Here is a 72,089-nt window from a genome sequence, read left to right as displayed (position 1 = left end):
TATCCTGCTGTATTGATATTACCATACATTTGGTTTTTTTTACAGTTGGTGGTTAGACCAAAATCTGCACTTGTTTGTACTACTTTGTCTCAGAGGATTTGTAGGTCTTCTGCGGCACTTGTTATTAGGGTGGTATCGTCAGCATATCTTATATTGTTGATGTTAACACCTCCAATTTTTATTCCATCTAGCTCTTCTATTTCTCTCAGTATCATTTCACTATAGATGCTAAATAATTCTGGTGAGGCAACGCATCCCTGTCTAACTCCTCTTTGAATTTTAGTCCAACTGCTTATATTATCATCAATTTTTACTGCCGCCATTTGGTTCCAATATAAATTTTGAAGCAGTTGTTGGTCCTTTCCGTTAATGCTTAGTTTAGCGAGAATTTGTAATAACTTTTCATGTTGCACTTTGTCGAATGCTTTAGTGAAATTAATAAAACATAAAAAGACATCATTTTGATACTCAATTGCCCTTTCTGAAAGTATTCGTAGTACGAAAATTGTGTTCCTAGTCCTTCTATCCTCAATAAACCCATATTGCAGTTTAGAAGTTTCTGGTCTTAACTTGTTTTTAATTCAGCTCAGAACAATTCTCAACAAGATCTTTATTATGTGACTCATAAGACTGATTGTTCTATAATTTTTGCAGTCAATAGTTCCAGGAATTTTTGGCAGAGTTAAAAATACTGATTTCAAGAGATTGTCAGGCAATACACCAGACTCATATATGCCATTAAACAGTTCAAAAAGAATATCTATGCCCAAATCTTCTAGGGCTTGTATCATTTCCACTGAAATTTCATCAGGTCCAGTGACCTTACCATGTTTCATGCTTTTCATTGCTTTAGTTATTTCTTCTTTGGTAATAGATGGGCCAGAATAATGATGTTTAATATCCAGGGGGGGTCCCCTCTATTATCTTCAAAAAGCTGCTGCATGTACTGAATCCACCTCTCACATACTTTATCTGGATCTGTTAGTACGGATCCGTCTGCTGATCTTATGCATTCTGTACAGGAGGTTTTCTTAATTCCAGTAATTTCCTTAATTTTCTTGTGCATTTCTTTGCTGTTGTTAATATGGCCTTCTATTTCATTGCATTTTTGATTCAGCCATTCTTCCTTTGCAATATTGCACAATTGTCTGGTCTGTCTGTCTAGCTCTCTGTATTACACTTCATTATTCTTCACTAACCTTCTTTGTTCCATCAGATCTAGAATTTCTTTGGTTATCCACCCCTTGTTGGTGTGTTGGATTTCTTGTACTGGGATTATCTCCTCTGCTAATTGCTGGATAGCAAGCATATTTAAATCCCAAATAGGTGTTGTTAAGTTTTCATTGAGGTGTTCTTCTACAGCTGTTTTGAATTGTTGCTTAAGTATGCTAACATTTTTAAGTTATATACTTCTTTCTCTTCTTTCCACGTTTCAGTTTCTTTAATTTTGTTCTGATGGTGGCTATTACTGGATGGTGACCTGAACCACAGTGTGCTCCTGGGTAGGCTTTAGAATTTGTGATATTATTTCTAAAGCGTTCATTGATGGCAATGAAATCTATTTGATTCCTTGTTCTATCTCCAGGATTAATCCAAATACACAATCTACGTGGCTGGTTTTTATACCAAGTATTGATGATCACTTGGCTGTTTCTGACACACTAATCAGTAAACCTTTCACCATTTTCATTTTTCTCCCCTAATCCAAAAGGTCCTATGATGTTATCAACCCTTTCCTGTCCAACTTTGGAGTTAAAATCTCCCACAACTAGTCTTATATCCTGAGATTTACATTGCTCTTAAGTACTGTCGACATCTTCATAAAACTTGTTGATATCCTCTTCATCCACATCATTTGTTGGTGCATAGGCTTAGATTATGCTAATGTTAAAAGGGTTACCCCTTAATTTAACTAAAAGTAGCCAGTCAGATATCAATAAGACATTATGATACTTGTTTATTTAAAATAATTCCAATTCCATACATATGCTGTTGATCTCCAGAATACATTATCAGAGAACTATTCTTAGTGAATTTGCCACTGTCAGTCCATCTAATTTCTGACAGGCCTAAGATATCATCTTCCAACCTTTTCATTTCATTTAATGTGCTGTCCAACTTTCCTTTCTGGTAAAGCGTAAGGATGTTCCATGTTGCTACCCTTAGCCTTTCCCTATTGCTTACAGTGTCTAGATGACGGTCTGGTGTCACCTGCAGCACATGACTATCCCTACCGAGTGAGGTGTTGTTCTGTTGATTAGAATCAACCCCATTCACGCTGTTGCCTAGTTTCCTTCTTTTGTTTCTTTCCATGATTGAAGAGGCAGAAATTTCAACAGTGGTTTGCCGTTGTCTTCTGTTGCCGGAGTTCTCATCTAACGAGAGCATTTGACCTCTACTGGTGTTCCCGATTGGGAATCATACACTAGATGTCGCCCAACCTTTGCTGTTGTTGTACAAAGACAATCCTCCACCAAAGCTTGGCATCCATCTCCCTGCTGCTGGAGACCTCAGTGATTTTAGGTGACACCACCACCATTGGTCTGGTTAATTTTCTGGCGGCAAACACTCGCCATAGACAGAGCTCCTTCAGCGAGACAGTGTGCACCCAGACCTAAGTCCTACGTGAAGGCTGAGTTGTCTTGTGTGGGAGAAGCTATATAATTATTATTGGCATTTCCTGTTATTTAGTCAGGACCCAACCACCCCATACACCCCAACAAATTGTAATCTACCATAATGGTCAATCAGGAATAATGAGCAGGGTTGATTTGGTACGGATTGCATATATCTTCATTGTACTAAACCAGTTGGGTTTAGAAACAATCTTGTAGCATCAGAGATGCTAGCATTACTATGCCACTGGTAGTTTTAATGCCCACAGTGAAACAAAAAGAGAGATGGTATTGAATCCAGATATAGTAAAGGCACTTCAGAAACATTTGCAGACTGATTTCTATGATGGAAGAGCCAATCCACAGTGTACTCAAGCAACAACTTGACACATAGGCAAGCTGAGTGAGTGGCCTAGAATACTATTACAGGCAAATGCACTATAATGTTGGAAGAATCCAATTTTGTATGTGAAACAGAAGAGCAATGTAAGTATTCCGGCCTCCTAACCCTCCCCCTCTTAGACATGCATAATGACTTCTGGAACTTGCCAGGTACACGGTGAAGCTCTTTTCTTCTCACTATTCCTTGTACCTGCTATCTCCTGAACAGCAGGCTAAATTGTCTTCTGATGTCTGGCTGCCATGAGGAATGCACCTTCCTGGCAGATGGCCACCTGTGATTGGGCTAAGGTGGACATTTTCATGATTATTTCTAGGTTCTAATCATCCTAACTTGACTCAAATACCTTTTAGGTTTGGCTCACATTTTCTTTTCCGGAGAAACTATGAGGGGCTTCACCCTTCCATCAGTGCTGCTTTAGGGTACCAAGTAGGGCAAAATCTGTGCTTATGTTCTTAAAGACAGAGAAAGACTTTACTTTATTAAGTATCTTTCATGATGCTACGAAGTATACGAGTGTCACCATGGCAGAGTTTTGTTGACCCATGTCCAATCCTGAACCGTGGTGTTATCCGTGTGGGGCTTGCACATGCTCCCTGTGAGTTGTCTGAAATTTCTTAGTGTGCTCCAGTTTCCTCCCACATCTTAAAGACGTGTGAGCCCTGGTAGGTTGAATGACCACTATAAATTCCCTTTTGAGATGTAGTTAGTGGTAGAATCTAGCGAAATTAATGGGAATATGGAGAGTGACATGAGATTGTTGTGGGATCAGCTTGGTGGTTAACATGGGCTCACTGGGCCAAACAGATTTCTCTCACGCTGTATGCAGTCAATGAAGCAATTTTAAATGGTGGTCACTGTCACAGTGTAGGAAATGCGGCAGACAGGGTAAGGATAACAACTCCCAAGAGAGCATCATGATAATGACCATAAAATTTGTTTTGGTGATATTGATTAAAAGGTAAATATTGGCCAAGGAATATTGATCAATATTGGGCAGGCCTCTATTTAGCATCTCAGCTGAAAAATAGCACCTTTAACAATGCAGTAGTCTCAGTTTTGGATGAGAGAGTTAAATTAAATCTAGGACGTAAGTCAATTGAACTCACAACTTTCTTGCTCAGAGGGCAGAACAGCAGACACTGAACTACAGGTGGTACAGCTGGCTTAAAGACCCACTATCTTCAGTCAGCTGAACAGAAATGAGAGTGCAAATGAACAGCAATCAGAATGCTAGAACAAGCAGCATCTGCAGAAGCTCTGATGCTGGGTCTCAACCTGAAATGCTGATTTACTCCTTTTTTACCTTCACAGCTGCCTCTTGACCCACTGGCATCTTCCAGTGTTCTGGTTTTATTTTGTTTGAGAGATTAAAACTTAGCCGGCTGGTGGTGTAGTGGCATCAGTGCCAGACTTCGAAGCGAAGGCTCCCGAGTTCAAATCCAGCTGGCTCCCTTGCATGCTTTCCATTGTGCTAGGTTGACCGTTGAGCTAGCAATACGGCCTCATAAAAATAAAAAAGCCTGCTAAAAAAAAAACACAGTTATGACGACGTCCCGATGACTCCACTCAGAGTTAAGGGCTTTCTTCTTTCTTCAAATTAAAACTCTTCAGCTGACTGTGAAGAATTTTCCCCTCAAAGATTTTGAAACCTCTGTGGCAACACCAGCTGCTATCAGAGATCTCTGGTGCCCAGAAGCTGTCATCAAGGTGACTCAGTAACCAATCACATTGAAGAATTCTTTTAGAAAGGAAATCGAGAGCAATTTTTAATTAATTTTTAAAACATTTATACAGAGCTCTAAATAAAGATTGGTGCATAATTGTGATTCAAGAACAAGCTGAAATACCAGAAGTGATGTAATTTTTAAATCTAAATGTATTTCAAAATTTTCATGCAAACCCATTATAATACACATATATTAATTGAATATATTACAATGGGATAGTTTATTAACCAGTATACCATTAGTATGCCATTTTTAATATATTATTAAAAGCTCAAGAAAGAATTTCTATCTAAGATTTTCATGGCTTTATTTACAATAGGACTAGAGTATGAAAGGCTTAAATTTGCATGATTTATCCTTGTAGGTGCTGGGAGTTCTATGAACGTAAATATGGATGAAGGCTTCCTATGATTGGAGATTATCTATGGAGTAGGAATAGGGAAAAAAAAACATTTACTATCTTTATTGCTCCCAAATCGGGACTATTCTATTTGGTTCGCTATTCCAAATCAAGTCAGAATGATATAATGAGTCCTCCAATAACATAAATCAATAAAATAAGGAAATAAAAAGTTGCCTGATGCCATACCAGAAATAATATTAGATCTTAGGGCCATCTATTGTAGCAATTTCATTTTGTTTTATTCAATGGAAGCACACTACTCCAATTCAGAAGAATAAATGCAAATCTATAGTAGAAATCAAAGCTATTAAGAGGTAAACCGTGTCTTCTTCCACTATCTCCTCCTCCCCACTGGGTCTTTGGGAGTCTTTGCTTTATCTGATGCATTTTGACATTGTTATACTTCAGTCACTGACATTGGCCTGCTACTCCATGCGAATGTAATTGGAAAATAAAATGAACTTTGAAATCTGAAGGATTATGAATGATTATCAACTAGAAGTTGTTCTTTAAAGCATTTTTATATTGTCCTTACAATAAAGTGCTGCTCTAAGCTGGGCAAAATTCCCTCAAGGAATGCAAGAATTTGTTACTGAGATCAATGTCCATTTTCCCTTATCTAAGGCTGCTCTGCAGAGTCAAACCTTAAAAAAAAGGTCACTTTCCAAACCACTCAGATCTCTGAGAACGGCTCGCGAAAGTAATCGAGATGGTATGTTGCAAATCAAGCAACTGCGTGGAAATGATCCAAACAAAATGTAAAGTGACTTTGTCTCTCTGACAACTTTCCCTGAGTCAGTAGAATTGGGTTATAATTCCAAAGCCAGATAATCACAATTTCTGTTCTACTTTAGAATATAAATTTATTTAATCTGATGATCAACGCTATGCTTATAATAGCAAATCCCTGATTCTGAGCTAAACAACACCCAAATGAAAGTATTTGACAGTGTTGAGTGCACGACCTTTCAGGGTGTTATTTTGAAAGACACAGGATTTGAACGTTATGTGCTTTTTTTAGGAAATGGCTCTATTTTAGTATCCATAATTCTCAAATCTGGTGGCTTCACATCAGATAACAGTCTGACAGCTCCCAGGAGTTACAAGTGGATTAAGCACTTTGAGTTACAAATACAGAGCCTCTCCACTTTGAGAGTGAGCGCTGAGTTCAAAACTCAGTGCAATGACCTTGATTTCATTAAGCATGTGATTGTTATTGTGCAGAAGAGAGAGTTATCTGCACCGGTGAAGGTGCATGTTGTTGCCTGATAATGCATCAAGGTAGTTAATCTAAAGCCGGCCTGACAGTAGATTTTTTCCCTTGCCACATGTAGTCCAGGTGTCAGTGCTAACTTCATGGTAAACCTACTCTTAACTCCAGTACTTTTTACCTCATATCAAAATATCAAACAACAGCAAACTTCGATTGGTGTAATACTTTTCTCATCCCTCTTGAAAACAAAACCTGTATCATTTTTTTAAATAACCAATAAAGTATTTTTTCATCGTGCAAGTATTTGTGCTGGAAGAAATGTACTTATGTATCTATTTATTGAGATACAGTGTAGAATAGGCTGTTCCAGCCCTTCGAGCACACTGCCCAGCAACCCCCAATTAACCCCAGCCTAATCACGGGACAATTTACAATGGCTAATTAACCTACCAACCAGTACATCTTTGGACTGTGGGAGGAAACCAGAGAACCCAGAGGAAACACACACATTTCATGGGGAGGACGTACAGACCCCTTACAGAGGACATTGGAATTGAACTCCAAACTCCAATGCTCTAAACTATAATGGTGTTATGTTAGCCGCATCGCTACAGTCGTGCTCCTAGTAACAATAAACATTCACATGGCAGGTTCTCAAATACATCATTTGTTAATGACTAGGTGATATGTTTCAGTAACATTGATTATCAGCCAGAAGCCAGGGATAACACTCTTGTTTCCTTTTATTATCTTCCTGTAAAGCTGACATTAACCAAGTTTACCATTTGATCTGAAAATTGGAAGTGCCCCTGGTAATGCTGCATCCCCTTAGTTCTGCATTAGCATGGGATCTGCATCCAGAAGATTATGACTGAGGCAAGATTGTTATGTATTGAGTAACAACTGACATCTAACAATTGATATGCTATGATATAGGTCAAGAATTTTGAGTTTTTGGAAGCTGAATGCAAATTTTGTCTCTAAAGATTTAGCTTTGCTTATTTCTTTGCTTAGATTTACACTTACAAAGTATACCCATCAGAGTGTTTAACAAACCAGCTTTGGAGTTACACAGGATTACATTGCATCTTAAGGCACAGTTGCAAGATGTTTGATTGGACTGGTTTCAGCCAGTGAACTTGCTGCACACAAACGTCTTCCCATCCTAATTCATGTAACCTTGGTCTTACACCCTTCTAAAGCTCTTGGCATTTCCCAACAAAATGTGCATCTTCAATATTCGTAAATGAAACACAACATTGAGCCATATCAACTTCCAAATCTCTGCTTTAGCTGTGTCTGAAAGGAAGAACAAATTGGTCACACATGTTGGTAGCCAGAGGTGTTGAGGGGAAGCAGAGGGTAGCTTTACCCTAGCAGACCTGGAAGGTTTTACCAATCACAGTCAATTTGAAGACCTCATTCTGAAGATTTTATTAGGCACCGTGGAGCATATACTATCATGGGATACTTACTTTCTTTCAGTCCTTATGGTCTTATTGCCAATTTTATTCAGGCTAAACTGCTAATGATAACATGCTTTTAATTACTTTTTAAATGAGTGCTTTATTGGCTTGTTTTAGAAAGTAAATCAGTAAAGGAAAAAAAAGTACGCAGTTAATCAAAAATGTGTTACTCATCAAAATAAATTTTCATTTTAAAAGGGTTTAAAATCAACCTGGCTCATTGACTCTGACAGCCTACAAGGACGCTTGGGTCTCCAGAGAATAGCTCCTCCTGGATACTCCTTGCTGCATGCAAGTTATAAGTAGAAACATATTAAACCATTGCAGCCATTCATCAGTTACTTCTACTATCTGTACTCAGGGAAATGAGCCTCCCAGGAACTTCTCATAGGATCTATTCTTTCATTAGCTAAGTAATACTGAGAGAGATGCTTCTGTCATTGTGTTAGAGCTGAAGAGATTGATTACAGCTGATTTTACTTAAAGCTACACCATACACATTTTATCTGGTATCCATTCTCTTTTGCAGATAGATTGAAATGTCCTGCATTCAACACACATGGTGCAAAGCACAGCTATCTACTAAGTTGGAGAATATTTTTTAGACTGGAAATTTGCTTAAAAAATAGAAATGTCTTTCAAAGAATTAATGCTAAACAATGAAAAATTCCAAGATATGGGCCTGCACTGTATAGCTGAGAGAGAGAAAAATCTTTTTAAAGTGGAATTATTTGTAAGATAATTTGCCTTGTGCATGTAGGGTGGGAAGAGGGAAAGAATTACAAGTTAATGGTTGTTTAATTGTCCTGTGTGACCCATTAAAAAGAGATACAGCAGGTTTATAACCTGGGTTTGTACTAAACCATGCTTACAGCCAAGATTATACACACAAAGTTCTGCACCATTTCCTGTACATCTGTTCCCTGCATTTCAGTATTTGGTTTTTATACCAAAATCCAATTCAGTGGAACCCTCATTTAATGAACTCATGTTGACAATAATGACATTTCATTAAAAAATAATTGTTATTGTATTGGGAGACTACTGCTACACTGGAATTTTAGTAGGAATATTACATTGTTAAAGCAGATTCATTCTAGCTGAGCTCATGTATTGATAATAAAAACTTTTCAAAAATCTCCATTTTGGAGCATTTCTGCATTTCCTGACCTCTGTATCAACATGAGCTAAGCTCGGGTCTTAAGGTTCCCACCCAATCCCTGAAAATTATGTATCTCAATCAAACAAAAGACCCTCCTGAATGCAGGCAGCATGCTTTTCACTGACATGTTGAAGTACTCAGTGGGCATGGAGGAACTTTCAAATTCATGGCTAAACGTTTCAATTTGGTTTAGTCTTTTGATAACAGGTTTGAGAATGAGATGTGCTGGTTTAACACCTAACTCTACCAATAACAAAATAAAAGCACAGGAGGTCATTAATCCAGTTATTTTCTGTTCAGATGCATTTGTAAAACTACATTTTTTTGCATCAAAAAAAATGCTTCTTCTTGGACAGATTGCTTCCTCACAACTAAAAAAATGTAACTCACTAAAACTACTGGAGTGAAGTGTTAATATTTCCTAAATAAATAAGGACAGTGTAACACAATAAATATAATGCAAACCTACACTGAGAATAAATTTCTAATAAACTTGTGAAACTTTATTACAACTAGATAAAATTGCAGAAGGCTATGATTGTATTTGTTAAAAAGAGTTCGGTTCGCTGTCATTTACACAGTGCACATTCTGCCCCCTACAGTCCATTTGATAAAACTACACCTACAAAGCAAACTGCTGCAAGTCCCTCCCACTCCTCTTCTCCTTTGCCCTATGGAAATTGCCCATTAATAGCAATTTTTGGCCAGTGTCCTTGACAGGAAACAGAACAGGAAATGATATAATGTTTCCAGAATTGTACATTTCTCCCATGCCCATCTGGTCCCTGTATGACCTTGCAATTTACCAGGAAACTGTGAGGTGGCATGAACCTTAGAAGATTTAAACATTTGAACTTTATTTTTTCAAGAACAGTTCCTGAACAGTAAAAAAAAAGGAAAGTTTATTTCAAAGCTAACCAGCATACATAAAATATTTAAAAAGACTTTAAAGAATATACAAAAGATGATTGTATTCAAAACTAATACTTTGAAAACCAAAAATTTAATTATGGTAACATCAAAGTTGTTAAATAAAAAGAAGAAAAAAATAACAGGAATATGTTATTAGAATCTTTGCATGGCTTCAAAATAGTTTCATGTAGAATATTATATTGCAGCCCCTATATGACCGAAAACTTCAAACATTTTAAAGATTTTTGCAAGACACTATACTCTCTAACACTTTCTGTTGTATTTCCCAACCTACCTTAAATGATACAGTTCTCTTGAGTATGCTGGCTTGTTTGTGTCTCATTTTTTGTCAACAATCCAGAGATGAATCTTTCCCCTTCAGGATCATTTCCAGTGCTTGCTGAGAAAATGTCGACAAAGTTGAGTGATTTCCTAATGGATCATCCCTACCCCCTGCACGTCTCAACAGCCACCCCCTCCCACTTCTGTTTCTCCTTTCCCCCACTGAGGAATTGCTTCTTAAAACTTTCTACAGAAGTGTTATCTTTGTGCAACTCAATAAGCTGTGACAAAAAAAAAGGAAAATTTCAAAGCTCCGATTCCGAGTCCATAAAAAACTGTGCAGGCATGAATTTCCACCAAAGGGTTCTTTCTACAAACGAAGTAGTGATTTAAGTCCTGCTAAATTACAAGGAGAGAGAATAGTAACATGGGACTTTAAAGTATTTGAAGCCGAAGCACGGAACCAGATAAGATTAGGGATGTTAACTGTACAGTCATTTAAGAAAATCAGTGAAACAACAGCTCCCTTGTTCTGTCGTCTGCCGGCACTACTGTTATTTTCAGCAAAGACAGGGTTAAAATGAACTAGCAAAGACGGAATTAGTGGATGGGGGGCTCTTGTGACACAATGACACTCGCACTGTGCTCTACAGAAGAGTGTAATGATAAAAACAGCACAAAGGGAATGAGCATGAATTTTATTAATGACTAGAAGACAGTGTGCAAAAACATCAAAGGTCCAAGGGAAGATTAATGACCCTGTGCAAGACTGTTTAATTACCTAGAGCTAATTAGATTCTTGACCAAATTTTTAATATCTGCATTTCTTGTAAAGCTTAATTGAGATTCCCTAATATTTATCAATCTTTCAAAAATCCCTTAGTGAGCTGTTTTTTCCTTCGTTCTTTATGGTTTAGTTTACAGTCAATTATTAAATAAATAGCACAAACACTCACCAAAAACAGTATGTGGAGAGCACTTTATGCTGTTTATTTTGACTAAAGAACCATCACTGGGATCTTTTGTATATAATGAAGCACTCCAGATAGTAAACCCACTAACTCTACTGTAAACAGAGCAGGAGCTATTATGTTATCGGGATTATGCTGAGGAACTTCTCATATGGTTTCTGTAAATTATCCAACTCGTTGGCCAGTTAATCCTTTTTCTGTTTACCTTGGTAAATCCCAGGCTGACTAGAATGGCATCATGCTCTTCCTGCAGCAGCCATGTCTACCCTACATCTTTAACTCATTCCTAACTAGTCCCGGGGTTGATTGTTTTTTTCTCTCTCTGTTGAGCTGAGAAAGGCTCCCCACATTCAAGAGCTACCAAGGTTACTTGACATTTTGGTACTGAATAGCCTGCACTCAGCTTAGAGTGATATAAGCTTAGTTGCTCTCACTCACGTTTAGTTCTGTTCATTTCTATGGTAATAATGGTCATTGCACCATATTTTACAACAGAATCAAAGTTCAAGGTATATCTTATTATCAAAGTATATATATGTCACCACATGTAACTGTGAGATTCATCTTCCTGTGAACATACTCAGTAAATCTATAGAATTAGTAACAGGATTAATGAAAGATCAGACAGAGTACAAAAGACAATGAACTATGCAAATACGAATATAAATAAATAGTAATAAATAACAGGAACACAAACTAACAAGATAAAGATTCCTTAAACTGAGATCATTGTCAAGTGAGTATAGTTATCCCCTTTTGTTCAAGCGCCTGATGGTTGAGTCGTAGCAACTGTTCTTCAACCTGGTGGAGCGAGTCCTACGGCACCTGTACCTTCTACTGATGGCAGCAGTGAGAAAAGAGCATGGCCTGGGTGACAGGGATCTTTGATGATGGGTGCTGCTTTTCTATGACAGTGTTTCATGTAGATGTGCTCAATGGTTAGGAGGGCTTTACCCATAATGCACTAGGTTGAATCTATTACCCTTCAAAAGCATTGGTGTATCCATACCAGGCTGTGATGCAGCCAGTCAATACACAACGAGGCTGCAATCTATGCTTGAAGTAAGCATTTCAATCAGCTCAAGTTGTTCTATAAATGATGGTGGGTCATTCATTGCTACTATCCTCAGAATGACTACTCCAGCAATGCAGGACTCTTATCATTTATTAATACCACACTGTCTCGGCAATTCAGCAACCTCCTTTTGTTTAGCTGTCAGCTGATGAGAACTATTTTACCACTTTTGTTCTGAGTTGAGGCTGTATGATACACATTTCCTTCACAGGGGAACATGCAGGTTTGCTGCATTTGCAGTGTAGTAAACTGAAGCGTTATAAGGCTCTTGGTTTATTGTGAGCAGATTTATGCCTCTTATCTACAAAAGATATGCTGGCATTGGAGAGGGTCCAAAGGAAGTTCACAAGAATGATTTCAGGAATGAAAGGGTTAATGTATGAGGCATGTTTGATCGCTCTGCACCTGTACTCACTGCAGTTTAGAAGAATAAGGGGGGAATCTCATTGAAATCTATCCAGTACTGAAAGGCCTAGACCAAGTGGATGTGGAGAGGATGTTTCCTACAGTGGGTAAATCTAGGACCAGAGGGCACAGCTTCAGAATAGGGGAACATCAATGTGAAAGAATTTCTTTAGTCAGAGGGTGGTGAATCTGTGGAATTCATTGCCATGGATGGCTGTGGAGGTCAAGTCATTGCGTATATTTAAAGCAAAGGTTCATTGGTGATAGGTTGTTGGTTACATAGGGCATCAAAGCTTATGGGGAGAAGACCAGAGAATGGAGTTTAGAAAGGTAATAAATCAGCCATGATGGAATGGCAGAGCAGACTTGATGGGCCAGATGGCCTAATTCTGCTCCAATGTTTTCTGGTCTTAAGGTGTTATGTAAAGAAAAGTGAAAGTTATCACTGACAAAGGTGCCATTTGCTAAGAGCTTTGTTTAAGGATGTGAAGATGGTCAAAAGGCACTTTACGAGTTAATTTTAATGCACGATTTAACTGATCACTTTCAATTATTTAGTCAGAGCATCGCATTTAACTGCATCAGCTTAACTCACACGCAGAACATCATTTTAATTCTTGCAATGGCTTCAGATGCAATGTATCAAGCAACAGTGAAGAGATTGTAATGAAAATTACTATCTCTGCTTCTAATAGGGCATCACAATAGCATTGCAGTTAGAATGATATTATTAGAATTCAGGGTGTCAGAATTCAGAGTTCAGTTCTGGTGTCCCCTGTAAGCAAGTTTGTGCGTTCCTTCCCTAATACGCTTGGGTTTCCTTTGGGTGCTCTGGTTTCCTCCCTTAATCCAAAGAATATTAGTAGATCAAAGACGGTTAGTAGATCAATTGGTCATTGTAAATTAGATTATTAGATTATGAAGTCACGCAGTCCTCTTTTATTGTCATTTAGTAATGCATGCATTAAGAAATGATACAATATTTCCTCCGGTGTGATATCACAAAACACAGGACAGACCAAGACTGAAAAAACTGACAAAACCACATAATTATTACATATAGTTACAACAGTGTAACAATACCATAACTTGATGAAGAAGTCCATGAGCACAGTAAAAAGTACAAAGTCTCTCAAATGTCCCATTTCTCACGCAGACGGGGGAAGGAAGAAAAACTCTCCCTGCCATGCTCGACCACAATCCGTCTCTGAGTCATCCGAAAACTTCGAGCCTCCGAATCAGCTCTCCGACACCGAGTACTGAGCACCATCTCTGTCCGAATGATTTGACCTCAATCTCGGTTGCCAACAGCAGGCAAAGCTGGGGATTTTGAGGCCTTCCCTCTGGAAGATTCCCGACCGCGCAGTAATGACAGCGGTAAACGAGCGTTTCAGAAATTTCTCCAGATGTTCCTCTGTGCTTTCATGTCCGTCTCCATCAAATCAGAATTGTCCATGGCCCCTATTTAACGGGTATGATATCATTTTTCACTGGAGGGTTGCGCACGCGCAGCGCGCTGCTCTCTCTCCTCCCGCCGACAAATTATCCCGTGATTAGGCTTAGATTAAATAGGTGTGTTGCTGGGTGGCACAGCTAGAAGAGCCAGACAGCTAGAAGAGCCAGTATCAGAATCAGGTTTAATATTACTGGCATATGTCATGAGATTGTGAAGTTTGTTGTCTTTGTGGCAGAAGTGCATTACAATACATAATGATAAAAAACTGTGAAAAAGATGTTCCTGAAGGTTCTGTTCTATGTTGTATCACTAAATAAAAAAAATATTTTCCATAATGTAAGTCAGGCTGAGAGAGTACAAAGGAAATTTACAAGCATGTTGCCAGATCTGGAGGACCTGAGTTATAAGGAAAAGTTGAATAGGTTAGGATTTTATTCCTTGGAACGTAGAAGACTGACACGAGATTTGATGGATGTATACAAAATTATAAGGGTTATAGATAAGGTAAATGCAAGCAGACTTTTTTCCCACTAAATTTGGGCAGAACTACAACCAGAGGCCATGAGTTAAGAGTGAAAGGTAAAAAGTTTAATGAGAACATGAGGGGAAACTTCTTCACTCAAAGGGTCATGCTAGTGTTGAATGAGCTGTCAGTACAAGTGGTGCATGCAAGCTTGTTTCAGCTTTTAAAAGAAGTTTGGGTATGTACATAGATGGTCAGGGTATGGAGGGCTACACTCCAGGTGCCCGTTGATGGGAGTAGGCACAGACTAGATGGGATGAAGGGCCTATTGTGCGCTGTATTTTTCTTTGGCTATATGATTCTATAATGATCTTTGGATCACATTGTGAATTGCATAATGCAAATCTCTCAGTCTGGCAGTCTTGATTATCCCACTAGTTTCATCTATCCGTAATTTGAGTGTATTGGACTGGACTTCTGAAGTAAAGGACACTTCCTCATTTTGCAGTTCTCCCTGCTGGCTCCGTCAATCTTGCTGATTCTTCACCTGGATCAGTGAATCAATGTTCGAATGTTTTGCCTTTCACTGCCACCCTCAGCTCTCCCTTTGCCAAATACACCTCCTTGTCATGGTTACCTGAACACAGTGAACCCACACTGCAAAGCCCTGCACAGGCTCTAAACTGCTTCTCTCCTGTTCAAGGTAAATGATATTCAAGGTTAAAAGCCATGATTGGTTAGAGAGGTAAATTTGTCTCCTGATTAGGTTAGGGTTAAATAGGCTCACAGGGCCCGAAAGGCCTGTTCCATGCATTTCAATAAATAATATATATGACTAAGCCACCTTAAGGCCTGTCTACACTTCAGCTGCAAATTCAGATTTGTTCCAAACTTTGCAGCTGTTTTGCGTTTTAGCATTCAGCTCCATGCAGTATGTAAATTTACTCTGTTGCATTACATTTAACTCTGATGCTATTCTAATCCTTTTCCATCAGGAATGTTGGAAATTAGAATCTAGTACAGCGATGAAGACATGGCTTTCAAGGCTTACATTTACTACCAATTCCTGAACGTCCTTGAATTCTGTGCCTGGCTGGATCATCTCAGAAGGCAGATAACATTCCTTCAGGTCCATTGTATACATAGGGCAGATTATTTACTTATTAATTTAGTGATACATCACAGAGTTGGCCCTTCTGGTCCTTCAAGCCACCTCAGCAACCCTCGATAACCCCAATTTATTCCTGATCTAATCACGGGACAAACTAAAATGACCAATTAACCTATCTGTCACGTCTTTGGACTGTGGGGGAAATCAGTAGGACCTGAAGAAAGGGCCCCACAGTCTATGGGGAAAACATACAGAGACTGCTTTGAGACAGTGCCAGAACTGAATTCTGATCTCCAGAATGCTCCGAGCTGTAATAGCATCATACTAACTGCCATGCTACCGTGTAAGGATAACAGGTTCTCTTCCATTAACTATTGTAACTAATTGACTGAGATTAATTGCACATTGGTAGGGATCTGAATTTATGTTTTATGATTAGCTTGGATTCAAAGTCAAAAAATATGTATGCAAATACTGGAAATCTGTAATAAATACAGAATCCTTTAGTATGATGACTCTTCATCAGAAATTATAGATTATGCTTAGCCCAGACTTGCTAGGCTGAAGGGCCTAATGCAATACTATCTTTCTCTAGACCTACTACATTTCACTTCAACTGGTGGAAGTCTAATTTCCTCCATTCGAGAACCAATTACCTGAAAACCTTCTGGGCAAGAAAAGAGGATGTTAAATTTTATGTACCCTGACATTTAGAAATTGTTTTCTTGAGGTTGGCAGATCTGGGAGATTTCAACTGGTCTGGGAGTAAGCCATGGGGTTTTGAATCAGTGCTGCTGTCTTTTCCAAAATGGCAAACACGCAATAATTTTTCCGGTCAAGACGAGGATCTTTCTATGATATTCAATATAAGGTTTGTGCCACTGAGGATATAAGTAGATTTGCTTCAACTTAATCACACCCGATTGTTAATGCAAATATCTGATCAGCCGATCATGTAACAGCAACTCAATGCATAAAAGCATGCAGACATGATCTAGAGGTTCAATTGCTGTTCAGATCAAGCATCAGAATGTGCTAGAAATGTGATCTAAGTGGCCCTGACCATGGAATGATTGTTGGTGCCAGACAAGGTGGTTTGAGTATCCCAGAAGCTACTGATCTTCTGGAATTTTCATTGATAATAGTTTCTACAAGAGGTAGCTAATACTACCTCTTGTGGATGTTTGAAATTGATTATAAGGAATGAAACCTAACTGCATTATCTTTATCAGGTCTCAAACTCCTTGAACACTTCAATGGGGTTTAATCTCCTCTGGTAACACACTGATTATTGTGCTTGTGTAAAGTCCTTCTGTGTAGCGTTTCAAACAGAACTCATTAATAAGTGCTTAAAACTGCATACAGAGAGATTTTATATAAACTGCCAGAGGACAATAAACTCAGCTGAAATAGTATGTTATGTTTACACTCTGATATCCATGAATTTAACATCAAGGGAGAAATCTCTGTAATCAGTGAGATGTTTGATGAACTACTGTACTGTGCAAAAGTTTTAGGCACCAATACATAGACAGCATGCCTAAGACTTTTGCACAGTACTGTTGTAATTTTATGCATTGCACTGTACTGCTGCCGCAAAAAAAAACACGGATTTCATGATATGTGTGTGACAATAAACCTGATTCTAATATGGGTTTCTATTGCGGACTGAGAGTGGGAAGGGGGTAGGGAGAGGGGAATCAATTTTTGGGAATTCATTGATTCTATTAGAGTTACTATTCTATAGATTTGCGGAGTATGCCCGCAGGAAAATGAAGAGCAGGTTTGTATATGGTGACATGGATGTAGTTTGATAATAAATGTACTTCGAACTTTTGAACTTTGAAAAGGGGAATGAAGATGGAACGGAGAGGGAAGCACTAGGGAGACACTCCATAATTATTTATAAACCAATTATTTGGCATCAAATGATCTTGCCTGGTATGACAGTGCTGAGTACGTCTGTACCTGTCCCCGGCACTCCTTCTCTGTCAGCTGTCCTACACCTCTCCTGTGACACTCTACCCACACCATTCTCAACATCCTTTGCTCCCACCAGATTTACGAACTCGCTCTCCACTTCATGTTGACCAATACAGTACTGTGACTCTATATATGTGACTAAAACTTTGCACGGTACTGTACTTCGTCATTTCTAATATATTCTGTGGTGTTGAATGCTATGCATTTTCAGAATGTTGCATAAGCAAGTAGACAACAGCAGCCTGAATACAATGTAGCCTTGTTAAGTGAAGACATTATCATCATCATCAGGTGCTGTGCCCAGTCTGAGCTTTGACTGCCAAGGCCCACACACTCCTGTTTCGGGTCAAGTGGATTAATTCATTGGTATTCATTTCTAGTTCCCTGGCTGCTGTCTCCATCATCATTTGTCTTTGCCTTCCTTTTGCTTTCTTCCCTTCAATCTTTCCCATAATTACCATGCATTCTAACTCCTCTTTCCTAATCACATGTCCAATGAAGTTACGTTGCCTTTTCATGATCTCATACATTATGTCTCTCTTTGTGCTCGCTCTGTTTATGACATCCTCGTCAGATATTCATTTCATCCATGACATTCTTTGCATCCTCCTGAAAAACCACCTCTCTGCTGCTTCAATTCATTTCCTCATGTTACTAGATGTTGTCCAACATTCTGATCCATATAACATAACTGGATAAATGTAACATTTCAGTACTCTGAGGAGGGTTGGTCAGTATACTCTTCATTCTCGTAAAGGTGTTTTTTGTCATCCCTATTCTTCTCTTGATGACCGTGTGCACCTGCCATCTGATGTCACCCAGCTTCCTAAGTAGCAAACGTTCTGTGTTTGTTTTATGTCTTCCCCATTTATTCTCAGACTACAGATAGGATTCTCCTTCTTTTTGTATATCACCATACATTCTGTCTTTTTGCAATTGATAGATAGATCAATTTTTGCACTTTCTTCAACAACTATATCAATTAAGTTTTGCAGTTCTTCCTCCGTACTTACAAATAACACAGTGTCATCTGCATATCTGAAATTATTGATGTTTTCACCGCCAACTTTGATTCCCAAGATGTCTCTTATTTTTTGTAATATGGTTTCACTGTATATATTAAATAAATCAGGGGAGAAAAACATACCCTTGTCTAACGCCTTTCTTGATTTTTGTAAACTGACTCACTTCTCCATCTATTCTTACAGCGGCAGTTTGTTCCCAATACAGATTTCTGATTAGACGGAGGCCTTTCGAATCTAGATCTAGAGTTTTCTGTAATATTTCAAATAATTTATTGTGCTTCACTTTATCAAATGTTTTTGTATTCGATAAAACAAACAAACAAATCTTTTTGCACTTGAATAGCTCATTCTGATAGTATCCTTAACATCAATATTGCGTTTCTTGTACCTTTGTCTTTCACAAAACCACATTGTTCTTTACCTATTTTAGCTTGTATCTTACTTTTAGCTCTTGTCATCAAAATTCTTCGAAGTATCTTGGTGATATGACTCATTAAACTTTTGGTCCTTTGTAAGACATTATATGTGCTTAAATGAGATGTGAACTGCTTATAACATGGCATAAAGAATCATACCAGCAAATCACAAAGATGTTTTTCTGTCAGGGCCTCATAATAGAAGACAATCTAAATAACCATTTGATTGTTATGTATCGTGTTGTGTGACATGGGCAATCATGGTCTTTCCATGACCATGATTGTTCTTGATGAATTTTTCTACGGAAGTAATTTACCATTACCTTCTTCTGGGCAGTGTCTTTACAAGCCGGGTGACCCCCAGACATTATCAATACTCTTCAGAGATTGTTTGCCTGGTTTCAGTGGTCACATGACCAGAACTTGTGATATGCACCAGCTGCTCATACGACCATTCACCACCTGCTCCTTTGGCTTCACGTGACCCTGATCGGGAGGTTAAGCAGCTGCTACCCCTTGCCCAAGTCTGACCTGCACATTAGCAAAGGGAAGGAGCACCTTACACCTCATTTGGCGCTGCATAACGTGGTGTTGATATTGCTGTTACCAAAACTGAGAATGCACAAAACTAGTCTCTGAGTGATAACTAATAATAGGCATCGATTAGTCTCGTGAGACCATGGATTTGCGCCTTGGAAGGTTTCCAGGGCACAGGCCTGGACAAGGTTGTATGGAAGACCAGCAGTTGCCCATGCTGCAAGTCTCCCCTCTCCACGCCACCAAAGTTGTCCAAGGGAAGAGCATTAGGGCCGATACAGCTTGGCACCGGTGTCATCGCAGAGCAATGTGTGGTTAAGTGCCTTGCTCAAGGACACAACATGCTGCCACAGCTGAGGCTCAAACTAGCAACCCTCGGATCACTAGACTGACGCCTTATCCACTTGGCCATGCGCCAACACTGAGTGTTAACTGCCAGAGTACTAACCTACCACCTCCAAGGAACACCAGAAAATTCATGCAGCTCACCTTCAGGAAGAGAGGTCTTGTCGGAAGAAATGGCACTAAATGAAAGTTGAATACAACCAGCCAGTTGCTTAGACTAATGGCCCTGATGCGGCTGCAGAGAAAATTGGCAGAATCAAAGCAAGTAGGGCCTTGGGCAGTATGGCTACAGATCACTGTGCAGCTAGAGCTCCCACAGTGGATAAAGATTGTGCTGATGAAGCTGACTTTATTTAGTCATCGATTCATAGAACAGTACAGCATAGATACAGGCCCTTCAGCCCATCTAATCCATACCGAACCATTGTAACTGCCTACTCCCATCGACCTGCACCAGAACCATAGGCCTCCACAACCCCTACCATCCATGTACCTATCTAAACTTCTCTTAAGCTTTGAAACCAATCTTACATACATCACTTGCACTAGCGGCTTGTTCCACACTCTCACAAACCTCTGAGCGAAGAAGTTTCCCCTCATGGTCCCTTAGACTCTTCACCTTTCACCCTTTACCCATGATCTCTAGTTGGAGTCCCACCGAATCACAGTAGAAAAAGTCTGCTTGCATTTACCCCATCTATACACCTCATAATTTTGTATACCCCTATCCAATTTCGCCTCAATATTCTATGTTCCAAGGAATAAAGTCCTAACCTATTCAGTCTTTCTATGTAACTCAGGTTGTCTAGACCCGCCAACATCCTTGTAAATTTTCTCCGTACTCTTTCAACCGTTTTTACGTCTCTCCAAAACTGCACTCCATGCTCCAAATTAGGCCTCACCAATGTCACTTACAACTTCAACATAACATCCCACCTCCTGTACACCATATTTGATTTATGAAGATCAATGTGTCAGCAGCTTTCTTTACAACCCTACCTACCTGTGACACCACTTTCATTGAATTATGTACCTGTATTCCCAGATCTCTTTGTTGTACTGCACTCCTCAGTGCCCTAACACCCTGGTTGGTCCTACCAAAGAGCAACACTCTGCATTAAATTCCATCTGCCGTTTTTTTCAGCCCATTTTTTTCAAATAGTGGAATGACATACAAGGAAAACTGAATAGTCCACAATACTCCCTCAGAGCAAACAAGGTTGATAAGAATCTATGCAGATCCAAATCGTCATAATATTGCACGTGGTGCGTTGCACTCAACGGTATGCCTTACCTTTAATGCACTATAGAGAGAACTCAGCACATTGTGCTCAGCCTCATAAATTCACACCACTTACATCAATAGGAATGCATTTTGGGACAAAGAAATTTGTGCGTTTATATTTTTTTCTAAAGCACATTTAGCACTTTTCAACACTTAGGTATAAACTTCCTCTTCCTTTAAATTCTTATGTTTAATGCCAAAGTATCATGTTTACATTGGTGTTTGGCTTTTGAAAGTTAAGATGACAGAAGTCCAAGAGCTTCTTAAAGTGTAAATGAGATTGCCAGCTCAGAGGTACTTGAAAATCCATCATATAAGCTACAATACAACAATGAGCATGTGAAATGTTAATAAACTTGCTAGTGCTGATAAAAATATAAGAAATTAAAGCAGGAGTAGGCCATTTAACCCTTTAAACACATGCAGCCAGACAACATAAATAGACAATACTGGGAACTCTCTGCAAGACAGGCAAAATCTGCTGACCTTTAACATGAGAAAATCTACCGATGCTGGAAATCTAAAACAACACACACAAAATGCTGAAGAAATTTATCAGATCAGGTAGCATCTATAGAAGTAAACAACCAGTCGACACTTTGCACTGAGAAACTTCTTCAGGACTGGAAGGGAAGGGAGAAGATGCCAGAATAAGAAGGTGGAGGCTTTCTTATGTTCTCTGTTTACATTCTCTGGAAGCAGAGCTGATGTCTCAGGTTCCGGACATTTCATTGATACCTATTAATGTCACTGCATATGAGGCATGAATATATGGCAATTAACCCTTGCATACTGTTTGGGTCAACTTTGACCTGTTTTGACATTTGACAACAGTAAAAACACCCTAAATGCCATCTTTTTAGCCAAAATTTGATGATTTTTCCTAAAGTGACCTAAAATGCGCAAAAATGAAAATATTTTAAAATGTTATACTTTTGTACAGGTGCTACAAGTTTCTATACATTGAGGCTGTTCTGGGTCTATTGAAATGGATTTTAGATCTCTGAAAGGATTAATTACCCATTTATTAATGTCAGATAGGCTATTTATACATTCTAAATAGATCTGTGGTTCAAAATTTGGTATAGACACTTGTTATGAGGGGTTCTTGGGCCGGGTCAAAATTGGCCTGGACCATACTGTGAAGGTATAGAATATGAACAGGTTGCCTGGGTAAAATACAAGAAGGAAATTATTTTAATTTTTATTTAGAGACACAGCACAGTAACAGACTCTTCAGGACCAAACAGCCTACACCATCCAATTACACCAATGTGACCAACTAACCTACTAAAACCCGTGCGTCTTTGGAATTTGGGAGGAAACTGGAGCACCCAAGGAAACTCAAGTGATGATGGGGAACATGCACAGACTCCTTACAGACGGTGGCTGAATTGAACGTAGGTCACGAGTGCTGTAATAGCAAAACACTAAATGCTATGCTGCTATGCCAACACAATTCAGAAGCTTCTACACAAGAGAATAATTCTTATGTTGAACTTGTTCCACAAAAGGAAATTGAAGCACTGATGCATTTAACCTAGGTGAGTTTATGGAGTAAATAAAAGATATGCTGATTGGCTAAAATGAGGCGATAGATTTAGAGGATTGTATTCCAACATGGATTAGAATGGCTGATTGCTTTGTTTCTGCATCTTATATTCAATATATTATATGTTTCTCCAAGCGGACCACAACATTGTTGTGGTTTGGAGGCTTGAGTGCCTCAGTGACCTGGAGAGCTACATTGGCTGGAGTCAGATCTGTATGCTTTGGCTCTTGGTAGGGTCACCCATGCCAAATAGAGCATAGGGTAAAGCTAGACTAAGAGTAGTCCACCAGTCCTCCAGGTTCATTTCAGGCTCACTGCTAACAACCCTGACTGGTAAAACAAAACTGCTTAAAAAAAAAACAGCAAAAAAGGTTCCTTCTACATCTGAGCGTGACTGTATTCCTGAGTTTCCAGCTGGAACTTGCATGGCTGACAGTAGAGAAACTGAGAGGAAGCTACTAGCATGATGAAGGAAGCCGTGATCACTGCCAGAGATGGAGAACATAAACACCAATGGTTTAACGGGCAGGTAAGTAAGTATATTTGAATGTAATTTGAATATCATTTGAGAGACAATTTATTCAAATGGTGACATTTCAGAAATCTCAAAAGAGATTTACTTGGTAGGTTTCAATGAGAATTCATTTCACAATCACTTACTTGAAGCGTAAACTACGACACCAAGCACTAAAATAATACTTTACTGTGTTTCTCCTTATAAAGCCTGATTCACCAAACATGAGGAAGTTTGTTGATAAAATCTGAATTTTGACAGTTAAAGAACTCTAGTGCATAGACCAAGAGTGAGGTTAACACCTCTGGCAACTGATTGTTGTTGAAAGCAGTTCAACAAATTGGGAATGTCTGAGAACTGAGTGGTTAGAGGACAGAAAGAACTCTCCCATATAGTTCAGTTTTTCCCAAAATCAGTTCAATGTCAAGCTGCACATGAATCATCAATCTTTGTCCCTGTATGATATTCACTGTATACTAATATGGGTGAAACTGTTAGAGATGAATAAGAGAAGGAAACTGCTTAAATTAGTTTTGATTTATTAATAGCCTACCATTTTTTTTAAAGTGCAGTTCGTAACTTTTCCATGTTTTCTATTTGAACTCTTAGTGATATTTATTATTGTTAGCGATAATGAGTAAGAGTGAACAAGAAAGATGAAAGATATCCCAAGGCAGCACAGCAAAACAAAAATGTTTTAATATAAGAAAATAAAACGGATATCTTTTTAATTAGATTTCAGTTAAGTCCATACTAAATGGAACTTAGCAGCAAGCTCATATAGTGTAAATTTGAATTTTAAAACACTGGAATTTCAAAACTCATCTTAAGAAAATGAAACATTAGTGATCTTTGTGATGTCCCTTATCTAGACAGACAGCTACTTGTCTGAGATCTAAATCCTATTTATTTATTTATTGAGATACTGCACGGAATAGGCATTTCCAGTCCTTCGAGCCACGCAACCCCAATTTAACCCTAGCCTAAATATGGGACAATTAACAGTGACTAAATAACTGTGGACCGATGGACTGTGGGAGAAAATCAGAGCACCCAAAAGAAACCCACCCTGCAGATCATGCAAGCTCCTTACATGCAGCACCGGGAATTGAACCCCAGTCACTTGTACTGTAAACCGTCCAATTGAATCGAATTGACTTTTTTTTATAACCTTCACATACATGAGTAAAGATCTTTATGTTACATCTCCGTCTAAATGTGCAATGTGCAATCATAGTAATTTGTAATAATTTATAATAAATAGAACAATCAATGTAATGTAGAAATATACTCAAATCAGCGTGAGTTAATCAGTCTGGTAACCTGGTGGAAGAAGCTGTCCCAGAGCCTGTGGTCCTGGCTTTTATGCTGTGGTATCATTTCCTGGATGGTAGAAGCTGGAATAGATTGTGGTAGGGGTAACTCAGGTCCCCAGTGAGCCTTCGGGCCCTTTTCTCACACCTGTCCTTGTAAGTGTCCTGAATCATGGGAAGTTCGCAACTACAGACGCACTGGGCTGTCCGTGCCACTCTCTGTAGAATCCTGTGATTAAGTAGGTACAGTTCTCATACCAGGCAGTGATGCAACCAGTCAGGATGTTCGCAATTGTGCCCCTGTAGAAAGTTCTTAGGATTTGGGGGCCCATACCAAACTTCCTCAACCATCTGAGGTGAAAGAGATGTTGTTGTGCCTTTTTCCTATGATGTCTCACCCACTGCATAGAGAAGGGGTTAAGTGACAGGACAAAAATGTGAATGTATTTCATCAACGAAAGAAAAAAGAGATTTTTGAAAAATCCTTATTTATCTTTGGTTCAGTTTCATTGGCAGTGGTTGGTTTTGTCTCAGACTAAACACATCGTGTTCTTCAGGACACACCTGGTCCTTATCAGGCCCACTGTTGAAAACAAGCATGAGAACAAATAAAGAATGAGGACTATTTCCTGTTTATCAAACAAATTTGGTCACAGGTTTATTTTCAAAATAAGAAGTGGCGGCGTACAATTATATTACCACAAAGTGTTCAATTTTGTTAGAAGACATAACGCCATTTGTTAATTTTGCTTGCATCAAGTAAGTTTTTGGACAAAGTAAAGCAGAACAATGATCTAAATCATTTTTGCTGCAGGATGGATTCTCCAACAGATTTGTTTATAGGATAAATATTTTCAAGAATCAAATCTAGTCTAGGCTTTTTGAGGTAAGCTCAAAATAATAGATTCCAGAATGTCTGGCTACTGTTTATTCAGAGGAGTCTCTCATGCTTTGTATTTTAAACTGATTAAATTTTGGCCAATTAGAAATTTTCATCCAATTTGGAGCTGATTGTACATGTGTTTAGATGCCAGCTTAAGTTATCTAAACATAGTTAGGAAATTTCAGCTGTTTTGAAAATTCAAACATCTTTTCAATTTGATGAGATGTATGACTCCACCCTGACAGTCAGACCTAACCTGATCAGCATTTACAGTTTTAAGTAGCAAGGAAAAGCATCGATCATATTTTAAAATAATTCACAAAGAAGATGTTATTGGGAAAAAGCACTCAGGCATGTGATTTATTTTACACAGCACAAGGCAGGGGTGATATAAATGATATTAATTTTGAGGCTGTATCTTTGGCTGCTCATTAAAACCAAAGTATTCCATGCATAATCATTGGTGCTCTGTTACCTGAATTCTTGGCCTTTATATTTCCATTATTAGCTTTGATATCTAAATCTTCTGTGTGGTGAACCATACACCTAGACCCTGTGAAGAAAATAAAATAGAGCAGATGCTGAATAACAGAGTAACAGAAAATGATGGAAGTACTCAACAGCTCAGTCAGTACCCGAGAAGACAGAAAACTTAGCTACAACTCATTCTTCAGGTGCTAACTGACCTGCTGAATATTTATATTTCAAGTTCTTTATTGAACTTTCTAAAAATTACCATTATGACTGTGTACATGGCATCTTTAAAAGTACAGATACTGGGGCAACTGGCAAAGGCTAGAACTGCACCAATGTAAGCTACACAGAAGGAACTGACACCCGTAATCTTAAGTTTAAATATAGCTTAAGCCAGGCCCAGTGGTAACCATGTAAGTACAAAGCAATGCTGATGGTGGAAGAAGATATAGATGTCAGGCTGCAACTGTAGACACACACATATACACTAACACAATAGTACATCTCATATGGTGTTACTCATGGTTAATGCTTTGCAATGTGCAATATCAAGCCCTTCGGATAAGTCAAATTGTGTTTTTTGAAGTATTGTGGTTAAGTGATATTTTCAGACTCAAATTCCATAGCTGAGAATGCTTGCCTGGAAACTATAATTTAATTGAAAGGATAAAACAATTGCCTTGATTACTTCTAAATATATGTTTGACTGTATTATTAATTGTATTGAATTTCTTAAAGGCCAAGGCAATAGGGGAGAAGCTGTCAAACCCAAGTAAGATTCAAGAAATGCTGCAACAGGATGGGGCAACTCTGTGGCATTTGGAGAATTATTGCTGGTGTTTGGAAGCTATTGGAAGGAAACTCCAGACTCTATTAGGCATGATTAACAAACAAAAAACACAGCAAAGCTCTGGAATTCTTAAGATGTAAAATCATCGAATCGTTATGGTGGATTAAGGCCATTCAGCCCATTAAATCCACGCAATCGTGCATTCTGTCCAATTTTCATTGCTCTTCCCTGTAAATTACTTTCCTTTCAGTAACTATCTCATTCTTACAGGTGATAACTTTCATAATTGACTTGATCAAAACAAAACTTATCCTCACATCAGTTGTCTTTCTCCATCACCCTAATCCTAACCCAGCCATGATCTTGTATGCTTCTGCCAAATCATCTGCAAAACAACTTCTTATTTATTTATTTAAAGATACAATGCAGAACAGATCCTTATGGCTATACTGCCCAGCAACCCCTGACTTAACCCTAGTCTAATCAAAAGATAATTTACAATGATCAATTAACCTATAATCCATGCATCTTTGGACTGTGGGAGGAAACTGGAGCACCCAGAGGAAACCTATGCAGTCACTGGGAGAACGTACAAGCTCCTCACGGATAGTGCCAGAATTTAACTCTGAACTCTGAACTCCTGAGCTAATAATAGTGTCACTCTAATTGCTATCCTGGTGCCCTGTGATTCTTGGCTCCAGGGAGAGCACCACTGGTGTCCACTTATAGCTGAATTTCCTTGGCTCTGAAACTCTTCTGCACTCGTGTCAAGTTTGTTGTCATATGCACAGGTACAATGAAAAGCTTACTTGCAGCTTCACACTCTCTAGGATCGTTACAACTTACGTTGTGGTCAGAAGGAGGCTTGAGGGCAAAGAGTCAATGGAAATGACAGTCCTAGTAGGTGGTGATGTGGTGGTTGAGAGGTTAAATCCGCAATATTACTTATCTCAGATATAGTCTTGTGGATTCTGCAGCATCTCAAAAAACTATGGGCAATTGCGCCCCCTACCTTTGACAACAATTGTGTAGCTTTCAATTAGTCAGAATAACAGAGAACCATGATAAAATCTGAATCGAGGACAGGATGATGGATTTATCTGTCTTGGAGAAAGTTCTAATCAGAAATGAACAAACAATCCAAAGTATTTGTTAGATGGAACTGAAAGTTTTAAAAAGACTGCAGATGCCGAACATCTGAAATAAACAGAAAATGCTAAGGCTTTGCCAGACATCTCTCTGGTGTCGAGAGTCATCTTGGTTAGCCACCAGCATATTCCTTTCTTTTCAAATCTTTTTATTATTTTTTCCAAAATAAACATGAGTACATTGAAGTAAACAACACTTACAATGTCTCAAGGAAAAAAAATTATATAAAGATTGAAAAAATTTTGTGATGAAAAAAAAACCCTACTAAGCAGGAAAAGCGGGAAAAAGGAAAAAAGCCCATTAGGTGTTCAACCCCAGAGCCATGCGCCATACATAAACTTCTAAACATAGACATCAGCCACATGCATATTCCAAGGAAACTGTGAATGGACAGTAAACACAATCTTGCTCAATATGAATGAAGCCACAAGTCAAATCAAACCTAGAAAAGCAAAAACTACTGTAGATCAGGGATCCATTGACCTCTCAGTTAATGGTAGGGGTCCATGACATAAAAAGTTTGGGAACCCCTGCTATAGATAGTTGAAATCATAAATAAATAAAATTTCTGGAAAAACAGACCGGACATCATATATACTGAAAGAAACATAAGTGGTTCATTTTGATGACTTCTCATTGGAAAAATGAGAAACAAAAGGCAAAAGTGCATTTTATTATACAGTACAGGAATGTAGTAGGGAACAAGATTATCCAGATTTCACAAACAATAAACACAACAAATTCTGCAGGCAGCATGGTAGCATAATGGTTCACACAAAGCTTTACAGTACCAACAATCTGGGTACAATTCCCACTGCTGCCTCTAAAGAGTTTGTACGTTTTCTCCGCAAACACATGGGTTTCCTCCAGGTGCATTGGTTTGCTCCCACAGTCCAAAGACAAACCGGTTGTTAGGTTAATTGGTCATTGTAAATCTTCCCGTGATTAGACTGGGATTAACATGAGGGATTGCTGGGCAGTGCAGCTCGAAAAGACTACGCCATGCCGAATGTCAATAAATAAAAATACATAAAATGCCAATCGAAATACGCAGGGTAGGCAGCATCTATGGAAATGAATAAACAGTCGATGTTTTGGGCTGAGATCTTTCTTCAGGACTGGAAGGGAAGGGGGAAAGGATAGAATCCAAAGGTGGGGGAGGGGAAGGAGGATAGTTAGAAGGTGATAGTTGAAGTCAGTTGGGCGGGAAAGATAAAGGACAGGAGAGGAAGGAATCTGATAGGAGAGCAGAGTGGATCATAGGAGAAAGAGGAGGAGGAGGCGATCCAGGTGGAAGTGATAAGCAGGTGTGAAGAGGTAAGAGGCCAGATTGGGAAAAATAAGAAGAGGGGAGAGGGAGGGATTTTTTTTACCAGAGGGAGAAGTCGATATACACGCCACCAGCTTGGAGGCCATCCAAGTGAAATATAAGGTGTTGCTCCTCCACCCTGAGGTAGCCTCATTGTGGCACAAGAGGAGGCCATAGACCAAGATGTCCGAACTGGAATGGGAATCAGAATTAAAATGTTGGGCCACTGGGAAGTTCCACAGTTGGCAGATTGAGCAGAGGTGCTCAACGAAGTTGTCCCACAATTTACAATGGGTCTCACCAATGCAGAGGGAGCTGCATCGTGAGCACTGGATACAGTACAGGTGTCCCCTGCTTTTTGAATGTTCGCTTTACAAAACCTCACTGTTACGAAAGACCTATATTGGTACCCTGTTTTCGCTTTCAGAAGGTGTTTTCACTGTTACGAAGAAAGGCAGCGCGCGATAAAAGGCAGCGTGCACCCCGAGCAGCCGCTCTCCCCCGGATTCGGAACGGCATTGCTTAAGCACGTTGCATTGAGCAGCCGTTAGCAAGATGAGATCTAAGGTGTTGGAAAAGCCTGAAAGAGTAAGGGTGTTACACTTAGGGTAAAACTAGACATAATTAAGCATTTCGATCGTGGTGAACGAAACAAGAATAAAGTGAGTTTGGCTTGTGGGAGCTGACGAAGATGATGTTGAAGAGGTTTTGGCATCCCATGACCAAGAACTGATAGGTGAAGAGCTGATGTAATTGGAAGAGGAAAGGATAACGATCGAAACCGAATGCAACCAAATGCAGAAAGTGAAGCAACTGTGTGAGATTTTCGCTGCAATGATAAAATACGACATTAATTTTGAAAGGTACTTAGGTTTAGGGGATATTTGCGGGATGGTTTGAGTGCTTACAAACAACTGTATGATAGAAAAATGCATGAGGCTCAGCAGTCAAGCAAGCCTTCCACATCAGCCACAGCAGATGACGAACCTCAACCTTCGACATCGAGGCAGGCAGTCATAGGAGAAGATGAGCTGCCCGTCCTGATCGACGATGAGATGACACCCCCGTGTCCTACCAGCCCAACCCCTGGGCCCCGGACAGATACTGTACCGATTCGCGAAGAAAACAACGGTAGCCGGGAGGCACCCAGCACATCTTTAAGAAAAAAGCCAAAATAAACATGCTAATTAATTAGGTGCCGCCTAGCACGTAATTGTCGGCCCAGATCAGAGGCGATGCAATCAGCAATCGCCTCTGTTCTGCGCCGACATTTACGTGCCGGGCAGCACCTAATTAATTAGGATGTTTATTTTGGATCTTTTCTTAAAGATGTGCTGGGTGCCTCCCGGTTATCGCTGCGTTCTTCGCGGCAATGTATCAGGTCGGTGGCCCGGAGGGTAGGGGCCACTGCACCACCCAGCCTGCGACGACTCAGTCTAACACACCATCATCAGTGTGCTCGGCGCTGTTTTCCTAATTCCGGTAAGTGATACTACACTGTACTTACATTATTTCTACTTTATATAGGCTGTGTATTTTTACATGTCATTTGGTATGATTTGGCAGCCTCATAGTTTAAAGGTTACTGGAGAGAGCGTTTATGCCAAAAGCGCTTGCGTGAGATTTTCTGCCGAGAGCGCTTGCGTCAGATTTTCGCTACGGGGATCTGTGCAGGCAATCGTTGTAGAGAAGTATTTCTACTTTATATAGGCTGTGTATTTATCATATCATTCCTGCTTTTACTATATGTTACTGTTATTTTAGGTTTGATGTGTTATTTGGCATGATTTGGTAGGGTATTTTTTGGGTCTGCGAACGCTCACAAATTTTTCCCATATAAACTTTACGACATTCCGGCTTATGAACCGTTTCATAGGAACGCTCTACCTTCGGATGGCAGGGGAAACCTGTAGATGATTTACTGAGGCAATTCTGCCTCCCCTCGAAAGACTGTTCATTGCCCTGGATAGAGGTGAGGGAGGAAGTGAATGGGCAGGTGTAGTACTTTGGCTGCTTACAGGGTTAAGTATCAGAGGGAAGAATAATGGGATGGAATGAATGGACAAGGGAATCACGTACAGACTGATCCCTGTGGAAAGTGGTGGGGGTGGCGCGTGTAAAGATATGTTTAGTTCGGATCCCTCTGAAGATGGAGGAAGTTACAGAGAATGATGTGTTGGTTACGCAGGCTCCTGGGGTGGTAGGTAAAGACAAGGTGAACTCTATTACTGTTAAGGTAGTGGGAAGATAGGGTGAGCGCGGATGTCTGAGGAACAGAGGACATGCAGGTGAGGGCAGTGTCAATGATTTGAAGAAGGAGGGTATCTTTGCTGTCCTGGAAAGGAAAGCCTCATTCTGTGAACAGATGCAGTGGAGGCGAAGGAATTCCACAAACAACATTGGTTCCCTATAAAAAATTGGTAATGGAAGGAGAATGAATATGTCTCTATTCAAGGGTGAAGTGATGGGCCTTTAGCTCATCATGATACGGGACGGAGCTGCAGAGGGATTGGACGTCCGTGCTGAGGATGAAATAGTTAGGACCAAGAAAATGGAAATTGCCAAAGTGGCAGAGGACACCAGATGTAAGTGGAGGAGACTTGACAAGGGAGAACAAACAGATAAAAGTTATGAAAAAATACGTTCTGTGGCACAAGACAAGGCTGAAAAGCATGCAGGTACCTGTATATGGACAGAGTGTGGCTTGCATATCTTGAGGAAATACTAAGTAGCCGGGGGCTTTGAGGATCAGCTTGGGGTGGGGGGGAAGGTAGTGAATATTGGGAACAAATGAGTTTAGTTTATGCCTGATAGTCAGTACCCTGACATTCCTGGGACTGTGATCCTGTGGAGGATATGAGGAAGTACCTGAGAACTAATGTTCAACCTCTGAAATTTAGAGGCACTACCAAACAACTTAATTCTGCTCGTACGTCTTATGAGGGCCTCAAAGGTAATGGGGTGCAGGCAGAAGAATAGGGTTCAGAAGGATCAGTTATGATGGCGTGGCAGAACAGATGGACTGAATGGCCTAATTTTGCTCCTATAACTTATGGTCGAATTGTAATCCACCTGTAATATTAAATCAGTTTTACTTTCTCAAATGCCATCTCCTCTGCATAATATTTCCAACATTTTCTTTTATTTCAGATTTTCAGTGACTTTTGCTTTCTACAGCTTATGAGTCCCATATTACATTTTTTTCCTCTCTCTCTGTTACCCACACTGATTTCCCTAACCTCCCCACAACCCCAACCTCCATTTACACTTGTCCAGATAACTTTTCTGCAATTAACAAAGGTTCAATATCCTCTCTTGCTTGGCACCAACTATATTTATGTCAACTAGTTTATCTTCCTCTCCACCCTATGGCTGACAAAGCCTTTGTTGTCCCCAGCCATTTCCCCCATCTGCAACTTAAAGCTGTTGCAATCTCCTTGTTTGTTTTGGACAATTTTAATTTGGGGGAAAGATTTTCTGGGATCCTTGGAATACCAGTTGGTAGGGAATTTTGGAAGAATTTGCAGTTTGGCATGCAGCCAATGCTGTCAGGTGTCTATCTGATTTGTCCTTTTAATATTCTTTGAGCTGGTGTAATCCAGTTTGCCTGCACACCAATCCAATAAATTACTCCTTTTTAATTGTCAAAGTTGTTTGCTCGGGCAATTATTTCCATTGCCTTGCATTTTGCCATGCTCCACCCTAAAAACAAATCTGGCATCAATAGAACAAAAGCATTGATATACAGGGCAATTCAATTAATCTTACCAAAATATATTTTCATTTAGAATTGGCCAAGCAACAAAAAAAAAGTCTGATTGTATCTCTATTAATCAAAGATGTACGGCTCGGTTCTGTAGTTTCTAAACAATGCAAACCATTGGAGCAGATGCAAGGTACAGATAAAGCAAAAAAACTATAGAAGTCAGGAAAACAAAAAAAATGATACAACCAGAGAGATAGTTGTATAGCAGAGGATGTAATGTTGTTAGCATTGTTCGTGTGATTATTTCCAAAACATGAGTAATACAGATATTATAAATATGACCTTTGGATTTGCACTGGTCTCACATCAAAGATATGTTACAGTTACATCTATTTTCCAGTTCTCCAAAGAAAAGCCAGCAAACCCTTTCAGCAAAATTTATGTATTACCCTATTTTGTTTTTCCTGTCTGTGCCTTGTGGTGTATTGGGCAGCAAACTTGCTATTTGTTGAGCATGGGTCTGTTTTTATTTTAAACGAGGCTGAGTTGCTAGTCCAACACTCAAACCAAACCGATGGAAGGTGTGCAAGGAGCCAGCCTCATTTGAAACCAGGACCACTTACCTGGAAGTCCAGTGCTGAAACCATTACATCACCAGCCAGCTATGTATTACCCTACCGATGTAGAAATGGATTGTGAAGTCACTGCGGCCCTGGCTGAACACCTCTGACCTTGACTCTTTAATCTTTTCTAGCTTTTGAACTGACTGAATTAACAGATGGAGATTTATTAACACAAACAGCTTATTGATAGCAATGATAAAATGACCACAAACTTTAAATTGAATTTCATTTAATTTTCCATTGACAACTAACATAGTAAAATGATTGACATGATTCTCCATGGTAGGTTAATCCAGAAGGTCGTGAGGCAAGGGTCAATGGAAACTGTGTGGATTCAGAATTGGCTTCCTATGTAAGGCTGAGGGTGGTAGAAGCTGGAGCTTTCTCAGCCTGAAGGTTGGTGACCAGTGGTGTTCTACAGGGATCTGTTCCGAGACACTTGATCTTTGTGATTTTTATAAGTAACTCAGAAGAGGAAGCTGAGAGGTGGGTTGGTAAGATTGCAAATGACTCAAAGGTTGGAAGTATTGTGGATAGTGTAGAAGGTTGTCATGGATTTATACAGGATTTAGGCAAGATGCAAAGATGGGTGGCGAAGAATCTGATGGACTTCAGCCTGGCAGATTGCGAATTGATTCACTTTGGAAGATCAACCTTGGAGGAAGATTAGAAGATTAACGGCAAGATGGTGCCAATAAGTGGTGACACTTTGTGTGCAGCTCCGATGGTAATCATCAAATATTCCTATTTAGGACTACTACCACTGAAATTCACAGTCACAGCTGTGGGTACTTCTGTAAGCAACATCATTTTAAGACGTGTGATACTCAAATTTGGCAGATGCCGGACTGCAGACTTGGGTCACAGGTGCAGTTCTCCTTTAAGAAAATGAAAGCACAGAAAGTGGGCCGGTCTACAGATACAATTGAAATGCAGAGGCCTTCGATCCTGTTCCCAACTATCCTGCTGCTGAATGTACAGTTTCTGGAAAACAAAATTGAAGGACTCCAAGCAAGACTGTCATCCCTGAAGGAGATCAGGGATTGCTGTGTACTTTGCTTCACAGAGACATGCCTCACCCCCACTATTTCAGACACAGTGTTGCAGCCCAATGGCTTCCCCATTCTCCACAAAGACAGGACAGTTCAGCTTGTTAAAGACAGAGGAGGTGATGTATGATTTATGATTAATTCGTCATGGTGCACAGACATGCCAGTTTGGTTTCTGTCCTGCTCACTCAATCTGGAACAACTGGTAGTCAATTGTCCTCCAGTTTTTCTGCCAAGGGTGTTTTCTGTTGCCATCCTGATAGCGGTGTAAGTTGCACTTCCAGCCAATGTCAGGCAAGCACTGGAGGAGCTGAGCATCGTGATAAATGGTCACCGAACAGCTCATCTAGATGCTTTCCCTATCATTGCAGAGGATTTCAACCATGCCAGATTGATGAAAATTCTGAACAACTATCACCAACACATCAGCTGTGGAACCAGAAGAGCAAATACACTTGACACCTCCTTTGTTACAGATGTATCTCCACCCCACCTCAGTTACCAGACGTACTCAAACCAAAAGCTATAGATGAACAAGGAGATTTTCAGTCTGCTGAGGGCTAGATCTGTAGATGGTCTGGTGATACAGAACTATACAAGAAGCCAGGTGTGATCTGTGGAAGGCTACTTCAAGAATGAAAAAAAAATCCGATTGTCGTTACAGATGCACATTAGCTCTAGTAGGGTTTACAGGACATTATTTCCTACAAATCAAAACCTAATATCATAAACACATAATAATAATAAATTTATTTATAGAGCACTTTTCATACAGATGGTGTAGTTCAAAGCGCTTCACAATGAGATAATAGTACAAATATGAAAATAAAAAATAAAAATAAGTATAAACATGAAAATAAAAGACAGAAAGATGCCAATTAAAAGCAAGGTTAAATCAATAGGTTTTGAGCTAACATTTAAAAGTATCAGCTGATTCTGCAGCCCTTATAGTTTTAGGTATTGAATTCCACAGTTTAGGAGCATGGTTCAAAAAGCTGACCTACCAATTATCTTTTGAGTGAGATTGTTTAAATACAAGAAACTGGTGGAAAAGACCAAGCAGGATTATAAAATAAAAATTGTTCTGTGATGTATTGGAGTAAGGGGAATTATGAGGCTATCAGGCAGGAACTTGGAAGCTTAAATTGGGAACAGATGTTCTCCGGGAAAGGTACGGAAGAAATGTGGCAAATCTTCTGGGGATATTTGTGTGGAGTTCTGCACAGATACGTTCCAGTGAGACAGGGAAGTTATGGTAGGTTATAGGAACTGTGGTGTACAAAGGCTGTAATACATCTAATCGAGAAGAAAAGAGAAGCTTACAAAAGGTTCAGAGAGCTAGGTAATGTTAGAGATCTAGCAGATTATAAAGCTAACAGGAAGGAGTTTAAGAAGGAAATTAGGAGAGCCAGAAGGGGCCATGAGAAGTCCTTGGTGGACAGGATTAAAGAAAACCCCAAGGCATTCTACAAGTATGTGATGAGCAAGAGGATAAGCCGTGAAAGAATGGGACCTATCAAGTGTGACAGTGGGAACGTCTGTATGGAACTGGAGGAAATAGCAGAGGTAAATAATGAATACTTTACTTCAGTATTCACTATGGAAAAGGATCTTGGTGATTGTATTGATGACTTGCAGTGGACTGAAAAGCTTGAGCATGTAGATATTAAGGAAGAGGATATGCCACAGCTTTTGGAAAGCATCAAGTTGGATAAATCGCTGGGATTGGATGAGATGTACCCAAGGCTACTGTGGGAGGTGAGGGAGGAGATTTATGAGCCTCTGGCGATGATCTTTGCATCATTAATTGGGATGGGAGAGGTTCCAAAGGATTGGAGGGTTGCAGATGCTGTTCCCTTATTCAAGAAAGGGAGAAGAGATAGCCCAGGAAATTATAGACCAGTGAGTCTTACTTCAGTAGTTGGTAACTTGATGGAGAAGATCCTGAGAGGCTGGATTGATGTACATTTGGAGAAGTATAATATGAGTAGGAATAGTCAGCATGGCTTTGTCAAGGGCAGGTCGTGCCTTACGAGGCTGATTGAATTTTTTGAGGACGTGACTAAACACATTGATGAAGGAAGAGCAGTAGATGGATTTTAGCAAGGCGTTTGATAAGGTACCCCATGCAAGGCATATTGAGAAAGTAAGGAGGCATGGGATCCAAGGGGACATTGCTTTGCGGATCCACAACTGGCTTGCCCACAGAAGGTAAAGAGTGGTTGTAGACATGTCATATTCTTCATGGAGGTCGGTGACCAGTGGTGTGCCTCAGGGATCTATTCTGGGACCTTTACTTTTCGTGATTTTTATAAATGACCTGGATGAGGAAGTGGAGGAATGGGTAAGTAAATTTGCGGATGGCACAAAGGTTGGGGGTGTTGTAGATAGTGTGGAGGGCTGTCAGAGGTTACAACAGGACATTGATAGGATGCAAAACTGTGCTGAGAAGTGGCAGATGGTGTTCAACCCAGATAAATGTGAAGTGGTTCATTTTGGTAAGCTACTATGCAGGTTGACTCTTTGGTTAAGAAGGCATATGGTTTATTGGCCTTCATCAATCATGGAATTGAATTTAGGAGCCGGGAGGTAACGTTGCAGCTGTTTTGGACCCTGGTCAGACACTACTTGGAGTATTGTGCTCAGTTCTGGTCACCTCACTACAGGAAGGGTGTAGAAACCATAGAAAGGGTGCAGAGGAGATTCACAACGATGTTGCCTGGATTGGGGAGCATGCCTAATGAAAGCAGGTTGAGTGAACTCGGCCTTTTCTCCTTGGAGCAATGGAGGATGAGAGGTGACCTGACAGAGGTGTGTAAGATGATGAGAGCCATTGATCGTGTGGATAGTCAGAGGCTTTTTCCCAGGGCTGAAATGGCTGCCACAAGAGGGCACTGGTTTAAGGTGCTTGGTAGTAGGTACAGGGGTGATGTCAGGGGTAAGTTTTTTTACGCAGAGACTGGTGAGTGCATGGAATGGGCTGCTGACAATGGTGGTGGAGGCGGATACGATAGGGTCTTTTAAGAGATTTTTGGATAGGTACATGGAGCTTAGAAAAATAGAGATTTATGGGTAAATCTAGTAATTTCTGAGGTAGGGACACGTTCAGCACAACTTTGTGGGCCGAAGGACCTGTTTTGTGCTGTAGGTTTTCTTTGTTTCTATGTATTCCAGTCCCAGAAATTTCAGAGCTTTAAGAAACAAGTAAGAGAACTTTAAAATCAATTCTAAAAGATACAGGAAGCCAATGAAGAGTAGCTAGTATGAGAGGGTTATATTCCCTCATCCTGGTTTTATTTAAAAGTCATTCTGAATGAGTTGAAGATTATCAATAGATTGCTTTGGAAGGCCGGTAAAAAGTGGATTGCAGTAATCTAGTCCATTCGATATAAAGACATAAATTAGTAGTTCAGCCTCATTACGTGACAGAAAGTAATGTACCTTTGCAATATTTCTTAAGTGTTTTTAATGCTGCTCTGGTCACTTTTATTATGTGGGATTTAAAATAAAAATCTTAATCAAGGATAACACTCAGTTACTGCTGATTTTACAAGGGGAGCCAAGTTCCCAAGTTTATCAAGAGTTTATCTTTTTTCGGATTTGGATCAAACCAGAAGTATTTCAGTTTTATATTCATTTAGCTTTTGGAAATTATTTCTCATCCATTTGTTTATTACAGCCATACAGAAATCAAAGAAGATCAACATCAGATCATCCAAGAATGGCTGTGATCATTCAATCCCAGATGAGCTCAAAGCCCTTTATGTATGCTTTGAAAGGGAGAATAAACCCACACCTGTGTGAATCCATACAGTATCCGGTGACTCTGTTGCCTCCGTCTTGGAGGCCAATGTCAGAATGTCTTTCACGAGGGTGAACCTTCCCAAAGCATCAGGCCCTGATGGTGTACCTGGTATGGCACTGAACACCTGTGCCAACCAAATTGCAGGGTATCCAAAGACATTTTCAATCTCTCACTGCTGCAGTCGGAGGTTCAAACCGGTGCCCAGGGAGAGCAGAGCGAGCTGCCTCAATAACTATCACCCAGTTGTGCTCACATCTACCGTGATGAAATGCTTTGGTCATGGCCTGAGTCAGCTCCTGCCTAAACATGGTCCTGGGCCTGCTGCAGTTTGCCTATTGCCACAATAGGTCTACGGATGATGCAATTTCACTAGCTCCTCACTCAGCCATGGATCACTGGGACAATGGCAATACCCATGTCAGGCTGCGGTTTATTGAATACAGATTAGCATTTTTCACAATAAATATTCTTAGTTCTAATCAACAAGTTCCAAATCCTGAGCCTCTGTACCTCCCTCTGCAATTGAATCTTCTCCACCGGAAGACCGCAGTCAATGCAGATCGAAAATAACATCTGCTCCTCGCAGACAATCAACACTGGTGCATCTCAAGAATGTGTGCTTACCCCTCTGCTCTACTCTCTCTACACCCACAACTGTGTGGGGCAAGGCACAGCTCAAATGCCATCTATAAATTTGTTGATGACACAACTATTGTTGGCAGAATTTCAGATGGTACTGGGGAGGCGTACAGAAGTGAGATAGAACTCTTTGAGCAATAGCAACTTTGCACTCAACATCAGTAAGACCAAGAAATTGATTGTGGACTTCAGGAATGAGAAATCAGGGGAACACACGCTAGTCCTCATTGAGTGATCAGCAGTGGCAAGGGTGAGCAATATCAAATTCCTGGGTGTCAACATCTCTGACGATCAATCCTGGACCCAACATATTGATTCAATTACAAAGAAAGCACCACAGCGACTATATTTCATTCAGATTTTGAGGACACTTGGTATGTCACCAAAGACACTGGCAAATTTCTACAGCTATACCATGGAGAGCATTCTAACTGGCTGCATCACTGCCTGGTATGGGGGAGGGGCCACTTCACAGTATCAGAACAAGTTGCTGGAAGCTGTAAGTTCAGCCAGCTCCATCATGGGCACTAGCCTCCCTCGCAACCAGGACGCCTTCAAAAGGCAATGCCTCAAAAACGCGGTATCCATCGCTAAGGACACCCATCATCATTGCTGCAAGAAGGAGGTACAGGAGCCTGAAGACACACACTCAATGTTTCAGGGAGAGCTTCTTTTCCTCCACTATCAGATTTCTGAATGGCAATAAACCCATGAACTTGCACCTTTTTTTTGTTCTCTTTTTGCATTATTTAATTTATTTATTTTTAACATATACTTCCTATTGTCATTGATTTTTTTTATTATTGTATATTGCAATGTACTTATTCCACAAAACAACAAATATGACAAATGCCAGTGATATGAGATTCTTCAGGGGATGGTGGTAGAGGTTGATATAATGGGGATATTTAAAAGACTCCTAGATAGGCACATGGACATAAGAAAAAAAATGTTATTGTTTGTGTAGCAGGGAAGGGTTAGATTGATCCTGGAGTAGGTTTAGGTTGGTTGGCACGGTGTCATGTGCTGAACAATTCTATGTTCTAAATCAAAGAATATTTGATCATTTCTACACAGTTATTTCCTTCAGATTTTGGTTTTAATTATAGGAGTAAGTCCTATCTCAACGGTTTCCAATATCCCAATTCTTACCGAATATAGAAAATAAAAACTATGAATTGTACAGCATATTGTCATTAATAGTGACCATTATGAATAAAAAAAGAAATTGTCACAAAGAAAGGCATGAAATACTAAACAAATAATAAACACAAGTTGCAGGGAAGAAAGAAGGATGTAATTATTATAATACCCTGTACTCTTCTTAATAAATGCTTAAAACCTTAATGCTTTTTCATCGTTTAAAACAAAATGCATATACATCCAGTCTGAAAACATATTTGCATTAATAATGGTTACTTTTCAAAGCCTGTCTGGAAACTCAGAAGAAATACATGTAACTATGGTTTGCAATTTTCAAAATGAACAAAACTGTATTTTCCAGGTTTCAGATTTGTTGATTGATTTCAAATGATTTTCCAAAAATATCCATGTTTTTATGTGTTTTCTTCATTTTATTTTACACCTGCCTTTTAAACTAGCTGGAAACCTAGGCAGGCAAGAAGACAGTTCAGGTTCATGGAGGTGCAATCATTGACAGCCATTGAGGAACGTGAGAGAAATGAATGATACCCTCTTGAGATGCCTTTTCTTGCACATTGGCAGCTTATGCACTTTATTATTTTGTTGCTTTTTCTTCACCGATCACTCGGGACCTTTCTGTTAGCTTGGGGTCACTGGGGCTGTGTCCTCTTTCAAGCAAATTCAGCTGTAGTCAGGGTTTTTGTGATGACGGAACGTGACTGCAGTAGAGAGCTATGAGACTAGTATGGGACTGTTACTTTAATCCAACAGTTTCAACAGTGCTATATACGGCATCAATAAATGTCTGCAGTTTATTTCCATTGAAGAGGGTGTGGAGATATTTTAGAGCAACATTTTTGCTGAACCATTCAAAAGCAGTTATTACCACAGTTAACACGAGAAATTGATGGGAAACAGGTGTTGAGAACACGTACATTTCCAAACCAAATGATCTTGAATAATGTAGTTAATAGAACCAGAGCAAAGATTCACTTGATTGTTGTTCTTAGCAAGAAAGGGAAACAAGGCTGAACAAAAATTGGATTAGACAGCAAGAGAAAAATAAAGTTTACATTAAAAAATCTGACTTTTTCTTCCAATTGAAACGCGATTGTATTATGTTAGAAATCAGAACCATCTCGCAAAACAGCTGTAAAAATCACAACAAGCATTTTTAAAATGCTAAATTGGACAAGCATTCAGATTCTCAGAGACATTCTCAGTGACATTCTCAGTTTACTGGTTTATAAGATTATACTGAGGAACATATGATTTTATTTTTGAGGTGAGCGAGGAATAAAACTCTACAGCATCTACCAATGCTAAAAGAAGAATTTTTAATGATGTGATAACCTCATTGATGCAGATAGTTTCTTTAATTTGTAAATGTGTCTAGTCCCTTATCTAAATTATGCTCAAAAGTTGTAAGGCTGCATGTGGTTTTTGGAAAGATTAATGTAAGAAGGAAGCTCTACAGGTCTATTTAATGCTTTTATCGCTTAACATTGTAACATCAGTTACCTCAATTGAAAACTTCATTTTTACAACAGATACCCTGACACAACATCATGCTTTTCAACCAGTGAACAACTGATGGATAAGTATGCCAGCAAAGATTCAGTCAGAGACCCAAACCTAGGTCGGAAAGATCCAGATCAATATGGAAAGGCTGATGCAACAACTTACTTTTATTTATTTATCAAGATACAGCATGGAATATGCCCTTCCAGACCTTTTACAATGACCAATTCACCTACCTGTGGGAGGAAATCAGAGCACCTGGAGAAAGCCCATGCAGTCACAGGGAGAAATTACCAACTCCTTCCAGGCTGCGGAGGAAATTGAACCCAGGGCGCTGGTACTGTAAGGCATTGTGCTAACCACCACGCTACCATGCCATCCACAACCCTAATGTTGGCATTGAAATATCATCAGCCTTAGAGAATGGTCAGGAAAGTACTGGGGAGGGGCATTGGTAGAGTAGCAGAGTGGAAAGAAACGTAGGACAACTGTGATACAGGTCACATTTATGGGGCTGGAAAAAAGATTCATTTAGTCCTTCAAATGATCAAAGGTATTTTCTGGCTTCTCTTCAGCTGCATGATCAGTAAATCTAGCATATGTGCTTCATTTACTCCTGGCCTAAAGTGAGAGTGGGGATGCTTTGTCCAAGGTTCCACACTAATTTATAGAAGATTTACTATCTGAAGCTATTTGACAGCTATGCCCTATTAATACTGGTGCCGCTATGAGTATAAAAACACTGGTGCAGTTGTAATTAAAACAGGAAACACTGGAAAAAAAAAATAGCTGAAGAGGTCAGACAACATCCGTGGAACTTTGTTGTCCAGAAAGTAACAGCTCTTCAAAATTCAAGATCAAAGTACATACTGTATACTGTATGTCATCTTATACAACCCTGAGATTCTTTTTCTTGCAGGCATTCACAGTAGAACAAAGAAGTGCAATAGAATGGATGAATAACTACATACAAACAAAGACCGACTAACATCCAATGTGCAAGATATAAACAGTCCAATTACAATAAATAAATAAATAAATAAATAAATAAACTGAGAACGTTAGTTATAGAGTCCGTAAAAGTGAGTTCATAGATTGTGGAATTAGTTCAGTGCAGAGTTGAAGTGAAATTATCCATGCTGGTTCAGGAGCCTGATGCCTGTAGAGTAATGACTGTTCCTGAACTTGGTGGTGGGGGACCTAAGGTTTCTGTACCTCATTCCAATGGCAGCAGCTTAATTTAAACATGTTTCAGTATAAAGTGGATTTCAGCCTCTATCAACCATGGAAACAGTGGATTTCAATCCCTGTCCTTCACTGGATGAAGTGTCTTTTCCTCCCCTTCTGTCTAATTCATCCATCAATACTTCAACTAATGCCTTCCTTGAATTTTAAACCTACTAAGTCTTTCTTATGTACTTCATCTGTAGACTTACAACTTTATACTCCTCAATTATGTCTCCCTTCTACCTTTTCTATTCTAAAGAAAACAAATCTGATATTACCTAATTTTTCATTGTAGCTATTGTTTACTGGACATGGAAAAATCCTTGTAAATCTTCTCTTACATCCTCCCCATTGCAATTACATTTCTCCAGTAACATGATGACAAAGAGGAGAGTCTCTACCAATGTTATGCCCATTACTTGCATTATTTATATAAGTAAGGAATGCTTAAGATGTGGTCTAACTAGTGCTGTGTGCAGTGCTAGCATATCCTCCCTTGTCTTATATTCTATGCCTTATCAAGAGTTTGCGGAGAATCATGGACAAACTTCTATAGATGTTTAGTGTAGAGTACATTGATGCGCTGCATCACAGCCTGGCATCAAAACACCAGTGTCCTTGAAATGAAAATCTGACAAAATGTAGCAGATACGACCCAGTCCATCATATGTAAAGCTGACCCCACCATTGAGGACATCTACGTGAAACATTGTCACAGCAAACGATCACCTATCATCAGTGACCCGCATCACATAGGACATGGTCATTCTCACTGCTGCAATCAGGAAGAAGGTACAGGAACCTCGGGACTCACACCTTCAGGTTAAGAAACAGTTCAAAGGTTTCAAAGGTACATTTAATGTCAGGGAAATGTATACAACATACACCCTGAAATGCTTTTTCTTCGCAACAATCCACAAAAACAGAGGAGTGCCCCTAAGGAATGAGTGACAGTTAAATGTTCGAACCCCAAAGTTCCACCCCCAGCTCCCCTCCCTCCCGAATGTAAGCACCAGCAAATAACAATTTCCCCTCCCCCCCACGAGCAAAAAAAGCATCAGCACCCACCACAGAGCACTCAAGCGTGCAGCAAAGCAACAACAAAGACACATACTTGCAGTATCCCAAAGACTACTCATTCACCCGGTATTAGACATACCGCAGGCTCTTCTCTCTCTCTAATAAGGGAGAAAGAGGTGTCTTGATTTCACAGTGAGAGGGGAGGTATAACAAACAACTTGCTGGTTTATGATGTTAAAAATCTGTTGCGTCACTTTTTCCAAGCTCTGAGCCCAGAGATCTCAGGTCTCCGGGCACATAGCCTTAGATCTTCCAACTCCCACGACACACCGATCTCCTGCCTGGACACGGATCTCCGATCCCCCCCCCCCGCCTCCAAAGTCACAAAACTTTGGACCTCCGAAGGTGAGCAAAGCTCTTAGACTGTGCCCTTGGCATGTCAAATAACAGCCAGTCGAGAGCGGGTCCTATTCCCACAACGAACCGAAGTCAGCATGTAACTCCAGGTCAGGGTCTTCAAAAGAACCCCGAAAGAAAAAACAGAGATATTAAAGATAAAAATTCAGCTGTCTCCGAAGATGCAAGCAAAGGAATCGCCATTGCCTCTCCTAAGCTCTTCCTCCTAAGTTCTACCCTTCAGCCATCAGGCTCTTGAACAAAAGGGGATAATTTCACTCAACTGCACATGCACCATCATTGAAATGTTCCCACAACCAATGAATTCAATTTCAAGGACTCTTCATCTCATGTTCTTGAAATGTACTGCTTATTTATTTATTATTATTATTATTTTCTTTTTATATTTGCAGTTTGTAGTCTTTTGCACTTTGTTTGAATTGGACGGTCTTTCGTTGATTCTGTTATGGTTATTATTCTATAGATTTATTGAAGATTAATCTCAGAGGTGTATATGGTGACATATGCGTGCTTCAATAATAAATTTACTTTGAACTTCCTAAAGTGGATTAGTGGACTAGTTTATGCTGGATACGATTATCTTTGCAGAGATACAAGAGATGACAGATGCAGAAATCTGTTACAACGCACAAAGTGCTGGCAGAACTCAATGGCAGCATCCATGGAAAGAAATGGACAGTTAATGTTTTGAGTCTAGACCCTGCATCTGGTCTAGAGAATTATCTCTGTCTTTGACAGCTGCAAGTGTGAATGCTTGAGGACACCACATCTGGAATGAAATAGTTTTATAAGGAGATGATAAGTTCAATGGTTAAATAATTCCCAGTAATTTCAATTACCTTCTTCAGAAGGGTTTATTCACTCATTGAAAATATCAGATTTTCTTTCTTGTTTAATTTTGGGGTGTTGTTTTATTACTTATCATTTTTTTTGCAATGCTAAGTACCACTCTGAACTTTTATTTCTTCTCACCTGCCTATTACACCCCCCTAGGTCCCCACCTCCTTCCCCTTCTCCCACAGTCCACTCTCCTCTCCTGTCAGATTCTTTCTTCTCGCGCCCTTGACTTTTCCCACCCAGCTGGCTTCACCTATCACCTTCCCCTACCTTTGTATTCTGGCAGCTTCTCCCTTCCTCCTCAGTCCTGAAGAAGGGTCTCAGCCTGAAATGTCAGCTGTTTATTCTTTTCCATAGGTGCTGTCTGACCTGCTGAGTTCCTCCAGCATCTTGTGTGTGTTGCATTAGGTACGTCTGGAATGTAGGCGATTACATGCATTCCCTATCATAAATAGCACCTCTACTGACAATGATAATATTAATAACATGTTCTTGTTAGCATCAAAGTCAATAATTATTATAAATTATTAACATTAATAAATTATAGCCATATCAATAAAAAAGCAACATTAATTTTGTTATAATTTTACTTCCTCAGTCAGCCAGTTCCATTTTTGACCGAAAGATCATATTACATATAATTGATAATTTCCATACATCATATTCATATAATTGAGATCATATTTTTAAAATAAAATACATTATCTAATATATTACTGGAATTTTGGGGTATAAAGTTTATGAGGATAGATAGATATGAAAATAGATATGGAGATAGACAGATATAAGATAGATCGATATGAAGATAGATATGGAGATAGACAGACAGATATAGATAGATAGATAGATCTTAAAGAATAATAATCCAGTTATTATTTGTTAAAACTGAAAAATTTGAGCCCTATTCACACACTGCATTTGAAATAATAACTGCAAATACTGGGCATAAAAAAAGGGTGGGAGTTATTTCTCTTTGCTCTTCACCTGTTGAACAACACACACAAAATGTTGAAGGAACCCAGCAAGTCAGATAGGAATTGGGTATTCAAGGATTTGGACCGAGACTCTTTATCTGTGATGAGACAAGATTTCTCTATCAGCAAAAGCTCATGTCTCCTATTTACCCGTTGAGCTTTTCTTTTTGTAACAAGAATTGTAAAATACTTAAAACTTTAAATTCACAAGTTCTATTCTACCAATAATTTATGATACAATCCTACCAGTAGTTATGACTGTTGATGTGAACAAGACCACATTTGACACATGCGCATAAACATTTGTGGAACAAATGTTAAACCAATTACCAAACACAGAAATTAACTCTTAATTATTTCCAAATCTGAGGCATTCTCCTCTTGTGTAGAATGTGTTCAGCTCTGATTATAATGCAAGCTGATTTTCATTGCCAGGACTGATTTCATTTTTACACACATATTTTATCTTCAGTTTCTTCAACAAATGTGTTCATTCTTCAATTTGTGAAAAGAATTTTCAATAATTTACTTTGCAGTTTCAGTTTGACAAACTTAAGAAGATTCTTGCAATAAATCATTATGGGATTCTATGTATTAAAGTCGTACCTACAAATTAAACTACTTTTCATTCGCCTGATAATGATGCACCTGGACATCCACAATAAACTTAAATCTCTGTTGTCCCATAGTTGAAGTGGTCTTTGGGTTGAATATATATTGAAACACAGGAAGCATTCAACTATAGGAAAATATTATTTGATTGCATGTTTTGTTTTTTTTTTAAATTTTATTGCATTAAGATTATCCCAACCAATGGTCTCATGTGAATTAAATCTTCATCTTGCTGAGATGTATCCTCAAAAAATCTATACTGGATCCAAAAAGAATTTGCAGTATCTTTCCCTTCAACTGCTTGCTACTTCATCAACTCTAGACATAGTCAACTTCCAGTTCTTGCTCCTCTACCTCAATGAGCTCTCTTTCTGTCACAGCTTCTGTCAACACCTTGACCTGTTGTCACAGCTCCTAACAACCTCCTCTTGACCATCTTCTGTCCCTCACTGATGGACTTCACTTTGTAACCGATGTACACCTGAAGTGAAATATGTTCAAAAATATTTTTTAAAGTAAGGGCCAATTGATTTTGTTTTATTGATAAGCATTGCAGTTTACCAGTAGTTTTTTATAGCTTTACTTTCCTCATGTTTAGTTTATACATATGATATTTCTTGATATATAATTTGTTATAATTATGTAAATTACATTATTTTTAAAACTTAATTTTGTTTGACATTGACACTGAAGTGTGACATAGCGGTTGTGAAGGAGAGTTTCTCTTAACATCCAAAGGAGTTCACATAAAAAATGAATAAATGAAAAAGTGGACAACTATACTGACTCTGGGCTCTTCAATAAAGCTGCCATCGAAGCTTTAGGGCAAACTGTCAGATTGAGACTTGGGAGAATCCTCCCAAAGTAGTCTGACTCTATTTTAGACAATATTGGACTTTATTGTCTGTGCTTCTGCTAAATTCCGTTCTATGCAATTGGTACCTTACCAAACTGATAGGATTGTAAAAGGTTTGCAGCTATGATAGACTTGTGCATTAACCTCGTTGAGAAGATAGAAAACCAATATTTCCTGATAAATTGTAAAAGCTTTTTCAGTTTCCAATTTGTCCAACAGACTGTTTATTTCAATGATAGTGCTATAATAACACTGGAAAAAATAGAGATAAAACCAAATTTTGAAGTTTAAAGTCTCTTAACTTGTGCCTATGGTTTTAAGCATGTCATATTAACAATGAGATATTCTCTGGGTAGTGTTTAGAAACTCCTACAAAACAAAACCCTTGTCTATTAGATAAATAACTCACAAGAGCACAATATTAATTCACAATTTATGCCAGAACATTGTTCAATGTTATTGGTAGCAGCATTAGACCAAGTCTCTGATGAGCTCCCCAATGCATTAAACCTATATTCCTTTGCAAATGATTTTGCAAGAATTACCATCAGAACTATTAACCAAAGTTGACACTTATTAGCTTGCTGATTTATGCAGTTGTATTCATGCATCAGTGTACATGGTTTCGAGCATTCACAAACAGTAAAAAAACGTAGTGTAATTAACAAGTCAGTGTCCTGGACAAACTCCCAAGTACACAAAAGCATGCAACATGCAAGTAAGTGTGTAAAATGTAAATCTGCTGAGTGGAGGAAGGATCAAATAGGGACAACAATCTTGAATGTCCACGAGACACGTTGTGAATAAATAGGAAGATGCTGATTGTATGTCAGCTACCCATTTTGACTTCTGTTGTCATTTTCCTGCTCTTGCTTGTAGAGAAAATTATTCTCTGGGTCTCCATGTTTCAAGTTAATGCTAAACCCAAGGGGATTCTGCAGATGCTGGAAATCCAAAGCAACACACACAAAATGCTAAGGGAACTCAGGAGATCAGACGGCATCTATGGAAATAAATAAACAGTCAATGTTTCAGGCCAAGACTCCTCTTCAGGACCGGAATGGAAGGGGGGAAGATGCCAGAATAAAAAGGTGGCGGGAGGGGAAAGAGGCTAGCTAGAAGTTGATAGATAAAGTCAGGAGTGTGGGAAAGGTCAAGGACCAAAGAAGAAAGAATCTGATAGGAGAGGAGAGTGGACTATGGGAGAAAGGGAAGAGGGAACCCAGCAGAAAGTAATAAGCAGGTGAGAAGAGGTAAGAGGCCAGAGTGGGAAATAGAAGAAGAGGGGAGGGGGAGGGAAAGATGTTACTTTGGAAGGAGAAATCGATAGTCATGCCATCAGATTTGGAGGGTACTGAGATGGAATATAATGTGTTGCTCCTCCACCTTGAGTTTCAAGTTAATGAGCTTTCATCAAAATTTAAAAAGTAAAAAAAAAAACACTGCACATTACCTTGCAGAGCAGAAGCAACTGTAGGCAGATAAATCTGAAGAAAATTTACAGATGAAAGACTTGCATTGGGAGTCCTGGTTATCCAAAACTGTTGCAATCAGTATTGAGTACCAAGGCTGCAGTGCACCTAACCCTGGAAGACTTCAATTCATTTGTAAAGTTCTCTGTACACCTGTGACAGTGCAACTGCCCTGACCCTGCAAACGGATTTCTGTATATCACCAGCCCCATTACCTGTGTACTCTAGAATTTTATAAACTTATTTTTCAACATAGGAGAAGTTTCCTTCTCATCCACTGATTAATTACAGAACTAACAACCAAAGCAGGTATGTTCTTCATCCTTTTATACCTGAGTATGCGTCACCCAGTAGCCTAAATACAGTCTACCTTACTAAATATTGCACTATATGTGTTCTTACATGGGACTGGTATCAGTCAAAAAACATCATATATTTAATCTCTGTCTGTTAAATCAAAGTCACAGACTTCTACAGCACAGAAACATAGCCTTTGGCTCAACAGGTCCATACTAACCTGGTGCTCATCCAGGCAAGTGAGATTCTCACTGTCCATTCTTACTATCTAGTGAAACCACAGCCATGAGATCGGGCTTGGCAGAATCGGTGGGAAAGAAGACCCTGTTGAGCCTGACTCTCACCTGTTAGTGTAAGAAGATGTGAGAGGTGTTGAGTTCGTGGGAGGATCTCCAGGGCTGGCTGTGTAACATAGGCAACAGAAGTCGACATTTCAGATCTGTAACTTCGGGATAAGGGTTGGGTCGAAAGACCATGGTGTGAAGCGGGGATCTCGGCATGTGCTGCGACTGGATGAGGCGCCACCTCTCTTCCCCCTGGGTGAGGAGGTGCACTGGTAACTCTAGATGTACGCCGGGCCTTCCCCATCGATCACCCCAGCCACAATACCCATGAGCCTCTGCAGGGGCAGGTGGACTTGGCCAATGTCTAGCAGCTGACTTAAAACTGCTGTGGACTAGAGGTATCCAGTTGTTTACATAAAAATATTAAGGCTTCCTTCTTAGTTCTTGCCGCTTTAATGATCTGTATTTACAATGATTCAAAGGTGAGTGGTTGAGCACGGGTGGTTGTCCGTCGTATCAGATGATAACAGGAAACCTGTGCAGGAGAATTTTTAAAGTAGAAAAGCTGTTGCACTTGTGCAGTTTCCCACTCCCAACCTTAGAAGTCCGAGGCCAGTGGTATGAGTAGTCAGCACAACTAGGGTCTTCCTTGGGTTCAGTGAATGACCATGACTTCTTCCACGCTCAACATCCCCTTTGTGTTGCACAGAAAGCTGCAGTACCGCTTTCCTGGCCATTGGATCTCTCTGTAGATCTCATCCGCCCAGTCTGCCAGAGTAGAATTTGCAAGCTAGGACAGGTATGTCCCTATCTCACCGGGGTATGACGGCCAGCAGCTAGCCTCACCTTGTTTAGCCCACCTGTCGAAGCAATGTACCGGGCAACCAGAATTCTGAGGTCAAGAGAGTGGAACAGCCCCTGCACAATGGCCGTTCCACTTTAAAAACTCTCCACACAGGTTTCCTGTCATTGTCGAATCCGATGATGAGGTCACTGCCGTGGGCAAACAGCTACTTGGAGCCACAGGTGAGAGTTGAGTGTTTGGAGGGGACCAAAGGTAAGTGAGCTGCCCCAGTTTGGACATGACAAACCCTTTCACCACAGATGCTAGCCCTTGCTGGACACCCCGGTCACTTAAATTCAGGTTAACAGCATTATCAGAAATGAAACATAGTCGAAATTTCACTTTGTGATGAGCTTCCTATCTAATATTTCCATTATGATAGCAGTGAGGGTATCATATTTTAAAAATATTAAAGTAATTTGCTCTGCTATCGGTAACTTGTTTTTCAAAAAAGCTTTCAGATCAGCTACTACTGAGAGAAATTACATTGAAGCAGTTTCTGACTTTCAAAGCAGCCACCGATTCCTTCTCTTTCAGTATTGTCTCAGGTCTATTGCCGCATGAAGGTTAGCTTCCAACTGGCAGGTAGTAGCATCGTCCCATTGACATGCAACAGCAGATTCTGCCTTTCCAGCTCTTGATAAATCACTGGTGTGTATTTGCATAAATAATGTATTCTGTTTTTGCATAACATGTGTTTGATGTAATTTGATGCAATAGTTATATATCTATCTTCTACACATCAATCAGGGAATTAGATGATGCTTGCACAGTGCTTTGTCGTAACATTACTCAATTTTCTTTCAAATAGGGAATCCAATATATCAATACTGTGACTCACCTTGAGTTGTTAAAGAGGAACATGAAAGAGTGTCATTTTTATTGGACTCTTGATACTACTGATGCATTATGCACAATCATTTTCATATTTCATTGAGCTGCGAGCTTCAGTTTAATTATGATAATAAGATGATCCACTTTGTAAATTTTGAGCAGAATTCAGAGCAACTGTTCTTCGTTATCTGCAAACTGACCTACATTGTTAACAGCTCTATAATGCGATCAATACAAGTACTCCATGTCCCCTGTCACAGAAGTTAGGTGTCCTTTATATAAAGCTTTCAAACTGTGGGAATTGTCAGCTATGTAACAGATTGTGATAACTTTTTGGTTGACCTTGGCATTACAGATGTTTTTTTGTGGGGCTCAGAAGAAATGACCTTCTCCTTCTGTCGATCTTGTGGCACTCTCAGGATCTACAGTTTCGGGGTCACAAACATTGTAGGTCACTGACACAGCAGGAAAAATATAATAAAAAAACGCATAGAGGTGTGACAGCTAAATTAAGTTTACAATCTTATGTCGACCGAGGGCATGCCATCGGTTTTATTTGTGAGCTCTCAGTGATAGGCATACTTTATCACAATTCATAGAATACAGAACATCGAACAAAATTCCAGAAAAGACCTCACTCACCCTGGACGTGTACTTTTCCCCTCTCCTATCAGGAAGAAGATGTGGAAACTGGAAAGCACGTACCACCAGGACTAAGGACAGTTTTTACCCTACTATTATAAGGCTACTGAATAATCCTCTTGTGTGATAAGATGGACTCTTGTCCTAAGTCTACCTCATTATGGCCTTGCACCTTATCATATCCTTTTACTGCACTTTATTTAGCATTATACTGTTGTTTTTTCTTTGTACTACCTCAATGTACTGTTGTTCTGTACAAATGGCATGCAAAGCAAAGCTTTTCGCTGTATCTTGTTCCCTACAAAAGGTAACAAAATCCTTCCAAAGGTAATGAATTCAGCCCAGTACATCATGGATAAATCCCTCCCAATGCACATCTACATGAAGCGCCATCGTAGGAAAGCAGCATCCATCATTAGAGATCCACACCACCCTGGCCATGCTCTCTTCTCACTGCTACCATCAGGTAGAAGGTAGAAGAGCCTCAGGACTCACACCATAGGTTTAAGAACAGTTATTACCCCTCAACTGTCAGGATCTTGAACAAAAGGGGATAACTACACCTTCTTGCCCAATGATCTCACTTTAAGGACTCTTTGTCTCATTATTTTGTGTTCTTGTTATTTATCACTATTTATTTATATTTGCACTTGCATAGTTTGTTGCCTTGCACTCTGGTTGATCTTTCATTGATCCACTATTCTATAGATTTATTGAGTGTGCCTGCAAGAAGATGAAACTCAGTGTTGCATGTGGTGACCTACACATGCTATGATAGTAACTTTTACTTTGAACTTTTGACCATGTGACGACAATAAACCAATTCAACAATCTAACTTCACTGAAGCTTCCACTGTATCGTCTGGAAACCCCAGACCCAATTATTATATTTCCAGGATTCACCTGTAAAACACTTGTGAGCATGATTTTAAGAAGAACTACACCAATGCAAGTTATGTTTAATTCAAATGTGATACTCGCTGTAATTGTATACAAATACCATCCTAAGTAACTTGGTTAATGCTGACTGGACATTCATGCAATTATGAACAGAAGAACACAAAACCATAAGACTTAGGAGCAGAATTAGGCCATTCAACCTATTGATTCTGCTCCAGCATTCTATCATGGCAGATTTATTGTCTCTCCTACCCCAATTCTCATACCTTCTCCCCATAGCCTTTGACGCACTGACTAACCAAGAACCTATCAACCTCCATTTTAAATGCACCCAATGACTTGGCCAATTTCATGAAGTTGGTGTCTTGGCTTCACTGTAATTAATAATTCCTGGTTGTTCACTATTCATGACAAGCTGTTTTTTTGGAATTTATGAAATGTATCAAAGTTGTCCCTTTTTATATTACATTTTAGCAATTACTACTGGATAGATTATGTTAAAAATAATAGTTCCTACATTTTTACCTGATAATGCTAATTAGGTGGGTGGAGAGGTGGAAATACATCTCTACCAAAGGAGCTCTAAGACACTCTTTTTCTCTGCTAGCCCACAGGCCACGCTTGGGCAAGGTGTAGCATCTGCTTAGCCCCACGATCAAGGTCACGTGAAGCCATGGGAGCAGGTGGTGGATGGTTGTCTGAGCAGCTGGTGCACATCACAAGTCCTGGCTATGCAACCACTGACGCCAGGCAGAAAATCTCTGAAGAGTATTGATAATGGCTGGGGTTACCCGTTTTGTAAAGGCACTGCCCAGTTGAAAGAAATGGCAAACTACTTCTGCAAAAAACATTGGCAATAATAATCATAGCCATGGCAAGACGGTTCCAAAGGTAGTCATAGCCGAGGGGTGGTAGTGGGGACGAGCTCCCGCTGCTAAACAAATGATCTTCATGGTATGCGTCTCAAACAGCCTCTGACAACCAAGTCCAACCCTTGGCCTTCACATGTGGCATAGTTCTTATGCCCGGTGGAGCTGTTCTCGCTGACAGGAGAAGGGGCAAAGGCGGACCACTGGGGCCTTAAAAAGGTTGTTCCGGGCAGATGGGGCTCCTTAACCATGGATGGTAGCTCATCTAGGAGAAGGAAAAATCCAATTTCAAACCTCTGCTGCCGTGCAGCTATACCTGCTCACGGGAAAGACTTTGGGAGTAAACCCCAAGGAAACATCTGGAGTCGGAGTCCCGAAGGTGGCTGACTGCTGTACCCAGCACCGGCACGGCAACTCCTGTGATGCTGCTGGCACCAAACTGTACTGACTTTCGTCGCTCCTTTGGACCCGTCATCAGCATGGAGAGGGGTGTCCCACTGCATGGGCAACAGACAGATCTCCATATCAACTCTGCCCTGGCTTGTGCCCTGGAGAGGCCACTCTAGCTTCGCTTTATAGCATCGGACAAACACGGGAAGCAGCAGTTACCGGTTATAAGTCATAATGCTTGATTGGCTTAGAGCATGGCGCCAGGGATTGCTTCCGACGGTGGGAGAGACCATCGCATTTCACTGGACAGCTACCGCCGCCTCAGGCTGGGCAGCCCCCAACCAATAAGGTGCTGTCAGTCTTCCTCATTGGGTGCTTGGGGATAATGGATTATTCCACGAAGAGCTGACTGTAACTACTGCACCAGACAAGAAAGAAAACAAATCAGATAAGACAACACCTCTCAGGTTGGGATGTTAGAATGTCTGCACAATGATGACTGGACTTGACCAAAACCTCAAGGATATCGAAGATGCACGAAAAACAGCGGTTATTAACAATGAGCTACTAATGCTCAAGGTAGATATAGTTACTCTACAAGAAAAACGTTTGGTGGATTCAGGTACACCGAAGGAAAGGGACTACACATTTTTCCGCAGGGAAAGAACCAAGACGAGCCCCGCGAGCATGGAGTGGATTTTGCCGTTAGGAACTCCTTGTTGCGAATGGTGGAGCCAACAGAAAATGGATCAGAACAACTTAGGACTCTTTGCCTACACACCAGTCATGGCCCAGTATCTCCCGTCAGTGTGTGTGCCCCTACCTTGAACTCCACCTCTGAGGCAAAAGACATGCTCTATGACAAACTAGAAACTGTTGTCAGGAATATTCCCAGTGATGAGCACCTCATTCTCCTTGGTGACTTCAACGCCAGAGTGGGAGCTGATAACGATTCCTGGCCGTCTCGTCTTGGCCACTTTGGAATTGGCAAAATAAATGACAATGGACAAGGTCTCCTGGAGTTCTGCTCCTATCACGACCTGTGTGTAACTAACTCCTACCTTCAGACAAAGTTGCAGTGCAAGGTCTCATGGCGACATCCCCGGTCTAAACACTGGCACCAACTAGACGTGATCATCACCAGGCATTCTTTCATCAACTCTGTACTAATTACCCACTCATACCACAGTGCAGACTGTGATACGGATCACGCTTTAGTACGCTGCAAGATCAAACTACGTCGGAAGAAAATCCACCACTCCAAACAAACTGGAAAACCTCACATCAACACAACATAGATAAAACACTCAGAAAAGGTTGATCAGTTTGTCAAGTCAGTACAGGGTGCTATGACTACTTCCTCACAAGGAGATGCTGCAACAGAACAATGGTCATACGTTCGTGACACCATCCACGAATCAGCACTCTCTATCATTGGAAGAAAGACCATAAAGAGCAGTGACTGGATTGAGGCAAAGTCCAGCATCATGACTCCTGTCATCGAAGCCAAGCGTGCAGCTCTCACAGAGTACAAGTGCTCACCATCTGTCCAAACACTCCAGGCACTTCGAGCTGCTAGAAGCAAAGTGCAACAGACTGCAATGTAGTGTGCAAATGAGTTCTGGCTCCAGCTCAGCAAGGAGAGCAGCTGTGACAGGCAACATCAGATCCATGTATGATGGTATCAAGAAGGCTCTTGGTCCATCACAGAGCAAGACAGCACCCCTGAAGACATCCAGCAGTGAAATAATCACTGATAAAAGCAAGCAGATAGAACGCCAGGTAGAACAGTACTCGAGGGAAAACGTTGTTGTTAACTCAGCCATTGATGCCATCAATTGTCTTCCAGTCATGGATGAACTCGACTCCGAAACAACCATTGAGGACCTCAGCAAGGCAATTGACAGTCTGGCCCCAGGGAAAGCTCTTGGCAATAATGAGATTCCTCCAGACCTGATCAAACACTGCAAGAGCTCACTCCTCCAACCTTTACACAAGGTCCTCTGTCAGTGCTGGAAGGAAGGAGCCGTACCACATGATATGCGCGACTCCAAAATCGTCACTTTGTACAAGAATAAGGGTGATAGGAGAGACTGCAACAACTACAGGGGTATCTCCCTCCTGAGTATTGTCAGCTAAGTCTTTGCTCATGTAACTCTGGCACGTCTACAAACTCTGACAGAACGGGTCTATCCTGAGTCCCAATGTGGTTTTTGCGCAAGGAGGTCAACTGTCGACATGGTTTTCTCACTCCGTCAACTCCAGGAGAAGTGCAAGGAACAACAGAAACCCCTCTATGTCACTGTCATCGACTTGACCAAGACATTTGACCTTGTCAGCAGGGATGGGCTCTTTCAGATTCTCCTTAGGATCGACTGTCCCCTGAAACTCCAAAGTATCATCAAGTCGTTTCATGACAACATGAGGGCTACTGTTCAGTACGATCGCAGCTCATTAGAACCTTTCACTATTCATAGTGGAGTCAAACAAGGATGCGCGTTGGGCCCAACATTATTCGGCATCTTCCTCTCTCTGCTATTGAAGCACACATTTGGGATGTCGACAGAAGGCATTTACATGCGCACCAGGTCTGATGGGTGGCTGTTCAACCCTGCGTGCCTGAGAGCAAGAACAAAGGTGCAAGAGATCTTAATACATGACATGCTCTTTGCCGATGATGCTGCTATAACCTCGCACACCAAACAGCAACTACAAACTCTCATGAACTGCTTCTCTAAGGCATGCAAGGACTTTGGGCTTACCATCAGCCTAAAGAAAACAAATGTCCTTGCCCAGAACGTAGTGGAGACACCAGTCATTACCATTGACAATTACGATCTAGAAGTGGTCCACGAGTTCACATACTTGGGTTCAACCATTAGCGACACTCTCTCCCTCGATGCTGAAATCAATAGGCGTATCGGCAAAGCAGTATCGATCTTTGCTCGACTCTCCTTGCAGGCCTGGGAGAATCGGAAGCTCGTTACAAAGACCAAGACTGCTGTGTACAATGCATGTGTTATCAGCACCCTCCTGGATTGTAGCGAGACTTGGACCATCTACTCCAAGCAGGAGAAGAAACTCAATTGTTTTCTCCTGCGCAGCCTTCGCTGCACCCTCGGCATCACCTGGAGAGACAAAGTCCCAAACTCTGAGGTCCTCTCCCATGCTGGACTTCCCACAATGTTCACGCTTTTAAAACAACACAGACTGCGCTGGCTGGGCCAGTCCATGGTTGACTGCCAAAGGACATCCTCTACAGAGAAGTAGCAACAGGCAAGAGGAATGTGGATAGACCCCAGCCTCGTTTCAAGGACTTCTGCAAACTTGACATGAAAGCCTTAAAAATCAACACAGAGTATTGGGAGGATACAGCAGATGACCGCAACAAATGGCGAGGTACTTTTCAGCAATACCTAGAGCAAGGTGAAAGAGTGATCCTGAGTCAGTTTGAGGAGCGGAGAGCTAAACGGAGAGCACAGCGGACAGCGGACAACAATTCCACGATGGCCTACACATGCAGCAACTGTGGCAGAGCCTGCCCTTCCTGGATCGGCCTCAATAGCCACAGTCGACGCTGCTCAACAAACCAGTGACTACCAGAGGCGCAGTGCCCGTGGTCGACCATGACCAACGGAGGACACACACATGGCAAAACCACGATTGCTTACATCATACCACATAGTACATAATGATGATGACGTAAGTAGAACTTACTAGTTAGAGATTAACCAAACTAGAACATGCTAACTAGGATGGATTACCCAAAGTCTTTGCCTTAATAGCTTCAGAATTCATTATATTGATTTAAATTGCACATTAATGCACGATTTATTGGTGTAATGACGTTATAATTTGAATTTTGTTGTTTAAATGATTTGTGGACATTTTGTTAATTTTTCAAGTGCAGCACATTAGATGTGTTTCTGGTGGGTTAAAATTCAGCTTTAGCTGTAAAGGGATTTTGTGTCTTTAAATCACAATATCACAAGCCATTGTTACAATGAGCAGTTTACTACCTAGCCTTTTTTCACAGTAAGTAGGTTGTTAACTCACAGAAAAATATCTTTGAGAAATGAAAAATATTGTCAAACTGGGTGTTATGTTTTACTGCCAAGGCATAAATCTTCCTGACAGATCAAGTGCAATTGATAGCCTGGGTGAATTCAGACAGTCGCAGAGAAATATTCTGAACATACCACCTTCATTAGCATATTTTACCAAAAAGCAGCGAAGCAAGGGGGAGAGCTAGTAGTGATGGTAATAGCTGTTTGAGTAAAGCTTTTCACTTTGCAAGAAATATCACTAATGTTTTGCCTTTGGGTTTTTTTGTACTCCGAAGAATGAAAATGAGGAATATTTTTCAAACAGCAGGGGTAAAGTTTAGAAAACGGGTAACACATGGAGTGATGGAGATGGTGGTGCCACAGGGTGTAAAATACAAATTAAAAAAAAAGAAGGAATTCTGAAATATAAAAACTGTAATTTCAGCATTTACAACTAATGATTGTGTTTCATCATCACTTTTATTGCAACTTGACAAAAACCACAGAAAACTAAACTGAAATATTTGTTGGATTTTTATTTCAATTTGCCTCCTGAGAAAGGTAAGTATGTTTTGGCCAATTCTACAAGTGACACGGGCGCAACAGTTTATTTTTCTTCTATTCAAATGTAATATTGTTTAAATGAAATAATTCAGAACACATTGTCATTACCCACCAGAAATACTGACTTCCATTCAAATGAGCACCGTGTCTCATTTCAATTGGAGTCATTGATGAAAATTTTTTGGAAATTTTGCTTTTTCACAGGGAACTTCATTTAACATTTCTGGATGTCTCTGGACCCTCAAGCACAGGTGTAACAACAGAAGAAGAAATGGACATTGAGAAAACATTGTGATAGCAGTGAAGAGAGATCGAGGGCAGCACAGTAGCGTAGTGGTTAGCACAATGCTTTACAGCGCCAGAAACACAGGTTCAATTCCCGCTGCTGTCTGTAAGGTGTTCTCCCCGTGAGCGCGTAGGTTTGCTCCGGGCGCTCCGCTTTCCTCCCACAGTCCAAAGACATATCAGTTGGTTAATTGGGCACTGTAAATGCTCCTGTGATTAGGTTAGGGTTAAATCAGGGGATTGATGGGTAGTATGGCTCAAAGGACTGGAAGGGCTATCCCACGCTCTAGCTCAATAAGTAAATGATAAAGGGAGGAGAATGACTTCTATTTAAGTGGTGGGTTGACAAACTAAGAGTGAACCCGGAGCTTTGAAAGTTGTTGAATTTAATGTGTGCTAGGAACAGAAGCTAAAATCTTAATATTAGTCTAACTAGAAGAGACACGATTTGGTTTTGCAAATCTTACTGTTTCAACATCAAAGTGCTGGGGGTGAGGGGTCATTGCCTTGCTGCTGATTGTGCGTGGGAGGGGCTTTGGGGTTCTAATGTTTTAACTGGTCATTCATTCTTTGGGGCACTCCTCTGTTTTTGTAGATGGTTGTGAAGAAAAAGAGTTTCAGGATGTATATTGTATACATTTCTCCGACAGTAAATATACCTATTGAAATATATGACATTTTTCTACACTCAGAAGCACCTTGTTGATAGTTTCTGTCACAGGTTGTCTTATAGGAACTGCAACATGCAATCATAAGTTGGACTTGTGTTTATATCCTTTCATATGGTATGTCATGCTCATAGATGATTGCAAGAATAATTGCCTAACAAGGAATTCGAGCTTATTAACAATAGCAAAGCTACAGAGATAGATCACTTTCAATGTTTCAGCCACTCAGATCCGAGGTCAGAGGTTTCCAACCTCGGCTCCACAGACTCTTTGCTTAATGGTATTGGTCCATGGCATAAAAAAGGTTGTGTCATGGGTTGGGCTGCGAAACATGGGTATGTGTATGAAACAATATCTGATGGCATTTAATGCTATAGGTGCCGCATGGATAGTGAAAAACATGTTATCTCTAACCTCAAATATTGCTTAAGTTTCTGCTCCAAATCACTGAACAATATTAATCAATATTTATACGCAAGATTCAATTGTTCCACAGTATTTTTGTGTAATTACACCTTTTGCATGCCTCACATCTGTAGCTTGCTCACATTGCTAGTCACATGTGTGGCCCTCTCCTCAGAGCAGGGACAGGATGACGATTACAATGACTGAGCCCTTTACTTAAAGTAGGGCACATGATACCCATTAACAAAAACCTGCTCCAAATCACAGCCAAAAGGAACTGGATTCCAACTATTTCGAGCTGGTGTCTGACCAGAAAATCAAGCCAATGAGCATGTTACAAATGTAGTTTATAACCAAAGAAAAGAGTGGCTAAAGTCACTTTGCAAGGGTACGGGAAAAATTAATGAAAATAGTGAAAAGAGAAATACCACTGTGTACATACATCTACTGATGCTTCTGGACACATCTTCAGTGATGGTCCTGGAATCATCGGGTGTTTCGGGTCTTTCAACATCATACAACCTCCTCCAGGTGACCCAGCCGGGCTGATCAGAGCCCAGCTTGTGTCCAGATGGCTAGCTACTTATGACTCCATGGCTCTCCTCTTTTGAGCCACAGCCATCTTGAGGCCCTCTCTGCCACATCAGTGGTACTGAGGATGGCTCTCCTCTTCCTCTCTCCCTCGATGCCCAAAATGCTGAAGGCTCTAACTAAAGAACGGGCTACGAATCCCCTACAACCAACTTCCACTGGGAGACACCTCACTCTCCATCCAGCCTGCTGACAGTTGCTGACCAGTCCTGCGTACTTGGAGAGCTTCCTTTCAAAGGCCTCCTCCAAGCTATCTTCCCATGGGACTGTCAGCTCTAGCAGCACCACTTGCTTAGTAAACTCAGACACTAGGACAATGTCTGGTCGCAGGGTGGTGGCTGCGATATGGTTGGGGAACTTCATCTGCCCTTCAAGGTCCACCAACAGCTGCCAGTCCCTTGCAGAGGTCAGAATGACTGCAGATGTTCTTTTGGCAGGTATTGGCTGCTCCCCAGCTCTGACAAAGGCAATGGTCTGCTTGCAGGGTCGGGACCGCTTCGCCCACTCAACTGCTGCGCTGACGGCTTCAGCGATGGTCTTCAGGATCTGATCATGCCTCCACCTGTACCGTCCCTCACCAAGTGCCCTTGCACAGCCGCTGAGGATGTGCTCCAGGGTTCCTCGCTTGGAGCACAGTGGGCACGCAGATGACTCTGCCTTGCCCCATGTGTGCAAGTTTGATGGGCTTGGAAGCACATCATACACTGCCTGGATGAGAAATTGGATGCGGTGTGGTTCGGCTTTCCAAAGATCAGCACAGGTCACTTTCCTCTCAACCGCATTCTCCCATCTTGTCCAAGCTCCCTATTGCTTCATTCCCACCGCCTTGCAGACTCTCATCTCCTCCACTACTGCTCTCACCTCCTCCTGAACTAGACGATGCCTTTCCTTCCCTCTGGTTTCCATTTGGGGAGTTGGAAAGGATCCTAGCCCAGCTCGGCCTCATGTGACCACTCCCACCAGCCTCCTGTGACGCAGCCTCGCCTCTGCCTCCTGAACAGCTTCCTCTGCCCTCCACTTCCTGCCAGTACTTACATGGATCCCTGTTCTAGCCACCTTCGGGTCACTTGCCAATATTTATAAAAAGATGTCTACAAGGAAATACAATAATAGCTCAGTACTTATTCTTGTCCAGTGTGAATTCCTGGCAGCCCCGATCTCTCTCTCACTGAGGTCAATGAGCACCTTTATGAGGCACTAGGACGTACCATCTTTAACTATCAAGGTTAATTTAAGGCTACATATGAATTAAAATATGATACACCCTACAATATAATTCATAGAATAGTACAGCACAGTACAGGCCCTTCGGCCCACAATGTTGTGCCGACCCTCAAACCCTGCCTCCCATATAAGCCCCCACCTTAGATTCCTCCATATACCTGTCTAGTAGTCTCTTAAACTTCACTAGTGTATCTGCCTCCACCACTGACTCAGGCAGTGCATTCCACGCACCAACCACTCACTGAGTAAAAAACCTTCCTCTAATATCCCCCTTGAACTTCCCACCCCTTACCTTAAAGCCATGTCCTCTTGTATTGAGCAGTGGTGCCCTGGGGAAGAGGTGCTGGCTATCCACTCTATCTATTCCTCTTATTATCTTGTACACCTCTATCATGTCTCCTCTCATCCTCCTTCTCTCCAAAGAGTAAAGCCCTAGCTCCCCTAATCTCTGATCATAATGCATACTTTCTAAACCAGGCAGCATCCTGGTAAATCTCCTCTGTACCCTTTCCAATGCTTCCACATTCTTCCTATAGTGAGGTGACCAGAACTGGACACAATACTCCAAGTGTGGCCTAACCAGAGTTTTATAGAGCTGCATCATTACATCGCGACTCTTAAACTCTATCCCTCGACTTATGAAAGCTAACACCCCATAAGCTTTCTTAACTACCCTATCCCCCTGTGAGGCAACTTTCAGGGATCTGTGGACATGTACCCCGAGATCCCTCTGCTCCCCCACACTACCAAGTACCCTGCCATTTACTTTGTACTCTGCCTTGGAGTTTGTCCTTCCAAAGTGTACCACCTCACACTTCTCCAGGTTGAACTCCATCTGCCACTTCTCAGCCCACTTCTGCATCCTATCAATGTCTCTCTGCAATCTTTGACAATCCTCTACACTATCTACAACACCACCAACCTTTGTGTAGTCTGCAAACTTGCCAACCCACCCTTCTACCCCCACATCCAGGTTGTAAATAAAAATCATGAAAAGTAGAGGTCCCAGAACAGATCCTTGTGGGACACCACTAGTCACAATCCTCCAATCTGAATGTACTCCCTCCACCACCACCCTCTGCCTTCTGCAGGCAAGCCAATTCTGAATCCACCTGGCCAAACTTCCCTGGATCCCATGCCTTCTGACTTTCTGAATAAGCCTACCATGTGGAACCTTGTCAAATGCAACCACATTAGAACCACATTACTAAGTGAACAGAAGTATTTACATTAAATACAGCATACAAACAGCATATGCACATCTACACATCCCCTTTACTAATCCACTGTGTATGGCAGGAAAGGCACCATAAAGCCAACTCAAGCACATCAACTTGGTTTAGGACCCAGTGGATGCCACAGGACTGCCAGGAGATGACAACGAGAAACAGCAGAATGCTCAACGCAATCCGGCACTTACAGTTAAGCAGAAATAAAGAATGAAATTAATCTAAACTTTGGAGTCTGACTCCGAATGTATGTAGCAATGTGGAGGGAAACCCATGGGTTAATTATGAGAATATAGTGGGGAAGACACTGAAATGTGTATATTCACCGCAACGACAGCAGAATGTCAAGGTGATGTTTGTGTACGGGTGAACGGTGTGTGTAAGGGGTGTGTAGTGCTCTCTGTCACAGAGTATCCTAATCTCAGATACTGTACATTCATTCTATAGCAGTCCTCTACATTAACTATATTTGACCACCGATGTGTATTACAGTGTATCCAATGGGCAGCAAGTGTTACACACAGCACCTGTTGGGTGAGTTTGAGGCATAATTCATAAAGGTACTCAGAGCACACAAACAATGAAATTCAACCAGCCACATAACGCCCGTTAGAATTGCCCATTGTTGTGCCGAAAATAGATCTCTAACATCTGCACCATCCATGATGTGTAACCCACTTACCCACCTGATGTCCTTCAACATCCGTCATAAAGAATGGCTTGGTAACATCACCACAGGCTGAAAAGATAATGTTCTGAAGGATGTTGCTGTTAGACCAGGTCCGCAACAGGTAACAAATGAACCCACATGAAAGGAAGGCCTTGTTAGACTGGACATGAAGTGAATATTTCCTACTGTGAGGGATACTAGAACCAGAGGGCAAAGCCTCGAACTACAAGGGCATCCCTTTAGAACAGAGATGAGGAGATGTTAAATCTGTAGAATTTACTGCTACAAATGGACAGATTTCTAGCGGAGATTGATAGGTTGATAGTTTCTTGATTAGTAAGGGTGTCAAAAGCTACAGGAAAAATGCAGGAGAATAGGTCCGAGAGGGATAATAAATCAGTCATGATGGAATGGGGGCAGAGTTAATGGGCTGAATGACTTACTTCTTTCCCTATCTCTTATGCGGGATAAGACTTCTTGACATTGTTCCCACCAAGTCTACCTATGGCACCTAATTTTGGACCACAAGCCTGGAGAACAGAAAAGTCTTTTCACACCCGCAGATCCCACTTATTTCCATCAACTTAATCCAACCTTGGCAAGGACTTAAACATCAAAAGAAAAAAACTGCAGACGCTTAGAAATCTGGAATAAAATCAGAAATACCCAGCAGGACAGGTATATAAGAAGCACAATGACTAGTGATTACTGCACTTACAGGATCCTACTTTAGAACTGAAATTGTTACATACACCAAAATAAAAATAAAACTTTTGTTAGTTTGCTATCCAGATAGATTATTCCATACAAGTGCATTTATGTAGTAAACAGGAAAACACAGACTGCAGAACATAGAACATAGTGTTACTGTTACAGAGAAAATACACTGCAGGTGCACAAATGAAGCACAAGGGCTTCATTTAGAGTACAGAGGTCAATTCCAAAGATTGAAAATAGAAGAATGGCAGCTGCCCTTGAGTTGGTGCTACATCCTCTCAAGTTTTTGAGTTATCTTCCCAGTAGGAACAGAGTAGATTCATTGCTGACTTCTTCCAAAGGTGTCAGTTCCACACTTAAATGAACATAACAACTGAGCTTTCATAAATGTACTTTATGGATGAAGGGCTCTATTACAAGAATGAACCCAGGAATGAAAGGGTTAAAATGAATGAGGAGTGTTTGATGGCCCTGGGCTTGTAGTGTTTAGAAGAATGAGGGGGAAGTTCCATGGAAACCTAGTAAATATTAAAAAGATCTAGACAGAATGGATGCGGATGGGATGTTTCCTATAATGGAAGAATCTAGGACCAGAAGGCACAGCCTCAGAATAGTAAGAGGTCCCTTTAGAACAGTGATTATGAGGAATTTATTTAGACAAAGGGTGGTAAATCTGTGGAATTAATTGCCACAGACAGCTGTGAAGGACAAGTCATTGGGTATATTTAAAGTGGAGGATGATCGGTTGTTGATTAATAAGGGCATCAGAGGATACGGGAAGGTGGCAGGGGAATTGGATTAAGAGGGATAGTAAATCAGCCATAATGGAATGGCAGAACAGATTTCGTGGGCTGAATAGCCTGTATCTGCTCCTATGTCTCATAGTCTTATCAACCTGTGAGTGAAGACATTTCTTCTCAATTCTTATATGACTTATCCTTTCCTCTCAATCTGTGGTCCTCGACTCCTCAGCCCAGAATCATCATTGGTTCATCTACCTTGACAAGCCGACAACAAAATTTATAAATTTCAATGAGATCTCTTCTCAGTGTTCTAAACGCCAGGTAATATAATCCCAGTCCACTCATTCCAGTACTGTCCAGTACTGCATTCTGTCTTTGCCAAATACTGTAGATCCTTTCTTATGTAGAACAAAAATACACAATCTCCAGGTGCAGCCTCATCAAGGCTCCATACAATTGTACTAAACAGTGAGTACCCTTTTAATCAAATGCCATTGTGAGAAGACTAATAGTAATTTGCTCACAATGGATTTACTTTCAAGGACTCTTCATCTCATGTTCTCAATATTAATTAGTTATTATTTTTCTCTTTTTTCTTTTTGTACTTGCACAGTTTGATGATTTTTTTTGTGCGTTGGTTGTTATTCCTCCTGTCGGGTGTGGTCTTTTCGTTGATTTTATTGTATTGCTTGTATTTACTGTGACTGCAAGAAAACAAATCTCAAGGTGACATACTTGCTCTTCGATAATAAATTTACTTTGAACTTTGCCCTCCTTATTGCTTGCGAATCTGAAGTTCCCCTTCAGTGATTTGTAAACAAGTACACTTACTGTAGGTCGCTCTCAACATGCAACAAACTTCAGCACTTATCAGAAAATTATATTTGTTAGGTTGACCAAAGTGCATGTCCTAATAATTCTCTATATTACAGGGCACATGTCATACTCTTACTTTCCTGTTCAGTTTGGCAGTGTCCCCATGAAGCCCCTTTACATCTTTTTCTATGCTCATTATCCTCCCAATTCAGTATCATCAGTAAACCTGGAAATAAATATAACATTTTTTCCTCTCAGTCAAATCATTAATATTGATTGTGAATAACTAGAACTCAAACACTTATTCCTGCTGTACCCACCAATTACAGCCTACCAACTCTTGAAATCCAGTAAAGTCAGTGGAAGTGAGTTTAGAGGTCACTCTTACAATGATCAAGTGCATTTAGTGTTACTGAACAGGCCTTAGGATGCCAATGGAACTTCACTTTTTAACATATTTTCAAGAATTTAACTTTACACAACCCTGCTGAACATGGGCCTCCTGGCTGTATTAAACTTTGCTCACTTCTTTCCATTAATTTCACTGGATCCAAATGTGCAGAGGCGGAATCCTTTTCAGAGAGTTAGAATCCCTCTCAGAATAATATCCCTGGTGGACAATACAACACGTGCATCCACATCCGCAGCTAGAAAATAATTTGTAATATTTTGTTAAAAACATCATTTTGCTGTAAGTCTTGAGCGAAGAGGAGTTAAAGGAAAGATCTGATAAAATTAGCAGAAGGTTTGGTAACAGGATACTTATTAAAGGTAATTGCCAATGCAACCAGGATGTCAAGGGGAAACATTATGCAGCACGTTATTATGATCTGGAATACATTAGCTAAATCATACTCAATAATAACTTAAAGGGAATACATATAAACAATTACTTCATAAAAAAAAGGTTTATGTGGAGGTTTATACTAAAAAAGGTTTAATTGGCTTAGATTAAAGGGCTAGGTTAGGTACAACATGCTGAATCACCTCTTTCTGTGGTATTGATTCTGTCAGGGAGAAATTTGTCAACATGTTCAAATCCCTGACACTAAGCCGAGAGTGGTCTACTCAGGCAATGTTAGGAAGGTTAAAAAAAAGGCAGTGTTGCGACAGCGTGGATAGATGGTTAGAATGTCATTTTGGGTCAAATACAACACTCCTGTGACTATTTGGGTTTAGCTTGTGACAGTTACCAGGAAGAAGGATGGAGTGGAGGCTGGGGAATAAAGCTTTCAGTGGATAGATATCATATCCCTGAGCAGTTTACAAAGATCAAGGAAATCACAGCAGCAATTTTCAGCTGGCATAGTTGGTTGAATTGCCACTCACTACCACTTCTCTACTGACAGAAATAAAGATTTATTATAGATTATGCTGCATATTTCTCCACATATCCACTTCATTCACTGCATGGATAAAAATAAGCTTCTTGCACAGCAGGTTTGAAACATAACTTCCTCTACAACAGGAGATGATTTATTTAAACTAGAACAAATAGCTCAGAGTGTTATAAGCAAATTAAAATATTCTCTTTTATTAACATCATCATAAATTTACTTTATGATATTGATATATCAATTGATATATCAATTTAAAATATAAAAATGCATACAACTAGAAAATAATAATTTATTTGATGTATATAATTGCTTCCACCTATTTTGTTTCTTTGATCTGAAAAAAAACATAACCCTCTCCCTAGTGAAATAAAGATTAAAGCTTGCACATACCAGCAAATGACAAATCTTTCCTAACCCCATGCACCAGTTTAAATGCTTCCGTCAAATATTACTGTTAAAATATTGTTCAGCACAACTTCAGCAGATTTACTTCCTGCAAAGTGCTATTTAACAAACCTAGGCAGGATACCAGTGAGTAGAATGAATTACAGGTTGCCACTGCATTTCCTGCGACAGGAGTGACAGGGGATCATTTTGTCATGGGACCACCTCCAGCGTGTTGTGACAACCGGTCATTACACCTCTGAACACAAAGCTCAGCTGCAGGTTTTTTACAAGATGCAAATGGTCTCAAATGGACCCATTTGTTTGTTTGACAAAATTGGAAAGCCTGATAATGTATTTTCTCCTCACAAATTTTAGTGTGTACAAGCAACCTATGACACAAGGATGATTCAATAAAGAATGTCTCTGCTAATAATATGCTTTTTTAAGTTATCTAAAATCTTTCTGTAAAAGGATCACACTGAAGGAAGTCATCGTGCTTTGATTTCATTCCCACAGTTAATGTAATAATGTTATTGTTTCTGTGGTGCCTACACTTATTTCTGAGGTCAAAATTTATTTGATGTTCAGTCTCAGAACACTAAACACATTTATCTGCAGAATGCAGGAAAATGTTGTATTCACTGATAAATAGAAACAGTGGGGTACTTCTAGAAGTGTTTATCTCGATTTAACATGCATTTGACAAAAACGACAGATAGAAACTTTTTCCACACTGTAGATCTGCTTACAGACCCTTCACAAAGGAGTTGAATTTTCTATCAATTTAGACATGAGAAACAGCTGCATGAATTGCAAATGGAGAAAGAACAACCTATAATCCTCTTTTTGAGACCACCAAAGAGGCCTCTAATACAAGATCATTAAGAGGAACCTTTAATTTTCCCTTTCCTTCAGCATTGTTTGCAGTAATTCTCAAACCCCATGGGTTTGCAAAGTTCAAACCACTTCCGTGCAAATCTGAAGATATGCCCCCTGGGTATTCTTTCAAGAAAATTACAAATCACGACACAAGTGACAGTCAGCCAGCATTGACTTCTGCAACCCTTTCGTTTTATTGCTGAAAGTAGTCCAAGTTTGACCACTTGAAAAGGTAATCCTTTCACACATGTGATTTTAAGCTTATTTCTGCCTGATAGAGTTCACAGCGAACATTGGTTCAGTAACGTGGTCCCGAAATCCTTGTGCACTCTTTAACCATTCATTCACCTTATCCCTCCACTGAATGATTCTGCACTTCATTCTCACTTCAGAGACAATAGTAATTGGTGCTTTTTGTTTAATAGAATGGCTGCTCTTTGTAAACACTTGTAATTATAAAGCCTGAGGTTCTAGCACCTCAAAAGGCTAAATGGCCTTTTGTCTGGAAAGGAATATGCAAAAATAATAATGCATAAAAACATTACAATTCTGGATGATTTAATTTTAATGCTTTTTGCTTTGTATAAATGTTACTTTATTTGTTCACACGCTGAATGCAACACTGCTGAAACAAGCAGTTATGACCTTTTCACAACTGTTCTTGAACTAAGGAACATGCTAAGCTGCTTCAGTGGATGGTTAAGAGCCAACCACATATATGGCCGGACCAGGTAAGCGCTGGGGATATTCCATTCTATGAAATGTACTGGCAGATTAAATGTCCACTGTAAGTTATCTCTCAGTGTCATGAGCTCTGCAGATTGGCATAAAGCATTGAGCTTGTACGGTTCTCCAGCACATGCATTTACTAATCATTATCTTAACTAGAGCCGAGAGCCGTTAAGCCCTAGTACTTTCAGTTTAAGCTTGTCAAGTTAATTGTGCCTGGCACATGCTTCCCGCAATCTATGATTATTTAAAGGAGGACTCTTATTCAGTGCCTTAGCGAAGTAATTGTACTGGAGAGAATGATTTGCCTTGCAGTGTCGTTCAGTCATTACTCCGATGCTCGGTTGGTATTCCTATGTCAAACCTCTTGTCTCTGTCTTCTCATGGAGGGTTCTGCCATTCCTCTGCTCTAGGATTGAGTCGTGAGACTGCTGTCTTGGTTGAGTCGGCGCCAACGAGCCCGTGATAGAGAAAGCCTGCCATTCCTCCACACTTGTGTCCGGTCCTCTGAGAGCACGTCGTGGCACTTGGTGTCAGTCACTTTTGGAGGAATCTGGGTGGAGTTAAAACAGAATTTTTAGTTTATGTTGATGATCCTTCAGAATCTCTTTCTCTTTCCATAGATGCTGCCTGACTTGCTGAACATTTCCAACATTTTAGCTCATATTTCAAATTCCTGTTTATAAATCCTACAGCTGAATGCACATCAGTTTATCCAGTGGAAGAAGAAGCAGTCCATTCAAAGGGCAGCAGAAACTGACTACTGGGGGAAAGATAAGTCAAAGTTTTCATTTGATTTAATGCTTCTTTTGTTATGCTTATTTTTCAGTCTTTGTACTACTTATTTAGTAACTTGATTTCTTCAAAACATTATTCTAAAATTTCAAACAGATCCTGAATGTGTGCATCTGTCAAAGGTATTCACAAACATTCATAGTGGTGACAGCTTTGACAGCCAGTGAGCTTGGGGACATGGGGCTCACTGGCTGTCAAAGCCATTTTGTCAGTATAGTCAGGCACGTACATTAACAGAGCCCCTTTGTTGCCCTGGGTAAAGTAAATTTCTGGAAGCCAGCCTCCCAGTGGAAGATGGTGCTCTGGACCACATTGTACAGTCCAGAGGCAGACACCCAGCAAAATCAAGGCAGTAGAAGATCTGTCTGGTTTCCTTTCTGATATAAACACAAGTATATATTTCTTCGTTTTTAAATGAATTTGCTTGCTGATTATCTTTAGTTAGCTCTTATTTTATACACCACAATTGACATCACTGAAAGTCATTGAGCAACACTGCCCTTGTTATCCCCTGAAAAAAAAATACCTGCAGAGAAGCGGTTTTCTGCTGAAATGTTATTATGAAGCTACATATAAAGGTTTTGTTAAATGCTAAAATTAATATTTGAATGTCCTTGTTATTTTAATAATGCACATATGATACATTTAACTTGAAGCACAATGACACGCAAAGCATTGGAGACACTCAGCAGGTCAGGTAGCATCTGTGGAGAGAAAAGAATGAGACCTTTAATACTTCAGGAATGCAAATTTAAGTCACAGCCACTTTGCATTTGATTTCAGAACCAGCATTCTATGGGGGAGAAAAAAACACGAGACAATAAAAAGATGAATTTTCATGCAAACACAGATTTAAAAGACTCAGGAGTGCGAATGAGATCATTTGGACTGTAAACTGATGTAACAGATGAGTTGTTTATGCTTTCTTTAACCTCACTTTCCATTGCCCTATGCATAGTCCAGTAGCACTTACATCCACTGTGATGAAGTGTTTTGAGAGGGCGATGAAGAAACATATCAGCTCCTGCCTGAGAAGCTACTTGGATTTGCTCCGTTTTACCTACCAGCCCCACAGGTCCACAGATGATGCCATTTCATTTGTTCTTCACTCAACCCTGGAAATTCTGGACAGCAAAGATGCAAACTAGTCAGGAACAGTTATTACCTCTCAATCATCAGGCTGTTGAGCCAGAGGTGATACTTCAATTACCCCATCACTGAACTGTTCCCACAACCTTTGGATTCACTTCAAGAACTCTTCATCTCATGTCCTCAATATTTTATTATTTGTTTATTTATTATCATCTTTTTTTTTATTTTTGTATTTACAGTTTGTAATCTTTTGCACATTGGCTGTTCGCCCTGCTAGCGCAGTCTTTGATTTTATTATGGTTATTGGATTTATTGAGTTTTCCCACAAGAAAACTAATCTCAGGTTTGTATATGGTGACATGTATGTACTTTGACAATAAATTTACTTTAAACTATGTTGACTGTATCACATTTTCATGGTTAAAGATGTTCCAAGCACTGTTAAGAAATCAGAAGTCATTTACACAATAAAAAACATGCAAAAAAATCACAGAAGTTTGCAAAAATACATTGCCAATTTTCTATGTTAAGGTAGGAATTGTACAAGTCTCTGATAATTCATGATTTGGAATTTTGTATTCCTGAAGTATTAAGGGTCTCATCCGTTGCCCTCTGTAGATGCTGCCTGACCTGCTGAGTGTCTCCAATGCTTTGTTATTGTGCTGAAAGTTAAATGGACCATAGGTGCACTATTAAAATAACAAGGCCA

Source organism: Mobula hypostoma, chromosome 5 (assembly GCF_963921235.1).
Source record: "Mobula hypostoma chromosome 5, sMobHyp1.1, whole genome shotgun sequence".
NCBI classification, from domain to species: Eukaryota; Metazoa; Chordata; class Chondrichthyes; order Myliobatiformes; family Myliobatidae; genus Mobula; species Mobula hypostoma.
This window is presented reverse-complemented; position numbering follows the sequence as displayed.